This window comes from Chamaea fasciata, unplaced genomic scaffold, assembly GCF_029207755.1.
Source record: "Chamaea fasciata isolate MVZ Bird 193981 ecotype frontalis unplaced genomic scaffold, bChaFas1.0.hap1 SCAF_472, whole genome shotgun sequence".
In the NCBI taxonomy this organism is placed as follows: Eukaryota; Metazoa; Chordata; class Aves; order Passeriformes; family Sylviidae; genus Chamaea; species Chamaea fasciata.
The window spans coordinates 2,090-73,580 of NW_027094557.1; positions in this window are offsets into that span (position 1 = coordinate 2,090).

Below are 71,491 nucleotides of genomic sequence, written 5' to 3' on the forward strand. Positions count from 1 at the left end.
TTTCTAAGGGGTAAAGTTTTAATCTTTATTTAAATAATATGGGCATATTTTCTCTATCTGTATGGGGTTTTTTTGGTGGGTTGCGGGGGAGTTTATTTTGGGGGTTTTCTTTTTTTGTTCGCTTTGTTTTGGATTTCTTTGCTAATAAACAAGCAGGGTCGGAGAGTTCAAAATAAAACGTCTACTTTGTTTTTATTGCTCCCTCTGAAATACGCCTCGACAGCCTGGACAGCAGGCTGCTGCTGGTAACACTGTGCACGGGTAGGAGGAGACCTGGTCGGGGCTGGGAAGGAAAAAACGGCACCACGGTGGTCACAGCTTTCTCCCTTCAGGAGTTTTATGGAGCAGAAAATACAGAGCTTTTGCCAACTGCGCTCTCTATGACATCCGGACGTCCAGCGGGCACCGAGGTCATTTCTCATCTTTCTTGCCAACAGCCAAACCCCCAGGCGCCCGGGGGAAGAAAGAGTATGGGGAAAAAAAAAAAGGAACAAAGAAAACATGAAAAAATAAACCAAAACTATAGAAAATAATAAATAAAATTAAAATACCAAAAGAAAAAAATTTCAAAGTAACAAAAAAGTGGAAAAAAAATTTAAACAAAAAATTAAAATAAAAAACGAAAAGTAGTTTTAACAAGTAAATAAATAGCTAAAGAAAAAAAATAAAAATTAAAAAACTGAAGAAAAAGTCTTTGAAAAACCACAAAACGCAACATGAAAAACCACAACAAAAGAGCACAAAAATACAAAAATAACAAAAAATAAAAGACAAAATTAAATAAACGCAGCTCTCACCTCCTGCCACTGCCTAAAAAAGCGCCATGGCTTTCCTCAATTATGCAGCAATAAGGGAAACAAACCCAGTGCCCCCCAGAACAGAAGGTTTTCTAGACAATTCCCACTTCTGCTTGGAAACAAATTCTATTTTAGTGGGAAGCTCATTTTGGACAAACATCCAAATGTGCCAAGGTAGGAAAGAACCAGCCCCTTGTGTCCAAGGAACAGCAGCTAGGCCTGGATTCAGGTTTTAATGGCATTTATGTAATTAAAAATGCAGTAAATTGAACTTTACAAAGAGACGAATCGTGGCAAATAAATACTTCAAAGTTTTCTTGGGAAATCACAGAATTTTGTGGAGATGGTGCTGGACAATTGCTGATTTACCAACATTAATTGGGTAAATTTCCTTAGAAATGTGCTCTACAAGGTACAAAAATTCCAATTAGGATGGAAAATTGGAATAAATAAATATTCCCTTACTAAAATCAGAGAGAAAATCAGAGTTATTCCTTCAATTAAAAGGAAGGAATAACATCCAAATCCAAGCCTGCCTGGAAAACAAGCTCAGGAATTTCTAACATTGAAAACTTTTGCAAGAGTCATGAAGTTGGTGAAAGTTCATGGAATGATGGTTTAAAATCTGCTTCCTCTGCACTGATTTAAAGGGAAGTGGGAATTCAACAGGTCCAGTTACTCCCATCCAACCTTGGACTGGGATAAGGCCTTCCAGTGGCTTCACTTCCTACTGGCTCTCTCCTTTTCGCCAACTACCTGCAAGAGGAAAAGCAACAGGAATAAAGTCTCAAACAGGATGGCCTTGGTCCAGGCAGACTGAGGTGCAGCTCCCAGGGAGGGAGGCCAGGCTGTGCCTCGGGGAGCTCCGGGAATCTGGGATTGCCCGTGGGATTCAAGGGCTGGAAAAGCACACCCACCTGCCAGGTTCAGTGCTGGGACAGAGCAAGGCCGGGGCTCGGGGGCAGCAGTTAGAGCTGGGACTGCAGGAGAACACCCCAAACCCGGGTTAAACATCCGGCACGACACGCAGCACGCTCCGGGAGAAACTCGGGCGGGAGAAGCCCCGGGATGCTCCACGTTCCTTGCCCTTGGCAGCTGTGCCAGGGCCTCCCTCAGAATGCTGACCTCACCGTGCAGCTCCTACAAAACAGGAGAACTTATGGGAATCGCCCAGAATCCCTGGACTTCCAGTTATTAAGAACCACAGCTGCAGCGAAAGGTGTACAAACGCTACTGCAAACCAGCAGGGCTGAGGAGACGCAGGGATTTATTCCCGAGGGGACACAAGGATCCCTCAGCCAGCCAGGATTTCTCCCAGGCTCTTCCCACTGCTCTCTAAGGACACAAACAGCAGTTTTTCCCTCGAGTTCCCCTTTCCATCAATGCCAAGACTCGTGTTCTCCTCCAAGCCCAGGTTCAGGAAGGAAAGTAGGAATATTATCACTGCACAGACTGTCCAGGAGGGTGTGACTGAGGCAGCAGCACCAGCTCCCACTCCACTGCTGCTCTGGATTCCTGAGCAGCTCCTTTCCATCCTGCCCTTCCCAGCACCATTCCCTGGGTGCCATGTCCACAGACACCTTCTCCATGCAGCTTAAAACCCACAGACACCAACAGAAAGGAGATCAAAAATCAATTCACATGTTGCTAGTCAGAGAGAATGGGAGAGGCCTAAAAATCTGCATTTATTTTAGAACACTAGAGCAATTTCTTCATGACCCTGACTATCAGTGATGGGCAGATAAACACCTTCTTTAACTTACTACCTGCAAAAACATCAAGTTTCAAGTTTAGTAAAGATAAAATTTTGCTGCAAAAATAAAAGAGGTGGGATGTTGGTGTTAGTGCTTTAACCTTCGGACATTAGCGGCTATTTGTAAAACAAATTCATTATTGAAGCAGCTAACTTGAAAATAAGGGGTTTTTACAATAAAGTTGACCAAAAAAGAGTCTCAAAATTAAGATATAGGCTGCACAAATATTTAAGAAAAAAAAAGTTGTCTTTCGTGCGTATAACCTGCCAGCCTCTCATGTTTTCAGTCCTTACCATTTATTTTTACCAAGGTGATGATTAAAACCTTGTCAAAAGCTCAAAAAAAAAAATTCCAGGACAAGGCAGGTGTTTTCCCAAGCACCCTCAGTGTGGAGCTGTGTCAGCCACAAGTGTTTGCTCCCGCAGCCCAGCCCGGAGCAGGCTCCAGCTGCTGCCCAGGGGGGTTACCAAGGGACTCACCTGTTTGAAGCTGTAAACGCAGGTGGCCTGCACTGGAGTGCCAAAAAATGTGAAATGTGTGACTCTCACCTTGAATAGCGATCGATCTTCTCAGGGGAGCCCCTCACCCAGGATGGGGGGCTCTGCCACACATTTCATCTCTCCGCATCTGAAACAAAGTCAGGACAAAAGTCAGAGTGCTGCAGGATACCTTGACAGCTCCAGACATCTTGTGGCAATCTAGGAATACCCTCTACAGTCTAACCACACCCCACATCACAAATTTCAAGCCCCCAGGACTATTACCCTCGTACCCCTACACCCAGACTGAGCAGCAAGGCAGAGCAGCTCCCGGCCAAACACACACCAACACCCGTGACACAGCACAGGACAAACGAGGGGACGCAACAGGGACAGAAAACTCTGGGCAAGAAGAATGACCCTGAGGGTCCAGAGAACTCGGAATGAGATGACCGAGGTAAGATGGAAGGTGAGCTGGCCAGGCTCAGAGAACCCTGCAGGAACAAGATGCCATCGGGATGACTTATCCCAAGAGACGCAGAGATGGATGCCCGAGAATCCTACGGTCAGAATCCTCCACCTGTCTTTGCATTCTCACAAGACCTAACCCGCCGGAATGGATCAGGGCGGTGCACGGCTGTCAGTACAGCTCAGAACAAGACCTGAAAAGGCATCGGACTGGATGCTTGTGAAGAGAGATGGATTCTGATGAGTGTCCGAGCAGCTGAGACAAAGGCACCTGGCTGAGGAGCACAGAGATCAGAAATGCTAAGACTGATGCCAGGGGTTTTGACAGGCCCCTGAAAGGACTAAAGGAAAAGACAAGACACCAAACAGACAGAGTGCACAAGAGACAAGTGACACAACACACACCAGGACTGCTCTGCCCTGCACACCTCAGCACTGACATGAAAAATGAGACTTTCCCTTCACGTAGCCTAAGGGGTCACATCTTGGTGCCCCCAACTCCAAATCTGACTTAAAAAACCCCTCCCGGTGATCCCTGCCCTGGCATCCTGCTTTCATCCCCTCTGTGAGCCACAGCCCTCCACTTATCTCTCAGGCATCCAGGGAGGCAAATCCCTGCCAGGTCCAAAGAAGGCCGCCTCTGCCTCAGGAAAATTCCTGCTGTCGCCGGGCTGTCGTCTCTTAGTCAGCTACAACAAAAAAAACCAAACATGAATGCGTGATCTTAGCAGCCCATCACCCAAAACCCGACAATTCTGCTACTCACTGTCTCCTAAGCTTGCCTGTGTCCTCGGCCCCGCGCTTCAGCTGCGCTCAGAGGCCAACGCCGGCGTCGCAGGGTCTGCCTGGGTAAAGAGCAGACAAGGTGACGTGGCAGCGCTGGAACTTGAGGGGACCCTCCCTCCTTCTCCTCCCTGACTCACCTCAACTCCTCGGCCGTTATCCAAGCCTACCTGGATGGGGCCTTCACAAGGAGAAGATCAAGGCTCCATCACAGACTCCTGGAATGCTCCCGGAGGGCTCACGGGTGAGGTGACGCGGGTCTGTCGTCCCGTTGGTGAGAGGGGAGCTCGGCCTCCTGCGAGTGGACTCCCTAAAACGCACAATAACGGAGGCTTAGAGTTGCACCAGCGAGTGAGGCTTGAACAATAGCAACGGCTTCTGTCCACCCGTCACTGCTCACCTCGCCCACGTCAGCTTGACTGCTGAGATCCGGCTTCACCACCTAAAAATAAAGACAAAGAACAGAGCTGTAACACAGCCATCATTTACACCTCCCCTGCAAACAGAAACAGGGACTGACCTTCTCAGGGGAGCCCCTCACCCAGGATGGGGGGCTCTGCCACAGATTTCATCTCTCTGCATCTGAAACAGAGTCAGGACAAAAGTCAGAGTGCTGCAGGATACCTTGACAGCTCCACACATCTTGTGGCAATCTAGGAATACCCTCTACAGTCTAACCACACCCCACATCACAAATTTCAAGCCCCCAGGACTATTACCCTCGTACCCCTACACCCAGACTGAGCAGCAAGGCAGAGCAGCTCCGGGCCAAACACACACCAACACCCGTGACACAGCACAGGACAAACGAGGGGACGCAACAGGGACAGAAAACGCTGGGCAAGAAGAATGACCCTGAGGGTCCAGAGAACTCGGAATGAGATGACCGAGGTAAGATGGAAGGTGAGCTGGCCAGGCTCAGAGAACCCTGCAGGAACAAGATGCCATCGGGATGACTTATCCCAAGAGACGCAGAGATGGATGCCCGAGAATCCTACGGTCAGAATCCTCCACCTGTCTTTGCATTCTCACAAGACCTAACCCGCCGGAATGGATCAGGGCGGTGCACGGCTGTCAATACAGCTCAGAACAAGACCTGAAAAGGCATCGGACTGGATGCTTGTGAAGAGAGATGGATTCTGATGAGTGTCCGAGCAGCTGAGACAAAGGCACCTGGCTGAGGAGCACAGAGATCAGAAATGCTAAGACTGACGCCAGGGGTTTTGACAGGCCCCTGAAAGGACTAAAGGAAAAGACAAGACACCAAACAGACAGAGTGCACAAGAGACAAGTGACACAACACACACCAGGACTGCTCTGCCCTGCACACCTCAGCACTGACATGAAAAATGAGACTTTTCCTTCACGTAGCCTAAGGGGTCACATCTGGGACATCCCCAGCTCCAAACCCGACTCAAAAAAATCCCTCCCGCTGACCCCTGCCCTGGTACCCCGCTTTCATCCCCTCTGTGGCTCCAAGCCCTCCACTTATCTCTCAAATGTCTGGGGAGGTGAATCCACGCTGGGCCCCAAAGAAGGCCGCCTCTCCCTCAGAAAAATTCCTCCCGTCACTGGGCTGCTGTCTCCTAGTCAGCTACGATAAAGAAAACCAAATATCAAAGCATAATCTTAGCCGCACATCAGCCAAAACCCAGCAGCTCTGCTACTCACCGTCTCTTAAGCAGCACCGGGTCCTCGGGCCCCGTGCGTGCGTCAGCTGAGCTCGGAGGCCGACGCTCGCAGCGCCAAAGCCTTAGAGGCATTACTGGCACCGAGCCCACCCACCGTGGCCTCCATTAGGGCTGTGAGCATCCCCGGTTAGAGCAGGACAGGAACGCAGGGTGGACATCCCCGGTGAACCTCAACCCTGTGGACTCTGCCCCACCACTGTCACTTCCTGCCTGGCCCTAGCTTAGGGCTACTGCCTGCACCTCTCAGGACTTCTGGCCTTGTCTTGCGTTAGGATTGCTGCCGGCACCTGCTCTCAGGGAAACGGTGTTGGCAGCAGCGCTGTGAGGGCCGGGATGCCTGTACTCTGACTTGTATCCTAGGCTGTACCCCTGTTTTTCACTGTGTGTTCTCTAGTCCTTGAGTCCTTTACCTCAGCCTCTGTGTGTATCACTGTAACCTCCCCCCTTCTGAACCCTGCTTCTTCAGAGCCCTAGACCTTGCAGCCGGGGACGCTCTGCACCGTTAGGGTCCCAAGAGCTGTCCCGCACGCAGGACAGGTACATCCACAGTTGTTCCCTGCCTACCCTAAGAAACGTGGCCCTGAGACAGGGCAGAGGCTGACAGAGCCGAACTCTTTGCGGTGGCAAAAGGCACGAAGCCTTACCAACCGCCGCCTCGAGAGGGAATCAGGAGCACTTCCACCGGCTGCGGAGAGACAGGGAATCCCAGGGTGGGTGGGGCGGGAAACCCCCGTTATCCCCAGCCCTGTTGGATCCTGCTCCCCACTATCGCTTCCTGCCTGGCCCTAGCCTGACTGTGTCTGCACAGGTCAGAGCTTCTGGTGTGTTCCTGCACTAGGGCTGCTGCCTGCACCTGCTCTCAGGGGAAGTGTGCTGGTAGCAGTGCTGTGAGGGCCGCTACACCTGTACTCTGACTTGTATCCTAGCCTGCTCCCCTGAGTTTCACCGTGTGTCCTCTAGTCCTTGAGTCCTTTACCTCAGCCTCTGTGTGTGTGGCTACACCTCCCCCCTTCTAAACCCAACTTCTTTAGAGCCCTGCACCTCGCAGCCAGGCCTTCTGGCATTGTCCTGCATAAGGGCTCCTGCCTGTACCTGCACTCAGGGAAACGGGCATGTCTTTAGGGCTACTCCTTCGGGTCTGGGGTAGGGGTGGGGTCGGGCTGGTACACCTGTACTCTCAATTGGCACATCTTGGACATCCCTATCTCCACACCTGACTCAAAAACCCCTCCTGACAAGTCCTGACCCAGCACTCCACTTTCATCCCCTCTGTGGCTCTGAACCCTCCACTTATCTCTTGGACGTCTGGGGATGAGAATCCACGCCGGGTGCCAAAGAAGGCCGCCTCTCCCTCAGGGAAACTCCTGCTGTCGCCGGGCTGTTGTCTCTTAGTCAGCTACAACAAAGAAAACCAAACATGAATGCGTGATCTTAGCAGCCCATCACCCAAAACCCGACAATTCTGCTACTCACCGTCTCCTAAGCTTGCCTGTGTCCTCGGCCCCGCGCTTCAGCTGCGCTCAGAGGCCAACGCCGGCGTCGCAGGGTCTGCCTGGGTAAAGAGCAGACAAGGTGACGTGGCAGCGCTGGAACTTGAGGGGACCCTCCCTCCTCCTCCTTCTCCTCCCTGACTCACCTCAACTCCTCGGCCGTTATCCAAGCCTACCTGGATGGGGCCTTCACAAGGAGAAGATCAAGGCTCCATCACAGACTCCTGGAATGCTCCCGGAGGGCTCACGGGTGAGGTGACGCGGGTCTGTCGTCCCGTTGGTGAGAGGGGAGCTCGGCCTCCTGCGAGTGGACTCCCTAAAACGCACAAGAACGGAGGCTTAGAGTTGCACCAGCGAGTGAGGCTTGAACAATAGCAACGGCTTCTGTCCACCCGTCACTGCTCACCTCGCCCACGTCAGCTTGACTGCTGAGATCCGGCTTCACCACCTAAAAATAAAGACAAAGAACAGAGCTGTAACACAGCCATCATTGACACCTCCCCTGCAAACAGAAACAGGGACTGACCTTCTAAGGGGAGCCCCCTCACCCAGGATGGGGGGCTCTGCCACAGATTTCATCTCTCTGCATCTGAAACAGAGTCAGGACAAAAGTCAGAGTGCTGCAGGATACCTTGACAGCTCCACACATCTTGTGGCAATCTAGGAATACCCTCTACAGTCTAACCACACCCCACATCACAAATTTCAAGCCCCCGGCACTATTACCCTTGTACCCCTACACCCAGACTGAGCAGCAAGGCAGAGCAGCTCCGGGCCAAACACACACCAACACCCGTGACACAGCACAGGACAAACGAGGGGACGCAACAGGGACAGAAAACTCTGGGCAAGAAGAATGACCCTGAGGGTCCAGAGAACTCGGAATGAGATGACCGAGGTGAGACGGAAGGTGAGCTGGCCAGGCTCAGAGAACCCTGCAGGAACAAGATGCCATCGGGATGACTTATCCCAAGAGACGCAGAGATGGATGCCCGAGAATCCTACGGTCAGAATCCTCTACCTGTCTTTGCATTCTCACAAGACCTAACCCGCCGGAATGGATCAGGGCGGTGCACGGCTGTCAGTACAGCTCAGAACAAGACCTGAAAAGGCATCGGACTGGATGCTTGTGAAGAGAGATGGATTCTGATGAGTGTCCGAGCAGCTGAGACAAAGGCACCTGGCTGAGGAGCACAGAGATCAGAAATGCTAAGACTGATGCCAGGGGTTTTGACAGGCCCCTGAAAGGACTAAAGGAAAAGACAACACACCCAAAAGACACAGTGCACATCAGACAAGTGACACAACACACACCAGGACTGCTCTGCCCTGCACACCTCAGCACTGAGATGAAAAATGAGACTTTTCCTTCATGTAGCCTAAGGGGTCACATCTGGGACATCCCCATCTCCAAACCCGACTCAAAAAATCCCTCCCGCTGACCCCTGCCCTGGTACCCCGCTTTCATCCCCTCTGTGGCTCCAAGCCCTCCACTTATCTCTCAAATGTCTGGGGAGGCGAATCCACGCCGGGTGCCAAAGAAGGCTGCCTCTCCCTCAGAGAAATTCCTCCCGTCACTGGGCTGCTGTCTCCTAGTCAGCTACGATAAAGAAAATCAAATATCAAAGCATAATCTTAGCCGCACATCAGCCAAAACCCAGCAGCTCTGCTACTCACCGTCTCTTAAGCAGGACCGGGCCCTCGGGCCCCGTGCGTGCGTCAGCTGAGCTCGGAGGCCGACGCTCGCAGCGCCAAAGCCTTAGAGGCATTACTGGCACCGAGCCCACCCACCGTGGCCTCCATTAGGGCTGTGAGCATCCCCGGTTAGAGCAGGACAGGAACGCAGGGTGGACATCCCCGGTAAACCTCAACCCTGTGGACTCTGCCCCACCACTGTCACTTCCTGCCTGGCCCTAGGTTAGGGCTACTGCCTGCACCTCTCAGGACTTCTGGCCTTGTCTTGCGTTAGGATTGCTGCCGGCACCTGCTCTCAGGGAAACGGTGTTGGCAGCAGCGCTGTGAGGGCCGGGATGCCTGTACTCTGACTTGTATCCTAGGCTGTACCCCTGATTTTCACTGTGTGTTCTCTAGTCCTTGAGTCCTTTACCTCAGCCTCTGTGTGTATCACTGTAACCTCCCCCCTTCTGAACCCTGCTTCTTCAGAGCCCTAGACCTTGCAGCCGGGGACGCTCTGCACCGTTAGGGTCCCAAGAGCTGTCCCGCACGCAGGACAGGTACATCCACAGTTGTTCCCTGCCTACCCTAAGAAACGTGGCCCTGAGACAGGGCAGAGGCTGACAGAGCCGAACTCTTTGCGGTGGCAAAAGGCACGAAGCCTTACCAACCGCCGCCTCGAGAGGGAATCAGGAGCACTTCCACCGGCTGCGGAGAGACAGGGAATCCCAGGGTGGGTGGGGCGGGAAACCCCCGTTATCCCCAGCCCTGTTGGATCCTGCTCCCCACTATCGCTTCCTGCCTGGCCCTAGCCTGACTGTGTCTGCACAGGTCAGAGCTTCTGGTGTGTTCCTGCACTAGGGCTGCTGCCTGCACCTGCTCTCAGGGGAAGTGTGCTGGTAGCAGTGCTGTGAGGGCCGCTACACCTGTACTCTGACTTGTATCCTAGCCTGTTCCCCTGAGTTTCACCGTGTGTCCTCTAGTCCTTGAGTCCTTTACCTCAGCCTCTGTGTGTGTGGCTACACCTCCCCCCTTCTAAACCCAACTTCTTTAGAGCCCTGCACCTCGCAGCCAGGCCTTCTGGCATTGTCCTGCATAAGGGCTCCTGCCTGTACCTGCACTCAGGGAAACGGGCATGTCTTTAGGGCTACTCCTTCGGGTCTGGGGTAGGGGTGGGGTCGGGCTGGTACACCTGTACTCTCAATTGGCACATCTTGGACATCCCTATCTCCACACCTGACTCAAAAACCCCTCCTGACAAGTCCTGACCCAGCACTCCACTTTCATCCCCTCTGTGGCTCTGAACCCTCCACTTATCTCTTGGACGTCTGGGGATGAGAATCCACGCCGGGTGCCAAAGAAGGCCGCCTCTCCCTCAGGGAAACTCCTGCTGTCGCCGGGCTGCTGTCTCTTATTCAGCTACAAGAAATAAAACAAACATCGATGTATGATCTCAGCAGATCTGTTGGCCAATCGGTCAGGGTGTAAGACAAGTAGACCACCTAAAACACACAAACAATAACATATGCTGAAGAGTTACATCAGAAACACCAGCACACTTAACTGCATAAATATATAAATTTTCAAACAGACAACCCCAAAAAAATTCCAGCAAAAAAAGCCAACTCTTATCACCCCTAGTCAAACTACTGAATATAATAAAAACAACACCATGTCCAAACCCCTTAATAATACTCCAGAACATATACTCAGAGCCCCCCCAAAGTTAAAGACTTCCCCCTAGCCAAATAAAAAGGAAAAAGCCCATGTCTTGCGACCCATATTAATTCATTAACTTAAAACTTTAAAAATAAACGTTAAAGTTTAAACCTTTAGACAACACTAGCACACCATAGACGCCAATCCCATCACTACATGCCAAACCGAAACTTATTTCAACCTTTTGTGCTGCTGCTGCTGCTCGGCACAAAGGTTTGTCCCTCAGCACCTCCTGAAGTAATGTTCCACGCCCAAGGCCTCCCCCAGCCCCTGTGAGATGAACTCACCATCCTTCCATGAGCCTCACCTGGGAGCCCAGCATAAACCCCTCTCCTCCCGCAGCTCCGTGCCAAACTCAGCTCGGGCTCCCCTCTTAAAGCAGTGCTGGCAGGACCCGCCCCCTCGTTATCCTTTACAGCTTCCACCTGTCCCCTCATCAGTGTGACAGCTCTCACCTGGGGCTGCTCTGTCCCCTCAATCATCCTGTGACAGCTCTCACCTGCAGCTGCTGCCAGTCCCTGCTGCTCATTTCCTGGACATTGCACTGTGTGCACTGACACGCTGGGGCACCGGGCTTTCCTTGCTGTGAATAAGGATCCCTCTGCTCCTGCACGTGCCCAAGGCTGAAACTGGGATTCCACCTCCTAAATTCCGTTTGTGTGAGGTTCACAATTCCTAAGGAAATTTCCCAGCAATCGTTACCCTTCATTTACATTTTCTCCTTTGGAATCATCACTACCTTGTCTTTCTGTGCAAGGGTTCCAAACGTTCATTGGGAGTTCAGTAGCCGGGTTGGCTTGTTTATAACTTAGCTGACAATCCCAGGCTAAATCCAAACACCCAGAGATACAGGGAAATATGGAGACAGTTTATAAATACTGCCCACCTCTGACCCTGAATTCTTCATCGCACATCCTCGGAGCAGATTTACTCCATCCTTTCATCCCAGCAGCACCCCTCCAGCACAACTCTCACTTCTCACACATGTTTCTTCCCACAAACCAAACAGAAATCTACTACAGGGCGAGGCGGGGAGGGGCGAGGCCGGTCTCGGGGCAGAGCCCCCGGGCCCTCAGGGCGGGCCGGGGGGACCGGAGCAGAGCCCGGGCCGGGTTGGAGCCGGAGCCGGTCTGAGGGCGGAGGCCCCGGGCCCTCAGCGCGGGCCGGGGGGCGGGGGCGGTTCCCGGGGCCCGCTGTCCAATCAGCACTGCCGATGCCTCAGCGAGCCCGCCAATCGCGGGGATTCAAAAGGGTGGCGGAAGTAGCTGCTGCTCTATGGGCTCGGTGAGGAACGCCCCGGTGGGGTCCCGGCGCCGTGCACTTGGGACCCGCCCCGCGCCCCTGAAGCCGCGCCCCCGGTACTGCCCGGCCCCGGCTGCCTCCGGGCCCCGCCTCACAGAGCCCCGGCTCCGCCCCGAGCCCGCCCCGGCTCCGCCCCGAGCCCGCCCCGGCTCCGCCCCGAGCCCGCCCCGGCTCCGCCTCGGCTCCGCCCCGAGCCCGCCCCGGCTCCGCCCCGAGCCCGCCCCGGCTCCGCCCCGAGCCCGCCCCGGCGCCCCGCGCTGCCCGGGATGGGGGCGGGACCATCGCCCGCGGCCCCGCCCCGCCCCTCACAGCTGAGCCGAGCCGAGGTTGCTCGCGGCCCTGCGCGGAGCCAGGCGGGGCCGGAAATGGGACCGGCCGTTCTGGTTCGGGTCCTGTCAGTGTCGGCTGCGGCTCCCGAGCGGTGCGGCCTCCCCCGGCGGGCGGGCTATGGGTCTCGGGGCCGGAGGACCAGGGGGGCGTTGCGATCGGGATCGGGACCGGGATCGCTGCGGGCGGCAGGAGCCGCTCCTGCTCCGCCTGCAGCCGGAGCTGCGCTGGGGTCCTGGCGGGGCTCTGGGCACGGGAGGACGGCGGCGGCGATTTCCTCTGATAACCTCTGATATCGGCCCCCCCACAGCATCATTGATCCCCACCCGAGTGTCACTGACCCCCCCCAATGTCATTGATGCCCCCCCAATATTCCACTGATCTTCCCTCAGCGTCGCTGACCCCCCCAAAATTCCAGTGATCCCCCCCACTTGATCCCGCCCTTTTTCTCCCCTCACGTTTCCCGCCCTTTTTCTCCCCTCACGTTTCCCGCCCTTTTTCGTGGGGAACGATCCCTGAGGGGGCCTGTGGAGGGATTCTGGAGGTCCGAGGGGTGAATTTGGGGTTTGGAGGGAGGTTTTGGGGGGTCCCAGGGATGGATTTTGGGGTTTTTGGGGGTCCAAGGGATGGATTCGAGGGTCCCGGGGTAGATCTGGGGTCCTGGGGAGGTTTTGGGGGGTCCCAGGGGTGGATTTGGGGTTCATGGGTTTTATGGCGCCTCAGGGGTGAATTTGGGGTCCGGGAAGAGGTTTTGGGGGTTTTTCGGGGTCCCAGGGGTGAATCTGGGGTCCGGGGAGGGGTTTTTGGGGGTCCCTCACCTGCAGGGCGTCGCGGGGGTGGCAGGGGGAGGGGGCAGCGGGGGGGGCCCAGCGCCCACCCCCCCTTGGGCTTCAGGAGGGCGTCGATGAGACCGAAACAGCTCGGGGGGGGGGGGTCAAAAACGGGGGGGGTCACGGGCTGGAACCCCCCAGTGCCCCCCAAACCACCCCCAGGACCCCCCCGACCTCCAGGAGCCCCCAAAACCCTCCTCAGGTTCCTTTGATGCCTCAAATGGGCCGCCCAAACCTCCCGAAGATCCCCCAAAAACACCCAAAGCAGCCCCCAGGACTCCCCCCAGACCCCCCACAACCCCCCAAACCCCTCCAGGACAACTCGGGACCCCCAGGACCCCCCAAATCCGCTCCCCCGTCCCCCTGAGGCCTCGTTTGACCCGCTCCACGTTGCGGACAGGCACCAGCTGATCAAGCCACAAGCACCAACACCTGCGGGACTGGGATGGACTGGGAGCACTGGGAGGGTGATCAGAGAGAACTGGGATGGACGGGGAGTGGACTGGGATGAACTGGCAGGTGTGTGGGGGTCCGTGGTGGGCACACGGTGCCTAACTGGTCTATACTGGGATGGGTCTAATGGCCCCAGGGGAGGGAGTGTGGCCACACTGGTCCAGACTGGGAGGGGTGTCACCGTGGCGCCGGAGGCGGAGTCGAGGATTCGGGCGAGGCAGGGACACCTAGGGGACAGCCAGGGCACTCCCAGGGACACCTAGGGGACACCAGGGCACCCCTGGGTACACCTAGGGGACAGCGAGGGTACCCCTGGGTACACCTAGGGGACAGCGAGGGCACTTTTGGGGACAGCCAGGGCCCCCCCAGGGACAGCCAGGGCACCCCCAGGGACACCTAGGGGACAGCCAGGGCACCCCCAGGGACACCTAGGGGACAGCCAGGGAACCCCCAGGGACACCTAAGGGACAGCCAGGGCACCCCCAGGGACGCTTAGGGGACAGTCAGGGCACCCCAGGGACACCCAGGGCCCCCCAGGGACACCTAGGGGACAGCCAGGGAACCTCCAGGGACACCTAAGGGACAGCCAAGGCACTCCCAGGGACACGTAGGGGACAGCCAGGGCACCCCCAGGGACACCTAGGGGACAGCCAGGGTACCCCCAGGGACACCTAGGGGACAGCCAGGGAACCCCCAGGGACACCTAAGGGACAGCCAGGGCACCCCAGGGAGAGCCAGGGCCCCCACAGGGACACCTAGGGGACAGCCAGGGCATCCCCAGGGATAGCCAGGGCACTACCACGAACACCTAGGGGACAGCAAGGGCACCCCAGGGACAGCCACGGGACAGCCAGGGCGACCCCAGGGTCAGCCAGGGCCCCCCAGGGACACCTAGGGGACAGCCAGGGAACCTCCAGGGACACCTAAAGGACAGCCAAGGCACTCCCAGGGACACATAGGGGACAGCCAGGGCACCCCCAGGGACACCTAGGGGACAGCCCGGGGACCCCAAGGTGCACCTAGGGGACGGCAAGGGCACCCCAAGGGACAGCCGGGGCACCCCAAGGGACAGCTAGGGGACAGCCAGGGCACCCCAGGGACAGCCAGGGAACCCCCAGGGACACCTAGGGGACAGCCAGGGCACCCCTGGGGACACCTAGGGGACAGGGAGGGCACTTTCGGGGACAGCTGGGGCCCCCCCAGGGACACATACGGGACAGCCAGGGACCCCCAGGCACAGCCAGGGCACGCCCAGGGTCACCTAGGGGAGACCTAGGGCACCCCCAAGGACAGACAAGGCACCCCTAGGGACACCTAGAGGACAGCCAGGGCACCCCAGAAACAGCCAGGGGACCCCCAGGGACACTTAGGGGACAGCCAGGGCCCCCAAGGGACACCTAGGGGACAGCCAGGGCACCCCCAGGGGTTGAAGGGGCCCCCCCGCTCCAAACCCAGCACGGCCGCCTGCGTTGCGGCCCCCCAAAAACCCATGGCCGCCCCCCGAGCTGATATCGACCCCCCCACAGCATCATTGATCCCCACCCGAGTGTCACTGACCCCCCCCAATGTCATTGATGCCCCCCCAGTATTCCATTGATCTTCCCTCACTGTCGCTGACTCCCCCCAAAATTCCATTGATCCCCCCCACTTGATCCCGCCCTTTTTCTCCCCTCACGTTTCCCGCCCTTTTTCTCCCCTCACGTTTCCCGCCCTTTTTCGTGGGGAACGACCCCTGAGGGGTCCTGTGGAGGGATTCTGGAGGTCCGAGGGGTGAATTTGGGGTTTGGAGGGAGGTTTTGGGGGGTCCCAGGGATGGATTTTGGGGTTTTTGGGGGTCCAAGGGATGGATTCGAGGGTCCCGGGGTGGATCTGGGGTCCTGGGGAGGTTTTGGGGGGTCCCAGGGGTGGATTTGGGGTTCATGGGGAGGGGTTTAGGGGTTTTATGGCGCCTCAGGGGTGAATTTGGGGTCCGGGGAGAGGTTTGGGGGTTTTTTGGGGTCCCAGGGGTGAATCTAGGGTCTGGGGAGGGGTTTTTGGGGGTCCCTCACCTGCAGGGCGTCGCGGGGGTGGCAGGGGGAGGGGGCAGGCGGGGGGGGCCCAGCGCCCACCCCCCCTTGGGCTTCAGGAGGGCGTCGATGAGACCGAAACAGCTCGGGGGGGGGGGTCAAAAACGGGGGGGGGTCACGGGCTGGAACCCCCCAGTGCCCCCCAAACCACCCCCAGGGCCCCCCCGACCTCCAGGAGCCCCCAAAACCCTCCTCAGGTTCCTTTGATGCCTCAAATGGGCCGCCCAAACCTCCCGAAGATCCCCCAAAACCACCCAAAGCAGCCCCCAGGACTCCCCCCAGACCCCCCACAACCCCCCAAACCCCTCCAGGACAACTCGGGACCCCCAGGACCCCCCAAATCCGCTCCCCCGTCCCCCTGAGGCCTCGTTTGACCCGCTCCACGTTGCGGACAGGCACCAGCTGATCAAGCCACAAGCACCAACACCTGCGGGACTGGGATGGACTGGGAGCACTGGGAGGGTGATCAGAGAGAACTGGGATGGACGGGGAGTGGACTGGGACGAACTGGCAGGCGTGTGGGGGTCCGTGGTGGGCACACGGTGCCTAACTGGTCTATACTGGGATGGGTCTAATGGCCCCAGGGGAGGGGGTGTGGCCACACTGGTCCAGACTGGGAGGGGTGTCACCATGGCGCCGGAGGCGGAGTCGAGGATTCGGGCGAGGCAGGGACACCTAGGGGACAGCCAGGGCACTCCCAGGGACACCTAGGGGACACCAGGGCACCCCTGGGTACACCTAGGGGACAGCGAGGGTACCCCTGGGTACACCTAGGGGACAGTCAGGGCACCCCAGGGACAGCCAGGGCACTCCCAGGGACAGCCAGGGCACCCCCAGGGACAGCCACGGGACAGCCAGGGAACCCCCAGAAACACCTAGGGGACAGCCAGGGCATCCTCAGGGACACCTAAGGGAGAGCCAGTGCACCCCCAGGGACACCTAGGGGACACCAGGGCACCCCTGGGTACACCTAGGGGACAGCAAGGGTACCCCTGGGTACACCTAGGGGGACAGCGAGGGCACTTTTGGGGACAGCCAGGGCCACCCCAGGGACAGCCAGGGCACCCCCAGGGACACCTAGGGGACAGCCAGGGCACTCCCAGGGACACCTAGGGGACACCAGGGCACCCCTGGGTACACCTAGGGGACAGCGAGGGTACCCCTGGGTACACCTATGGGACAGCGAGGGCACTTTTGGGGACAGCCAGGGCCCCCCCAGGGACAGCCAGGGCACCCCCAGGGACACCTAGGGGACAGCCAGGGCACCCCCAGGGACACCTAGGGGACAGCCAGGGAACCCCCAGGGACACCTAAGGGACAGCCAGGGCACCCCCAGGGACGCTTAGGGGACAGTCAGGGCACCCCAAGGACAGCCAGGGAACCCCCAGGGACACCTAGGGGACAGCCAGGGCACCCCAGGGACACCCAGGGCCCCCCAGGGACACCTAGGGGACAGCCAGGGAACCTCCAGGGACACCTAAGGGACAGCCAGGGGACCCCAGGGAGAGCCAGGGCCCCCACAGGGACACCTAAGGGACAGCCAGGGCATCCTCAGGGACACCTAAGGGAGAGCCAGGGCACCCCAGGGACAGCCAGGGAACCCCAGGGACACCTAGGGGACAGCCAGGGCATCCTCAGGGACACCTAAGGGACAGCCAGGGCACCCCCAGGGACACCTAGGGGACAGCGAGGGTACCCCTGGGTACACCTAGGGGACAGCGAGGGCACTTTTGGGGACAGCCAGGGCCCCCCCAGGGACAGCCAGGGCACCCCCAGGGACACCTAGGGGACAGCCAGGGCACCCCCAGGGACAGCCAGGGAACCCCCAGGGACACCTAAGGGACAGCCAGGGCACCCCAGGGAGAGCCAGGGTCCCCACAGGGACACCTAGGGGACAGCCAGGGCATCCCAAGGGACAGCCAGGCCACTACCCCAAAGACCTAGGGGACAGCAAGGGCACCCCAGGGACACCTAGGGGACAGCCAGGGAACCTCCAGGGACACCTAAAGGACAGCCAAGGCACTCCCAGGGACACATAGGGGACAGCCAGGGCACCCCCAGGGACACCTAGGGGACAGCCCGGGGACCCCAAGGTGCACCTAGGGGACGGCAAGGGCACCCCAAGGGACAGCCGGGGCACCCCAAGGGACAGCTAGGGGACAGCCAGGGCACCCCAGGGACAGCCAGGGAACCCCCAGGGACACCTAGGGGACAGCCAGGGCACCCCTGGGGACACCTAGGGGACAGGGAGGGCACTTTCGGGGACAGCCAGGACACCCCCAGGGACAGCCAGGGGACAGCTGGGGCCCCCCCAGGGACACATACGGGACAGCCAGGGCCCCCCCAGGAACAGCCAGGGGACCCCCAGGGACACTTAGGGGACAGCCAGGGCCCCCAAGGGACACCTAGGGGACAGCCAGGGCACCCCCAGGGGTTGAAGGGGCCCCCCCGCTCCAAACCCAGCACGGCCGCCTGCGTTGCGGCCCCCCAAAAAACCCATGGCCGCCCCCCGAGCTGATATCGACCCCCCCACAGCATCATTGATCCCCACCCGAGTGTCACTGACCCCCCCCAATGTCATTGATGCCCCCCCAGTATTCCATTGATCTTCCCTCACCGTCGCTGACGCCCCCCCAAAATTCCATTGATCCCTCCCACTTGATCCCGCCCTTTTTCTCCCCTCACGTTTCCCGCCCTTTTTCTCCCCTCACGTTTCCCGCCCTTTTTCTCCCCTCACGTTTCCCGCCCTTTTTCGTGGGGAACGACCCGTGAGGGGGCCTGTGGAGGGATTCTGGAGGTCCGAGGGGTGAATTTGGGGTTTGGAGGGAGGTTTTTGGGGGGTCCCAGGGATGGATTTTGGGGTTTTTGGGGGTCCAAGGGATGGATTCGAGGGTCCCGGGGTGGATCTGGGGTCCTGGGGAGGTTTTGGGGGGTCCCAGGGGTGGATTTGGGGTTCATGGGGAGGGGTTTAGGGGTTTTATGGCGCCTCAGGGGTGAATTTGGGGTCCGGGGAGAGGTTTGGGGGGTTTTTTGGGGTCCCAGGGGTGAATCTAGGGTCTGGGGAGGGGTTTTTGGGGGTCCCTCACCTGCAGGGCGTCGCGGGGGTGGCAGGGGGAGGGGGCAGCGGGGGGGGCCCAGCGCCCACCCCCCCTTGGGCTTCAGGAGGGCGTCGATGAGACCGAAACAGCTCGGGGGGGGGGGGTCAAAAACGGGGGGGGTCACGGGCTGGAACCCCCCAGTGCCCCCCAAACCACCCCCAGAGCCCCCCCGACCTCCAGGAGCGCCCAAAACCCTCCTCAGGTTCCTTTGATGCCGCAAATGGGCCGCCCAAACCTCCCGAAGATCCCCCAAAACCACCCAAAGCAGCCCCCAGGACTCCCCCCAGACCCCCCACAACCCCCCAAACCCCTCCAGGACAACTCGGGACCCCCAGGACCCCCCAAATCCGCTCCCCCGTCCCCCTGAGGCCTCGTTTGACCCGCTCCACGTTGCGGACAGGCACCAGCTGATCAAGCCACAAGCACCAACACCTGCGGGACTGGGATGGACTGGGAGCACTGGGAGGGTGATCAGAGAGAACTGGGATGGACGGGGAGTGGACTGGGACGAACTGGCAGGCGTGTGGGGGTCCGTGGTGGGCACACGGTGCCTAACTGGTCTATACTGGGATGGGTCTAATGGCCCCAGGGGAGGGGGTGTGGCCACACTGGTCCAGACTGGGAGGGGTGTCACCATGGCGCCGGAGGCGGAGTCGAGGATTCGGGCGAGGCAGGGACACCTAGGGGACAGCCAGGGCACCCCCAGGGACACCTAGGGGACACCAGGGCACCCCTGGGTACACCTAGGGGACAGCGAGGGTACCCCTGGGTACACCTATGGGACAGCGAGGGCACTTTTGGGGACAGCCAGGGCCCCCCCAGGGACAGCCAGGGCACCCCCAGGGACACCTAGGGGACAGCCAGGGCACCCCCAGGGACACCTAGGGGACAGCCAGGGAACCCCCAGGGACACCTAAGGGACAGCCAGGGCACCCCCAGGGACGCTTAGGGGACAGTCAGGGCACCCCAAGGACAGCCAGGGAACCCCCAGGGACACCTAGGGGACAGCCAGGGCACCCCAGGGACACCCAGGGCCCCCCAGGGACACCTAGGGGACAGCCAGGGAACCTCCAGGGACACCTAAGGGACAGCCAGGGGACCCCAGGGAGAGCCAGGGCCCCCACAGGGACACCTAAGGGACAGCCAGGGCATCCTCAGGGACACCTAAGGGAGAGCCAGGGCACCCCCAGGGACACCTAGGGGACAGCGAGGGTACCCCTGGGTACACCTAGGGGACAGCGAGGGCACTTTTGGGGACAGCCAGGGCCCCCCCAGGGACAGCCAGGGCACCCCCAGGGACACCTAGGGGACAGCCAGGGCACCCCCAGGGACAGCCAGGGAACCCCCAGGGACACCTAAGGGACAGCCAGGGCACCCCAGGGAGAGCCAGGGCACTACCCCGAAGACCTAGGGGACAGCAAGGGCACCCCAGGGACACCTAGGGGACAGCCAGGGAACCTCCAGGGACACCTAAAGGACAGCCAAGGCACTCCCAGGGACACATAGGGGACAGCCCGGGGACCCCAAGGTGCACCTAGGGGACGGCAAGGGCACCCCAAGGGACAGCCGGGGCACCCCAAGGGACAGCTAGGGGACAGCCAGGGCACCCCAGGGACAGCCAGGGAACCCCCAGGGACACCTAGGGGACAGCCAGGGCACCCCTGGGGACACCTAGGGGACAGGGAGGGCACTTTCGGGGACAGCCAGGACACCCCCAGGGACAGCCAGGGGACAGCTGGGGCCCCCCCAGGAACAGCCAGGGGACCCCCAGGGACACTTAGGGGACAGCCAGGGCCCCCAAGGGACACCTAGGGGACAGCCAGGGCCCCCCCAGAGGTTGAAGGGGCCCCCCCGCTCCAAACCCAGCACGGCCGCCTGCGTTGCGGCCCCCCAAAAACCCATGGCCGCCCCCCGAGCTGATATCGACCCCCCCACAGCATCATTGATCCCCACCCGAGTGTCACTGACCCCCCCCAATGTCATTGATGCCCCCCCAGTATTCCATTGATCTTCCCTCACCGTCGCTGACGCCCCCCAAAATTCCAGTGATCCCCCCCACTTGATCCCGCCCTTTTTCTCCCCTCACGTTTCCCGCCCTTTTTCTCCCCTCACGTTTCCCGCCCTTTTTCTCCCCTCACGTTTCCCGCCCTTTTTCGTGGGGAACGATCCCTGAGGGGGCCTGTGGAGGGATTCTGGAGGTCCGAGGGGTGAATTTGGGGTTTGGAGGGAGGTTTTGGGGGGTCCCAGGGATGGATTTGGGGGTTTTTGGGGGTCCAAGGGATGGATTCGAGGGTCCCGGGGTGGATCTGGGGTCCTGGGGAGGTTTTGGGGGGTCCCAGGGGTGGATTTGGGGTTCATGGGGAGGGGTTTAGGGGTTTTATGGCGCCTCAGGGGTGAATTTGGGGTCCGGGGAGAGGTTTGCGGGGTTTTTTGGGGTCCCAGGGGTGAATTTGGGGTCTGGGGAGGGGTTTTTGGGGGTCCCTCACCTGCAGGGCGTCGCGGGGGTGGCAGGGGGAGGGGGCAGCGGGGGGGGGCCAGCGCCCACCCCCCCTTGGGCTTCAGGAGGGCGTCGATGAGACCGAAACAGCTCGGGCGGGGGGGTCAAAAACGGGGGGGGTCACGGGCTGGAACCCCCCAGTGCCCCCCAAACCACCCCCAGAGCCCCCCCGACCTGCAGGAGCGCCCAAAACCCTCCTCAGGTTCCTTTGATGCCTCAAATGGGCCGCCCAAACCTCCCGAAGATCCCCCAAAACCACCCAAAGCAGCCCCCAGGACTCCCCCCAGACCCCCCACAACCCCCCAAACCCCTCCAGGACAACTCGGGACCCCCAGGACCCCCCAAATCCGCTCCCCCGTCCCCCTGAGGCCTCGTTTGACCCGCTCCACGTTGCGGACAGGCACCAGCTGATCAAGCCACAAGCACCAACACCTGCGGGACTGGGATGGACTGGGAGCACTGGGAGGGTGATCAGAGAGAACTGGGATGGACGGGGAGTGGACTGGGACGAACTGGCAGGCGTGTGGGGGTCCGTGGTGGGCACACGGTGCCTAACTGGTCTATACTGGGATGGGTCTAATGGCCCCAGGGGAGGGGGTGTGGCCACACTGGTCCAGACTGGGAGGGGTGTCACCATGGCGCCGGAGGCGGAGTCGAGGATTCGGGCGAGGCAGGGACACCTAGGGGACAGCCAGGGCACTCCCAGGGACACCTAGGGGACACCAGGGCACCCCTGGGTACACCTAGGGGACAGCGAGGGTACCCCTGGGTACACCTAGGGGACAGCGAGGGCACTTTTGGGGACAGCCAGGGCCCCCCAGGGACAGCCAGGGCACCCCCAGGGACACCTAGGGGACAGCCAGGGCACTCCCAGGGACACCTAGGGGAGAGCCAGGGAACCCCCAGGGACACCTAAGGGACAGCCAGGGAACCCCCAGGGACACCTAGGGGACAGCCAGGGCACCCTAGGGACAGTCAGGGCACCCCAAGAGACACCCAGGGCACCCCAGGGACACCTAAGGGACAGCCAGGGCACCCCAGGGAGAGCCAGGGCACCCCCAGGGACGCCTAGGGGACAGTCAGGGCACCCCAGGGACAGCCAGGGAACCCCCAGGGACACCTAGGGGACAGACAGGGCACCCCAGGGACACCTAGGGGACAGCCAGGGAACCCCCAGGGACACCTAGGGGACAGCCAGGGCACCCCCAGGGACGCCTAGGGGACAGTCAGGGCACCCCCAGGGACAGCCAGAGCACCCCCAGGGACAGCCACGGGACAGCCAGGGAACCCCCAGAAACACCTAGGGGACAGCCAGGGCATCCTCAGGGACACCTAGGGGACAGCCAGGGCACCCCCAGGGACACCTAGGGGACAGCCAGGGAACCCCCAGGGACACCTAGGGGACAGCCAGGGCACCCCCAGGGACGCCTAGGGGACAGTCAGGGCACCCCAGGGACAGTCAGGGCACCCCCAGGGACACCTAGAGGACAGCCATGGAACTCCCAGGGACACCTAGGGGACAGCCAGGGAACCCCCAGGCACACCTAAGGGACAGCCAGGGCACCCCAGGGAGAGCCAGGGCACTCCCACGGACACCTAGGGGACAGCCAGGGCACCCCAGGGACACATAGGGGACAGCCAGGGCGACCCCAAAGTGCACCCAGGGGACGGCAAGGGCACCGCAGAGACAGCCAGGGCACCCAGAGCTCCAAGGGCTATCCAAGGGATGCTCAAAACCCTTACCAACGATTGGCTTTAATAAAGCAACTCACACGAAGTCACCAACATCACGCGGACACAGCACCATTCTTTTGTTGGTCTGTAACGGCTGCAACAAAATACGCCCTCCTGGAAGCAGTTCAGCACTTACTGATCACTTCTTTGTTTTGGCACTTCCCAGCCAGGGCCTGCGGGGCCTCCTGCAGATGCAGGTCTTCGCTGACAAGGCTCCACTTGTGCAGCAGCAGCAGCAGGAGCAGGAGCAGCAGCAGCAGCAGCTCCCTGAAATTTTAGAAAATATTAGAAAAATACAGGCAAAAATCTCACCTCTGTCCTCCCCTAAGAACATCCCCAGGACATCATCCCAGTTTTTCCCAGCTAGGAGCTGCAAGGAATTCAGGCAGGGGAAATGACATCAGGGAACAGCTTTGTAAAGTCAAAGGCAGAAAGAGAAGATCCACCAGCAAAGGGCAGGAAAGGGGAAAGGTTTCTGAAAACATTTCTGCAGTCTAATTAATAATTATTTCCGCTTCCCCAGCGAGAAGAACACAGACTCACAGCCATTCAGGCCTGACAGTCCCCTGCAGCCAGAGCTCAGCACACATCCACAGAAGCAAGTCCAGCATCTGAAAGAAAAAAAAAAAAAAAAACAAAAACCAAACACAACAATCAAACCAGTAGGAAAAGGTGATTTCTTTGGCTTCAAAGTTATTTCAAGTTCTTAAAGCCCAACACAGCTGCTAGGAGAAACAGAGTCAGGGCTCCTGGCAGACAGAGGGTGTTTTCCCCCCGAGGGGATTGCAGAGGAATTGTCTGGGACTTGGACTGTCCCTCGGGGTGACACCAGTTGCTGTGACTTCTATCATTCCATATGTTTGACTCCCAAAACTTCCCAGCCCAGGGGCTTGAGCTGACAGGGCAGCACAAAGATTGTTCTCTGTGTGGTGCCCAGATTTGGGGTTCACTGTCACCTTTGCTAGTTTAGATGAATTATACCCACGGCCCCGAATTCCCTGCTCAGTTCCCGCTGCAATAACCTCACAGTGCCTCACGGAGCACGGATATTCCCACGCAGAGCTGCTGCTTGAATGCCAGACGTGTCAGGAACCAGCAGAGCTTCCAAGGAAGCTCAGCAGGATGGGGACAGGATAGGTTTCTATTCCATAGATTTGGTTAATTATAACCCTCACCCCCTGGGGGTCACCTGTCAGATTTCCCTGGAATTCAGCCACCCCCTGAGCTCGGGCTCCAGGTGATGTTTCAGAGCAGGAGAAGGCACTGGCCGGCCTGTGCTGAGGCAGCCCCTGTGCCCTCGGGAGGACACAGCTCCCTGCAGGAGCTCAGCTCCTTTCCGAGCCCCAGCAGTGGCCTCTGCAAGTGCCTTTCCCTCAGGCAAGGGACGCCCATCCCTGCCTTCAGCACACCTCCAGTGGGACCCACCTGCAAAAGCTTTCCATCACTTCTGCACTCCGGCCGGCTCCCTGGAAAAGTCCAGACTTCATCCAAACGAAACTCCATCCCACTCAAACCTTTGATTTTGAGGCATCTCCGAGGGCCGTTGCTCTGGATTTAATTTCTGTGAGGGAGGAGCGCCTTGGCTTTAATGCTGCCGACGGGTGATGTCCTCAGGCTGAAAGGGAGGGGATTTGGGGTGGCCAGGACATCCCTGGCAACTGTGTGGGAGCTCCGGGAGGTGGGAATTGCTGTCTGAGCCCCTCTGCAGACAGCCCGAGCCGCCGTTCCCGGGCAATGCCAGCTGTTCCCCGGGGAGCTCTTGGGCTGTGGGTGCCTCTGTCCGGGCTGCAGCATCTCCCCGTGCCCGGCGGGAGCAGCCCCTGGCCGAGGAGCCGCGGCAGCCCCGGGGCCGTGTCCGTGCCAGCCCCGAGCCCGGCCCCGGGCCCTGCGTTTGGCCGCCGCTGCCACGGGCGGGGCCCCGCAGGCACAGCTCCTCCCTGCACATCATCCCAGGGCTGCTGGCCCCGCTGGGGCTGCCGGCCTCCTTCCTCCCTGCGCCTCCGGGCACCCGGGACACCTGCAGGAAACCCCGAGGGACACTGCAGGCGGCACGGGGGGGCACCGAGGCCTCCGGCCAGAAAAGCAGCCCCGGCCTCAGCAGCTGCCATCATTTTGGCCCGGCAACACTCACCTGCAGGAAACGCCCCTGTGCGGGTGGGACCGGCCCTGCCTCTCTGCAGAGCTTTGGCCGTGGAAGAAGGGAAGCCTCAGGACTTGTCCTGCTCCTTTCCGCCCGGAAAGAGACTTTGTGTGAGTACTTTTACGGCAGCTGCTGGGTAAATCCTGGAAAGGACAGGAAATCAGCGTCACTGGAAGAGCTTTGTGCTGTCGTGAGCTGCCAGCCACTTCTGCCCTCGAGCCATTCCAGGGGCTGGTGTGTGAAGCAGCTTTGGCAGAGAAGGCGGCACTGCACTTACCTTAGTGGGGCCAAGCGTTGCCATCCTATGGAGGTCCATCCCCATAATGCAGAGATTGGTTCAGCTGCTTGGAGCAGAGTCCGGGTAATGCCAAGGTGCTGAGTTCGATTCTCAAACGGTCCGTCCGCTTGAGAGTCAGATTTTAGGATCCCTCTCAGCCTCAGTATATCCTGTGACCTGGAAATAAGAGGAAAATTCTCGGCTGAGTTTTAATAAAACAGCTTTTGCCATTGCAGGGTGTGAGCTGCACTCGGCGATTTTCGGCCGCGACGAGCCCCACGAGCCTTCCGCCCTTCCTTGCCGCCATCATGGTTGCGTCTGAGGCCACTTCCGGTTCCGCCGGCATCTTTTTTGCGGCACCTCTAAGGCCCCCGGCAGGTGTTTACACAGACGCCTGAATAAATCCACGAATTTAAAAGCAAGCGCGGCGCGGCTGAGCACACGGCCCGTGTCCCCACACCTGGAGACGCCGCGGAAAATTGCGCCCCGGCGGCGCCGTTGTCGGGGTTTCGTGCAGGCGTCTGGCTAAACGCCTATAGGGTCCTTAATTTTTCGCGCCCTTTTGGCCGCCCTTTTTGGAAGGTCGGGCGCCTCGCGCCTGGGCGCCATTTTGTGAGGGTGGTCGCGTGACTTCCGCTTTTGCCTTCCGCCATCTTTGTTGCGGCTGAGGCCACTTCCGTCCCGGCCGCCATGTTCTTTGCGGCTCGAAATAGGCCCCAGGCAGGTGTTTACACAGACGCCTGACTAAATCCGCGAATTTGAACGCAAGCGCGGCGCGGCTGAGCACACGGCCGGTGTCCGCACACCTGGAGACGCCGCGGAAAATTGCGCCCCGGCGGCGCCGTTGTCGGGGTTTCGTGCAGGCATCTGGCTAAACGCCTATAGGGTCCTTATTTTTTCCCGCCTTTTTTGCCGCCTTATTTAGAAGGTCAGGCGCTTCGTGTCTCGCCGCCATCTTGATAGTGGAACCCACTAATATGCCCCCTCGGCTGCTCGGACAAGCGCCTGACTGAATGGACTGTCGCCCGCGGCGCCGCTGCGCCCCCATCCCGTGTCCGCACACCCGCAAACGCCGCGGAAAATCGCGCCCGGACGGCTCCGGGGTCCGGGTGGCGCGCGCAGGCAGCCGGCTGCCACGCGCCCGGGCTCCTTGCCTTTTTCCCTCCCTTTCGGCCCCGAGCTGCGGGCGGGCGGGCGGCAGCGCCGCCCCCGAGCTCACAGTGCGGGGCTGCCACGCGCGTCGGGGACGGGCACGGGGGACAGCTGCACTACCGCTCTTTGCCCACACGGTGGCAGCACTGCCACACAGATCAGGCGGGACGGGCGGGGGGGGGGCAGCTGCACTACCGCTCTCTGCCCACAGGGTGGCAGCATTGCCTCACAGATCAGGCGGGACGGGCGGGGGGGGGGGCAGCTGCACTACCGCTGTTTGCCCACAGGGTGGCAGCATTGCCGCACAGATCAGGCGGGACGGGCACGGGGGACAGCTGCACTACCGCTCTCTGCCCACAGGGTGGCAGCATTGCCGCGCGGCGGCGCGGAGCGGAGGCATAAACGAACGTGCCCAGGAATGCCCTGGCGAACAGCCTCCGGAATAAATGGCCCAAAAGACCCCCGAGCACACCTGCGAGAGCCCTGCCAGCAACCAGACCGAAACAAAACAGCCTTTCGTTCAGGCTCTATTTCAATATTTTTTATCTTTGTGATTCTGATATTTACATTAATCATTACGATTTATCTTCTATATTATGTACATTATACATCATGTATTATGTTTATTATACTATTATATTTATTATAGATATTAAATATAGAAAGTTACAGATAAAATAATTTATTCTTTATTATGTAATGTTATAAATAATAATACATTTCATTTAAATATGATTATGTACATTATAGATGTTTATATTATGTATATTAAATATATTTATAAAACGTGTAGTATGTAATAGTATATTGTGTATTTATTATTGATATTATTTTTCATATCCTATACTTTTTGTTATTTTTCTTTTTCATTATTTTTTAAATTCGTTTGTTTATATTTTAAACGATATTTTACACTAGATGAATTCATGAACCTAACACATCAGAAACACAATTAATTTGAATTAAATGAGCCTGGTTTTCTAAGGGGTAAAGTTTTAATCTTTATTTAGATAATATGGGCATATTTTCTCTATCTGTATGGGGTTTTTTTGGTGGGTTGCGGGGGAGTTTATTTTGGAGTTTTTTTTTTTTGTTCGCTTTGTTTTGGATTTCTTTGCTAATAAACAAGCAGGGTCGGAGAGTTCAAAATAAAACGTCTACTTTGTTTTTATTGCTCCCTCTGAAATGCGCCTCGACAGCCTGGACAGCAGGCTGCTGCTGGTAACACTGTGCACGGGTAGGAGGAGACCTGGTCGGGGCTGGGAAGGAAAAAACGGCACCACGGTGGTCACAGCTTTCTCCCTTCAGGAGTTTTATGGAGCAGAAAATACAGAGCTTTTGCCAACTGCGCTCTCTATGACATCCCGACGTCCAGCGGGCACCGAGGTCATTTCTCATCTTTCTTGCCAACAGCCAAACCCCCAGGCGCCCGGGGAAAGAAAGAGTATGGGGAAAAAAAAAAAGGAACAAAGAAAACATGAAAAAATAAACCAAAACTATAGAAAATAATAAATAAAATTAAAATACCAAAAGAAAAAAATTTCAAAGTAACAAAAAAGTGGAAAAAAAATTTAAACAAAAAATTAAAATAAAAAACGAAAAGTAGTTTTAACAAGTAAATAAATAGCTAAAGAAAAAAAATAAAAATTAAAAAACTGAAGAAAAAGTCTTTGAAAAACCACAAAACGCAACATGAAAAACCACAACAAAAGAGCACAAAAATACAAAAATAACAAAAAATAAAATACAAAATTAAATAAACGCAGCTCTCACCTCCTGCCACTGCCTAAAAAAGCGCCATGGCTTTCCTCAGTTATGCAGCAATAAGGGAAACAAACCCAGTGCCCCCCAGAACAGAAGGTTTTCTAGACAATTCCCACTTCTGCTTGGAAACAAATTCTATTGTAGTGGGAAGCTCATTTTGGACGAATATCCAAATGTGCCAAGGTAGGAAAGAACCAGCCCCTTGTGTCCAAGGAACAGCAGCTAGGCCTGGATTCAGGTTTTAATGGCATTTATGTAATTAAAAATGCAGTAAATTGAACTTTACAAAGAGACGAATCGTGGCAAATAAATACTTCAAAGTTTTCTTGGGAATTCACAGAATTTTGTGGAGATGGTGCTGGACAATTGCTGATTTACCAACAGTAATTGGGTAAATTTCCTTGGAAATGTGCTCTACAAGGTACAAAAATTCCAATTAGGATGGAAAATTGGAATAAATAAATATTCCCTTACTAAAATCAGAGAGAAAATCAGAGTTATTCCTTCAATTAAAAGGAAGGAATAACATCCAAATCCAAGCCTGCCTGGAAAACAAGCTCAGGAATTTCTAACATTGAAAACTTTTGCAAGAGTCATGAAGTTGGTGAAAGTTCATGGAATGATGGTTTAAAATCTGCTTCCTCTGCACTGATTTAAAGGGAAGTGGGAATTCAACAGGTCCAGTTACTCCCATCCAACCTTGGACTGGGATAAGGCCTTCCAGTGGCTTCACTTCCTACTGGCTCTCTCCTTTTCGCCAACTACCTGCAAGAGGAAAAGCAACAGGAATAAAGTCTCAAACAGGATGGCCTTGGTCCAGGCAGACTGAGGTGCAGCTCCCAGGGAGGGAGGCCAGGCTGTGCCTCGGGGAGCTCCGGGAATCTGGGATTGCCCGTGGGATTCAAGGGCTGGAAAAGCACACCCACCTGCCAGGTTCAGTGCTGGGACAGAGCAAGGCCAGGGCTCGGGGGCAGCAGTTAGAGCTGGGACTGCAGGAGAACACCCCAAACCCGGGTTAAACATCCGGCACGACACGCAGCACGCTCCGGGAGAAACTCGGGCGGGAGAAGCCCCGGGATGCTCCACGTTCCTTGCCCTTGGCAGCTGTGCCAGGGCCTCCCTCAGAATGCTGACCTCACCGTGCAGCTCCTACAAAACAGGAGAACTTATGGGAATCGCCCAGAATCCCTGGACTTCCAGTTATTAAGAACCACAGCTGCAGCGAAAGGTGTACAAACGCTACTGCAAACCAGCAGGGCTGAGGAGACGCAGGGATTTATTCCCGAGGGGACACAAGGATCCCTCAGCCAGCCAGGATTTCTCCCAGGCTCTTCCCACTGCTCTCTAAGGACACAAACAGCAGTTTTTCCCTCGAGTTCCCCTTTCCATCAATGCCAAGACTCGTGTTCTCCTCCAACCCCAGGTTCAGGAAGGAAAGTAGGAATATTATCACTGCACAGACTGTCCAGGAGGGTGTGACTGAGGCAGCAGCACCAGCTCCCACTCCACTGCTGCTCTGGATTCCTGAGCAGCTCCTTTCCATCCTGCCCTTCCCAGCACCATTCCCTGGGTGCCATGTCCACAGACACCTTCTCCATGCCGCTTAAAACCCACAGACACCAACAGAAAGGAGATCAAAAATCAATTCACATGTTGCTAGTCAGAGAGAATGGGAGAGGCCTAAAAATCTGCATTTATTTTAGAACACTAGAGCAATTTCTTCATGACCCTGAATATCAGTGATGGGCAGATAAACACCTTCTTTAACTTACTACCTGCAAAAACATCAAGTTTCAAGTTTAGTAAAGATAAAATTTTGCTGCAAAAATAAAAGAGGTGGGATGTTGGTGTTAGTGCTTTAACCTTCGGACATTAGCGGGTATTTGTAAAACAAATTCATTATTGAAGCAGCTAACTTGAAAATAAGGGGTTTTTACAATAAAGTTGACCAAAAAAGGAGTCTCAAAATTAAGATATAGGCTGCACAAATATTTAAGAAAAAAAAAGTTGTCTTTCGTGCGTATAACCTGCCAGCCTCTCATGTTTTCAGTCCTTACCATTTATTTTTACCAAGGTGATGATTAAAACCTTGTCAAAAGCTCAAAAAAAAAAATTCCAGGACAAGGCAGGTGTTTTCCCAAGTACCCTCAGTGTGGAGCTGTGTCAGCCACAAGTGTTTGCTCCCGCAGCCCAGCCCGGAGCAGGCTCCAGCTGCTGCCCAGGGGGGTTACCAAGGGACTCACCTGTTTGAAGCTGTAAACGCAGGTGGCCTGCACTGGAGTGCCAATAAATGTGAAATGTGTGACTCTCACCTTGAATAGCGATCGATCTTCTCAGGGGAGCCCCTCACCCAGGATGGGGGGCTCTGCCACGGATTTCATCTCTCCGCATCTGAAACAAAGTCAGGACAACAGTCAGAGTGCTGCAGGATACCTTGACAGCTCCACACATCTTGTGGCAATCTAGGAATACCCTCTACAGTCTAACCACACCCCACATCACAAATTTCAAGCCCCCAGGACTATTACCCTCGTACCCCTACACCCAGACTGAGCAGCAAGGCAGAGCAGCTCCAGGCCAAACACACACCAACACCCGTGACACAGCACAGGACAAACGAGGGGACGCAACAGGGACAGAAAACTCTGGCAAGAAGAATGACCCTGAGGGTCCAGAGAACTCGGAATGAGATGACCGAGGTGAGACGGAAGGTGAGCTGGCCAGGCTCAGAGAACCCTGCAGGAACAAGATGCCATCGGGATGACTTATCCCAAGAGACGCAGAGATGGATGCCCGAGAATCCTACGGTCAGAATCCTCCACCTGTCTTTGCATTCTCACAAGACCTAACCCGCCGGAATGGATCAGGGCGGTGCACGGCTGTCAATACAGCTCAGAACAAGACCTGAAAAGGCATCGGACTGGATGCTTGTGAAGAGAGATGGATTCTGATGAGTGTCCGAGCAGCTGAGACAAAGGCACCTGGCTGAGGAGCACAGAGATCAGAAATGCTAAGACTGATGCCAGGGGTTTGGACAGGCCCCTGAAAGGACTAAAGGAAAAGACAAGACACCAAACAGACAGAGTGCACAACAGACAAGTGACACAACACACACCAGGACTGCTCTGCCCTGCACACCTCAGCACTGACATGAAAAATGAGACTTTCCCTTCATGTAGCCTAAGGGGTCACATCTTGGTGCCCCCAACTCCAAATCTGACTTAAAAAACCCCTCCCGGTGATCCCTGCCCTGGCATCCTGCTTTCATCCCCTCTGTGAGCCACAGCCCTCCACTTATCTCTCAGGCATCCAGGGAGGCAAATCCCTGCCAGGTCCAAAGAAGGCCGCCTCTGCCTCAGGAAAATTCCTGCTGTCGCCGGGCTGTCGTCTCTTAGTCAGCTACAACAAAAAAACCCAAACATGAATGCGTGATCTTAGCAGCCCATCACCCAAAACCCGACAATTCTGCTACTCACTGTCTCCTAAGCTTGCCTGTGTCCTCGGCCCCGCGCTTCAGCTGCGCTCAGAGGCCAACGCCGGCGTCGCAGGGTCTGCCTGGGTAAAGAGCAGACAAGGTGACGTGGCAGCGCTGGAACTTGAGGGGACCCTCCCTCCTCCTCCTTCTCCTCCCTGACTCACCTCAACTCCTCGGCCGTTATCCAAGCCTACCTGGATGGGGCCTTCACAAGGAGAAGATCAAGGCTCCATCACAGACTCCTGGAATGCTCCCGGAGGGCTCACGGGTGAGGTGACGCGGGTCTGTCGTCCCGTTGGTGAGAGGGGAGCTCGGCCTCCTGCGAGTGGACTCCCTAAAACGCACAATAACGGAGGCTTAGAGTTGCACCAGCGAGTGAGGCTTGAACAATAGCAACGGCTTCTGTCCACGAGTCACTGCTCACCTCGCCCACGTCAGCTTGACTGCTGAGATCCGGCTTCACCACCTAAAAATAAAGACAAAGAACAGAGCTGTAACACAGCCATCATTTACACCTCCCCTGCAAACAGAAACAGGGACTGACCTTCTCAGGGGAGCCCCCTCACCCAGGATGGGGGGCTCTGCCAGAGATTTCATCTCTCTGCATCTGAAACAGAGTCAGGACAAAAGTCAGAGTGCTGCAGGATACCTTGACAGCTCCACACATCTTGTGGCAATCTAGGAATACCCTCTACAGTCTAACCACACCCCACATCACAAATTTCAAGCCCCCAGGACTATTACCCTCGTACCCCTACACCCAGACTGAGCAGCAAGGCAGAGCAGCTCCGGGCCAAACACACACCAACACCCGTGACACAGCACAGGACAAACGAGGGGACACAACAGGGACAGAAAACGCTGGGCAAGAAGAATGACCCTGAGGGTCCAGAGAACTCGGAATGAGATGACCGAGGTAAGATGGAAGGTGAGCTGGCCAGGCTCAGAGAACCCTGCAGGAACAAGATGCCATCGGGATGACTTATCCCAAGAGACGCAGAGATGGATGCCCGAGAATCCTACGGTCAGAATCCTCCACCTGTCTTTGCATTCTCACAAGACCTAACCCGCCGGAATGGATCAGGGCGGTGCACGGCTGTCAGTACAGCTCAGAACAAGACCTGAAAAGGCATCGGACTGGATGCTTGCGAAGAGAGATGGATTCTGATGAGTGTCCGAGCAGCTGAGACAAAGGCACCTGGCTGAGGAGCACAGAGATCAGAAATGCTAAGACTGATGCCAGGGGTTTGGACAGGCCCCTGAAAGGACTAAAGGAAAAGACAAGACACCAAACAGACAGAGTGCACAAGAGACAAGTGACACAACACACACCAGGACTGCTCTGCCCTGCACACCTCAGCACTGACATGAAAAATGAGACTTTTCCTTCACGTAGCCTAAGGGGTCACATCTGGGACATCCCCATCTCCAAACCCGACTCAAAAAATCCCTCCCGCTGACCCCTGCCCTGGTACCCCGCTTTCATCCCCTCTGTGGCTCCAAGCCCTCCACTTATCTCTCAAATGTCTGGGGAGGTGAATCCACGCCGGGTGCCAAAGAAGGCTGCCTCTCCCTCAGAGAAATTCCTCCTGTCACTGGGCTGCTGTCTCCCAGTCAGCTACAATAAAGAAAACCAAATATCAAAGCATAATCTTAGCTGCACATCAGCCAAAACCCAGCAGCTCTGCTACTCACCGTCTCTTAAGCAGGACCGGGTCCTCGGGCCCCGTGCGTGCTTCAGCTGAGCTCGGAGGCCGACGCTCGCAGCACCAAAGCCTTAGAGGCATTACTGGCACCGAGCCCACCCACCGTGGCCTCCATTAGGGCTGTGAGCATCCCCGGTTAGAGCAGGACAGGAACGCAGGGTGGACATCCCCGGTGAACCTCAACCCTGTGGACTCTGCCCCACCACTGTCACTTCCTGCCTGGCCCTAGCTTAGGGCTACTGCCTGCACCTCTCAGGACTTCTGGCCTTGTCTTGCGTTAGGATTGCTGCCGGCACCTGCTCTCAGGGAAACGGTGTTGGCAGCAGCGCTGTGAGGGCCGGGATGCCTGTACTCTGACTTGTATCCTAGGCTGTACCCCTGATTTTCACTGTGTGTTCTCTAGTCCTTGAGTCCTTTACCTCAGCCTCTGTGTGTATCACTGTAACCTCCCCCCTTCTGAACCCTGCTTCTTCAGAGCCCTAGACCTTGCAGCCGGGGACGCTCTGCACCGTTAGGGTCCCAAGAGCTGTCCCGCACGCAGGACAGGTACATCCACAGTTGTTCCCTGCCTACCCTAAGAAACGTGGCCCTGAGACAGGGCAGAGGCTGACAGAGCCGAACTCTTTGCGGTGGCAAAAGGCACGAAGCCTTACCAACCGCCGCCTCGAGAGGGAATCAGGAGCACTTCCACCGGCTGCGGAGAGACAGGGAATCCCAGGGTGGGTGGGGCGGGAAACCCCCGTTATCCCCAGCCCTGTTGGATCCTGCTCCCCACTATCGCTTCCTGCCTGGCCCTAGCCTGACAGTGTCTGCACAGGTCAGAGCTTCTGGTGTGTTCCTGCACTAGGGCTGCTGCCTGCACCTGCTCTCAGGGGAAGTGTGCTGGTAGCAGTGCTGTGAGGGCCGCTACACCTGTACTCTGACTTGTATCCTAGCCCGCTCCCCTGAGTTTCACCGTGTGTCCTCTAGTCCTTGAGTCCTTTACCTCAGCCTCTGTGTGTGTGGCTACACCTCCCCCCTTCTAAACCCAACTTCTTTAGAGCCCTGCACCTCGCAGCCAGGCCTTCTGGCATTGTCCTGCATAAGGGCTCCTGCCTGTACCTGCACTCAGGGAAACGGGCATGTCTTTAGGGCTACTCCTTCGGGTCTGGGGTAGGGGTGGGGTCGGGCTGGTACACCTGTACTCTCAATTGGCACATCTTGGACATCCCTATCTCCACACCTGACTCAAAAACCCCTCCTGGCAAGTCCTGACCCAGCACTCCACTTTCATCCCCTCTGTGGCTCTGAACCCTCCACTTATCTCTTGGACGTCTGGGGATGAGAATCCATGCCGGGTGCCAAAGAAGGCCGCCTCTCCCTCAGGGAAACTCCTGCTGTCGCCGGGCTGTTGTCTCTTAGTCAGCTACAATAAAGAAAACCAAACATGAATGCGTGATCGTAGCAGCCCATCACCCAAAACCCGACAATTCTGCTACTCACTGTCTCCTAAGCTTGCCTGTGTCCTCGGCCCCGCGCTTCAGCTGCGCTCAGAGGCCAACGCCGGCGTCGCAGGGTCTGCCTGGGTAAAGAGCAGACAAGGTGACGTGGCAGCGCTGGAACTTGAGGGGACCCTCCCTCCTTCTCCTCCCTGACTCACCTCAACTCCTCGGCCGTTATCCAAGCCTACCTGGATGGGGCCTTCACAAGGAGAAGATCAAGGCTCCATCACAGACTCCTGGAATGCTCCCGGAGGGCTCACGGGTGAGGTGACGCGGGTCTGTCGTCCCGTTGGTGAGAGGGGAGCTCGGCCTCCTACGAGTGGACTCCCTAAAACGCACAATAACGGAGGCTTAGAGTTGCACCAGCGAGTGAGGCTTGAACAATAGCAACGGCTTCTGTCCACCCGTCACTGCTCACCTCGCCCACGTCAGCTTGACTGCTGAGATCCGGCTTCACCACCTAAAAATAAAGACAAAGAACAGAGCTGTAACACAGCCATCATTTACACCTCCCCTGCAAACAGAAACAGGGACTGACCTTCTCAGGGGAGCCCCCTCACCCAGGATGGGGGGCTCTGCCAGAGATTTCATCTCTCTGCATCTGAAACAGAGTCAGGACAAAAGTCAGAGTGCTGCAGGATACCTTGACAGCTCCACACATCTTGTGGCAATCTAGGAATACCCTCTACAGTCTAACCACACCCCACATCACAAATTTCAAGCCCCCAGGACTATTACCCTCGTACCCCTACACCCAGACTGAGCAGCAAGGCAGAGCAGCTCCGGGCCAAACACACACCAACACCCGTGACACAGCACAGGACAAACGAGGGGACGCAACAGGGACAGAAAACTCTGGCAAGAAGAATGACCCTGAGGGTCCAGAGAACTCGGAATGAGATGACCGAGGTAAGACGGAAGGTGAGCTGGCCAGGCTCAGAGAACCCTGCAGGAACAAGATGCCATCGGGATGACTTATCCCAAGAGACGCAGAGATGGATGCCCGAGAATCCTACGGTCAGAATCCTCCACCTGTCTTTGCATTCTCACAAGACCTAACCCGCCGGAATGGATCAGGGCGGTGCACGGCTGTCAATACAGCTCAGAACAAGACCTGAAAAGGCATCGGACTGGATGCTTGTGAAGAGAGATGGATTCTGATGAGTGTCCGAGCAGCTGAGACAAAGGCACCTGGCTGAGGAGCACAGAGATCAGAAATGCTAAGACTGATGCCAGGGGTTTTGACAGGCCCCTGAAAGGACTAAAGGAAAAGACAAGACACCAAACAGACAGAGTGCACAACAGACAAGTGACACAACACACACCAGGACTGCTCTGCCCTGCACACCTCAGCACTGACATGAAAAATGAGACTTTTCCTTCATGTAGCCTAAGGGGTCACATCTTGGTGCCCCCAACTCCAAATCTGACTTAAAAAACCCCTCCCGGTGATCCCTGCCCTGGCATCCTGTTTTCATCCCCTCTGTGAGCCATAGCCCTCCACTTATCTCTCAGGCATCCAGGGAGGCAAATCCCTGCCAGGTCCAAAGAAGGCCGCCTCTGCCTCAGGAAAATTCCTGCTGTCGCCGGGCTGTTGTCTCTTAGTCAGCTACAACAAAGAAAACCAAACATGAATGCGTGATCTTAGCAGCCCATCACCCAAAACCCGACAATTCTGCTACTCACTGTCTCCTAAGCTTGCCTGTGTCCTCGGCCCCGCGCTTCAGCTGCGCTCAGAGGCCAACGCCGGCGTCGCAGGGTCTGCCTGGGTAAAGAGCAGACAAGGTGACGTGGCAGCGCTGGAACTTGAGGGGACCCTCCCTCCTCCTCCTTCTCCTCCCTGACTCACCTCAACTCCTCGGCCGTTATCCAAGCCTACCTGGATGGGGCCTTCACAAGGAGAAGATCAAGGCTCCATCACAGACTCCTGGAATGCTCCCGGAGGGCTCACGGGTGAGGTGACGCGGGTCTGTCGTCCCGTTGGTGAGAGGGGAGCTCGGCCTCCTGCGAGTGGACTCCCTAAAACGCACAATAACGGAGGCTTAGAGTTGCACCAGCGAGTGAGGCTTGAACAATAGCAACGGCTTCTGTCCACGAGTCACTGCTCACCTCGCCCACGTCAGCTTGACTGCTGAGATCCGGCTTTACCACCTAAAAATAAAGACAAAGAACAGAGCTGTAACACAGCCATCATTTACACCTCCCCTGCAAACAGAAACAGGGACTGACCTTCTCAGGGGAGCCCCCTCACCCAGGATGGGGGGCTCTGCCAGAGATTTCATCTCTCTGCATCTGAAACAGAGTCAGGACAAAAGTCAGAGTGCTGCAGGATACCTTGACAGCTCCACACATCTTGTGGCAATCTAGGAATACCCTCTACAGTCTAACCACACCCCACATCACAAATTTCAAGCCCCCAGGACTATTACCCTCGTACCCCTACACCCAGACTGAGCAGCAAGGCAGAGCAGCTCCGGGCCAAACACACACCAACACCCGTGACACAGCACAGGACAAACGAGGGGACACAACAGGGACAGAAAACGCTGGGCAAGAAGAATGACCCTGAGGGTCCAGAGAACTCGGAATGAGATGACCGAGGTAAGATGGAAGGTGAGCTGGCCAGGCTCAGAGAACCCTGCAGGAACAAGATGCCATCGGGATGACTTATCCCAAGAGACGCAGAGATGGATGCCCGAGAATCCTACGGTCAGAATCCTCCACCTGTCTTTGCATTCTCACAAGACCTAACCCGCCGGAATGGATCAGGGCGGTGCACGGCTGTCAATACAGCTCAGAACAAGACCTGAAAAGGCATCGGACTGGATGCTTGTGAAGAGAGATGGATTCTGATGAGTGTCCGAGCAGCTGAGACAAAGGCACCTGGCTGAGGAGCACAGAGATCAGAAATGCTAAGACTGATGCCAGGGGTTTGGACAGGCCCCTGAAAGGACTAAAGGAAAAGACAAGACACCAAACAGACAGAGTGCACAAGAGACAAGTGACACAACACACACCAGGACTGCTCTGCCCTGCACACCTCAGCACTGACATGAAAAATGAGACTTTTCCTTCACGTAGCCTAAGGGGTCACATCTGGGACATCCCCATCTCCAAACCCGACTCAAAAAATCCCTCCCGCTGACCCCTGCCCTGGTACCCCGCTTTCATCCCCTCTGTGGCTCCAAGCCCTCCACTTATCTCTCAAATGTCTGGGGAGGTGAATCCACGCCGGGTGCCAAAGAAGGCTGCCTCTCCCTCAGAGAAATTCCTCCTGTCACTGGGCTGCTGTCTCCCAGTCAGCTACAATAAAGAAAACCAAATATCAAAGCATAATCTTAGCTGCACATCAGCCAAAACCCAGCAGCTCTGCTACTCACCGTCTCTTAAGCAGGACCGGGTCCTCGGGCCCCGTGCGTGCTTCAGCTGAGCTCGGAGGCCGACGCTCGCAGCACCAAAGCCTTAGAGGCATTACTGGCACCGAGCCCACCCACCGTGGCCTCCATTAGGGCTGTGAGCATCCCCGGTTAGAGCAGGACAGGAACGCAGGGTGGACATCCCCGGTGAACCTCAACCCTGTGGACTCTGCCCCACCACGGTCACTTCCTGCCTGGCCCTAGCTTAGGGCTACTGCCTGCACCTCTCAGGACTTCTGGCCTTGTCTTGCGTTAGGATTGCTGCCGGCACCTGCTCTCAGGGAAACGGTGTTGGCAGCAGCGCTGTGAGGGCCGGGATGCCTGTACTCTGACTTGTATCCTAGGCTGTACCCCTGATTTTCACTGTGTGTTCTCTAGTCCTTGAGTCCTTTACCTCAGCCTCTGTGTGTATCACTGTAACCTCCCCCCTTCTGAACCCTGCTTCTTCAGAGCCCTAGACCTTGCAGCCGGGGACGCTCTGCACCGTTAGGGTCCCAAGAGCTGTCCCGCACGCAGGACAGGTACATCCACAGTTGTTCCCTGCCTACCCTAAGAAACGTGGCCCTGAGACAGGGCAGAGGCTGACAGAGCCGAACTCTTTGCGGTGGCAAAAGGCACGAAGCCTTACCAACCGCCGCCTCGAGAGGGAATCAGGAGCACTTCCACCGGCTGCGGAGAGACAGGGAATCCCAGGGTGGGTGGGGCGGGAAACCCCCGTTATCCCCAGCCCTGTTGGATCCTGCTCCCCACTATCGCTTCCTGCCTGGCCCTAGCCTGACAGTGTCTGCACAGGTCAGAGCTTCTGGTGTGTTCCTGCACTAGGGCTGCTGCCTGCACCTGCTCTCAGGGGAAGTGTGCTGGTAGCAGTGCTGTGAGGGCCGCTACACCTGTACTCTGACTTGTATCCTAGCCCGCTCCCCTGAGTTTCACCGTGTGTCCTCTAGTCCTCGAGTCCTTTACCTCAGCCTCTGTGTGTGTGGCTACACCTCCCCCCTTCTAAACCCAACTTCTTTAGAGCCCTGCACCTCGTAGCCAGGCCTTCTGGCATTGTCCTGCATAAGGGCTCCTGCCTGTACCTGCACTCAGGGAAACGGGCATGTCTTTAGGGCTACTCCTTCGGGTCTGGGGTAGGGGTGGGGTCGGGCTGGTACACCTGTACTCTCAATTGGCACATCTTGGACATCCCTATCTCCACACCTGACTCAAAAACCCCTCCTGACAAGTCCTGACCCAGCACTCCACTTTCATCCCCTCTGTGGCTCTGAACCCTCCACTTATCTCTTGGACGTCTGGGGATGAGAATCCACGCCGGGTGCCACAGAATGCCGCCTTGCCCTCTGGGAATTTCCTGCTGTCACCGGGCTGCTGTCTCTTATTCGGCTACAAGAAATAAAACAAACATCGATGTATGATCTCAGCAGATCTGTTGGCCAATCGGTCAGGGCATAAGACAAGTGGACCACCTAAAACACACAAACAATAACATATGCTGAAGAGTTACATCAGAAACACCACCACACTTAACTGCATAAACATATAAATTTTCAAACAGACAACTCCAAAAAAATTCCAGCAAAAAAAGCCAACTCTTATCACCCCTAGTCAAACTACTAAATATAATAAAAACAACACCATGTCCAAACCCCTTAATAATACTCCAGAACATATACTCAGAGCCCCCCCAAAGTTAAAGACCTCCCTCTAGCCAATTAAAAAGGAAAAAGCCCACGTCTTGCAACCTATATTAATTCATTAACTTAAAACTTTAAAAATAAACATTAAAGTTTAAACCTTTAGACAACACTAGCACACCATAGACGCCAATCCCATCACTACATGCCAAACCAAAACTTATTTCAACCTTTTGTGCTGCTGCTGCTGCTCGGCACAAAGGTTTGTCCCTCAGCACCTCCTGAAGTAATGTTCCACGTCCAAGGCCTCCCCCAGCCCCTGTGAGATGAACTCACCATCCTTCCATGAGCCTCACCTGGGAGCCCAGCATAAACCCCTCTCCTCCCGCAGCTCCGTGCCAAACTCAGCTCGGGCTCCCCTCTTAAAGCAGTGCTGGCAGGACCCGCCCCCTCGTTATCCTTTACAGCTTCCACCTGTCCCCTCATCAGTGTGACAGCTCTCACCTGGGGCTGCTCTGTCCCCTCAATCATCCTGTGACAGCTCTCACCTGCAGCTGCTGCCAGTCCCTGCTGCTCATTTCCTGGACATTGCACTGTGTGCACTGACACGCTGGGGCACCGGGCTTTCCTTGCTGTGAATAAGGACCCCTCTGCTCCTGCACGTGCCCAAGGCTGAAACTGGGATTCCACCTCCTAAATTCCGTTTGTGTGAGGTTCACAATTCCTAAGGAAATTTCCCAGCAATCGTTACCCTTCATTTACATTTTCTCCTTTGGAATCATCACTACCTTGTCTTTCTGTGCAAGTGTTCCAAACGTTCATTGGGAGTTCAGTAGCCGGGTTGGCTTGTTTATAACTTAGCTGACAATCCCAGGCTAAATCCAAACACCCAGAATTACAGGCAAATACAGAGACAGTTTATAAATACTGCCCTCCCCTAGTAGGTAGCTCTTCCTTGCACTTCCCTGGAGCAGATTTACTCCATCCTTTCTTCCCAAAAGCACCTCTCCAGCACAAATCCCACTTTTTGGACACAAACCAAACAGAAATCTACTACAGCGCGGCCTGGGGGGGGGCCGGGGTGGAGCCCAAGGCCACTGTCCAACCAGTGCTGCCTCTGGCTCCTCGTTATTTACACTGAGAGCATATTGTAGGACGCTCTGCAGCCTTTCTTTGCCATTCTGTATTGGAAAGAGGATGGATATTAATGACACACACGTCCACAAACAGTCTTTACGGTTCTTCAAAAAGTTAATAATGCCTGTAATAAAAATGGTAAGTAATATTGTGTCTCAGATTGTTTAAGAAAGTGGAAGTTCGAGCTTTAATGTCCTCCTGAGAGACGCTGAATAAAATCTGTCCCCTGAGTTTGCACACAGAAATAAAATACCGATTTTTTTGATCAAACAAGTTAGGTCTGTATGAAAACAGCTGAGGAGGCTTTCATGGCTCAGTGTGATAATTGCAGAGCACAGAACATTAAAGATGGAATGTTAGTTCCCTGAATTAATGCCCTGATGGAGATAAATTCTTTTGCAAAGAGACACAATAGTTTCCTCTCCTTGTTTCTGAGTTCCCGAGCGATCCTGTAATTCCTAACCTGCACGAGTGCAGACCCATCTGACACGGGTAAGTGACATATCCGGCTCCTGGGCTCCAAGCCACGTGTCCCCGATGTCAACGGAAGTCAGGAACACAAAAACAGCTGTGGAAGAAAGTTGAGAGAAAAATCAGAACATATATTCTTCCCTTTCCACACAGTAATACCAAGCCAAGCTGTTCACCTCCAGGATTATGTTTTTAAATGGCTCCCTAACTACTTTTCCTAGATGGAAAATCTGGAGTGGCTTTGCCCATGCAAAACTAATGATCCTACTCACAAGAAGGAACAAACCAGTCTCCTGTTAAACAAAACAGTTTGAAATCTGACCTGTCAGCTGCTATCATTGACCAGCAATAGCAGTCAGCATCCAGGCCTAAGTGGACATTTTTTTGCAGACTATCTCCCCTCTTGAAATCATTTTGGGTTTTTTTTTTTTACACCTTTTGTTTCATTTTAGTCCTTGTGTCCCAACACAAAATTTTGTGTCCTAACACGATCAACAACAAATACAGAATTAGCTCAATAAAACCGCACTTTTCTGATGGAAATGTCACCTCTAGAAACTGCAAGGTTTTTATAGGAATACTGTCTCAAGAATTCAGTAACTTCAGGTATTCCATACCACATGATCCTGAGATTGCTTGGGCATCCAGAGTTTATAGTATTGGCTGAACTGGTAGAGCTGAGGATACTTAACAACTTTCAGGGACTTGAGATCTTTATCATAGGGCTGGAACATCAAGCAGAGAGCAAGTGGTTCTCTCTGAGAGGGCAGGAGGTCAGTGAAAACAGCAACAAGGTACTCCACGATGCGTGCTCCTAGAAAAGTAAAAATAAATTAAACTATTAACATGAGCACAGACACTGGGGCAACCCTCATTCCTTTGGGCCTCGGCAGCAGCCCACAAAGCATCACTCAGAAAAGTATTGAATAAGATCAAGAAGTGTTTGTAGTGACCTAGACAAATGTTCCTGACCACTGAGATACCTGAAAAATCCTCCACACATCAGTACTTGCTGAAGTAAATAATCCACCCTCACTGTGTTGTGCTAAACATGCCTGTATTTCAACAGCAAAACACCCCTGCCAAGCCCCACCTCAGCGAAGAGCTGATTTGCACCGGGGGCACGCACCCCAGTGAACGTGTGCAAGTTAAATAGAATTTTCTTTCAGAATTGGGACTTCCAGTCCACCCCCGGTGCTACTCGATCGCCAAATACACCCAGAGAACGCAGTGAGGTGCTGTGGAGTTGGCAAGTCCTGCTCCAAGCCCACCTGATGCCCCTGGGACTCCAGCGCTTTCTTCAAGGAGGTGGCAGAACTTTGCCACCAGAGCTTCATTTCTGGAATAGTTTTCTTTGGAAAATGCATCCATTTCCTATTTAACAGCGCAGTCCTCTCTCCCTGATCTCGGAAGAGCTGCCTACAGCCATGGAAACCACTTTCCTCTCCTGGTCTCCACACTCTGTCCTTTAAAACACTGTGTTACTGAAGCCAACTACCTCCAGACCCAGACTGTCCATGCAGGGACAGTGTCTCTTCTCTTCAAGGTCAGGGAAAAGTGGCAGAGGCACCTACAGAGCTTCAATGCCTCTCTTGAGCAAGAAACACCATGGATTTGAATCTCCTTCTGCTTGCAGGGAAGATAATGTCATGTCTTAAGCTAAAAAACGATAAATGGTAAAAAAATTATTAAAAATGGGTAAAAATGATGCCACTTCTCACTCCACTGGTAGAAATGACACATTAAACCAAAAAATCTGTACCTGTTCCAGTTTCAGACTGAAGCAACAGCATATTCCTGGCTTCCAACGCAGCAGAAACAACAGCACTGAAGGGAAATGTTTGGACAATCACATCTTCATTTAAAGAGAGCCCAATTTCTTCATCTAAGCCATCACTGCCCTCGCTCAGGACATCCACCATATAATCAGGACATCTAATAAGTGAAGAAAAAAATCTAAGCAGAGGATCTAGACTAACTGGGAAAACAACAGAGGCAGAACGCAACACTCCAGGAATATAAGGCATTTTTTTTAAATTCAATCTCTCCAAAAAAAAAAAAAAAAAAAATCAAAGAAAGGATGAAAGCCCCATTTGTCACGCAATACATTGTTAAGTGCAACACAAAAATCACAGCTGAACTTCACTCTGCCTGTCAATGCTGCTGTCCAGCACAGGCTGCCCAGAGAAGCTGTCGCTGCCCCCGGATCCCCGGCAGTGCCCAAAGCCAGGCTGGATGGGGCTTGGAGCACCCTGGGCTACTGAAAGGTCTCCCTGTCCATAGCAGGGGGTGGAACTGACAAGCTTTAAGGGGCCTCCCCATCCAAACCATTCTGGGATTCCACAATTCTATGAACAGCCCCAGGCAGAAGGACTAAATTTCCATTTGAGTTCAAAAATGCTGCTGCAAGAGCATGAATAGAGACTTCAAATACTGTTAAAGTGGCACAACCACATCAGAAATTACTTTTGGGGGTTAAAGTGGTAACTGCAACTCCAACTTCTACTTCTGATACCAAGTTCACATGGAGGGCTGAGTCCTGGAGGTCCTTACTTAACAGGATTTCTATAGTTATCCATCCCCAGTTTGCTTACTGGGGATAGAAAATGTAGCCCCAAGTCGTGAAATTGTGTTTGAGGAGTCACCACATACCAGCAATGTGAGAGACGGGGATGCTGATGTTATCAGAGTCCTGTTTAATTAAACACGGTGACCTGGAGCATGCTGGCTTCCTGAACCAGGTCTGCTGCCTTGTCTGTGCAGGGGCAGGGCTCTGGCACCAGCTTCAGCAGGATCTGTCAGCAAAGGTGGAGAGGAAGGTAAGTGCGCTGGCTGTCAAGCGCAGGGGAAGCATATGCTGCTAAGAAAGACCGTGTGCAAAAAGGTGTTGGAAGATGGGCAGGTTTTAGAAGGACAACTTCCATATCACTTCTGCAGCCTTCTGTCTACGGTTCCTTCTCTGCATGGGAGTGGAAAAAAGAAAGGTCCACTGCAATTTGGCATCCAGATTGCTACCACAGACTGAGTCCCTGGGGAGACCGCACTGGAAATGAAGCACTGGGCATTCAACATCCTGAAGAGTAACAGCAAGTGTCAGCTTTCCTTGTAAAAGACCACAATTCACTGAGGTCTGATAATTTTGGCACCTAAAGAGGAGATAAAAGGTACCACACATACGGCTCTCTACACTTATACCAACAATGCTGTAATAAGAACTGATCCTTTTGGATTGCATTTTCCTGCAAATAATTTTCCTGTCCTCCCATTTGAGACAAGAATGATGCCACCTCTGTATAAAGAACCCCAAATAATGCTTTTCTGAGAATCCATTCACTGGTCTTTGACAGGTTTCTCAACAACAGAACAAGATCTCTAGTTCCCACCAACATTATTCTTTGCATTGTTCATCCAGCTAATTTGAACACTGTTACCCTTTCCAAAAACTGAATCACTGCTTCCTTCTGGTCTTCTTTTGCATTATCCAAATGTTCCAGCCAAACTGAAAGTTCCCTTCCATGTGTACTCAAACACGCCACTGTCACGTAAAACCTGTCCAGGAAACAAAGGGGGAGGTGTGTAAATAAACCTCAAAACACCTCAAATACAAAACTCCAAGAGATGCAGATCTTTTTGTACAGTAACTTCATGATCCCTTCTTTTGGGAAAGGAAAGAGGAAGCGCAGGTCGATGAAAAGAAGTACCTGCCACTCTCCTCACCCCCTCAACTCAAGAGGCCTTTTCTTTCCACTCACTAGTGGGACTTGTCAACTGCATAGTGGACAATAAAAACCTTACCTCTATAATTTCTGGAAAGCAGGTTATACTGCTTTCAGAGGGTTGTACATCTTCATGTCATCACAGGCAGAAAAAAAGTGCGCCTTACAAATAGCCTGTAGGACAGTTTAGAAAACTACTGATCTAACAAAGAAAATCATCGCTAAATTAAACCTGAATCCGGTGTCGACCACACAATCATGCAGTAAAGGTATCTGCTGCTTCAAGAACAAATTTTACCATCCTGGCATTTCAGACCTGTGGGATATAGTGAATATCCCGATATTTCAATTCAAATACGTACCCTGAAGATTAATTGTTTGCTGGAAGTTTTCAGATGAGAGTGGGTACTTGTAACAAACATTTTCATCAGTAAATAGAAGACTGATTTTTCACCAGATAGCTTCTCTGTTTCAGAGATGTCCTACAAGAAAAATGTATTAGAATTCCTCTGCTACAGCAACACTGTATAGGACTATGTTGCACTGACAATGATACGCAAGGTAAGCGTGTTACTTTATAGACCTGCCCAAAAGTCCCAAGGCCAGAAACCAGTGGGATCATTTACACTACTTTGCAGTCAATGAGCCAGCATCGTTGCATTCATTTGCAAAATGTTTGCCCGAAAAGCGGAAGAAGACCGTAGTAACAGAAACCCCCAACTATTGAAAGGGCCCGAGACAAAGCAACTTCCCTCATCAATCATATTTCATTCCCTAATCATTCCATGTCTATCCCTGCTACCTCCTCAAAGCCAGGTCCACTCTTTTCTCCTGACATGACAAGCCAAGTCTTGACAGAGTTCTTATTTGACAAGCCTGCAGTAAAATAGAGTTGGGGCCCTGATGGCTTCCACCAATTATGGAGAGCATTAAAAAATGTTGGAATCCTCCTTGGGAAGGGGTGGGACGGCTCCCATCAGTAGCTCATTTCCCTGGTCTGCAGCTCAGGCTTTCCAGACAAGTGGAATCCAGCACACTCTTTCTTGTGAGGGAACATCTCCAGAGACACAAAGAGCTACAGCAACATCCTCCTCCGTTCATCAGGGAGGCAAAAAATGTTTTCCCTGTAAAAAACCTTCCAGCTCAGAAGGGAGTTTTCACTACTGCTAAGACTGTAATTCCTGCTGCTTTACAAAAGGGTCACCCCTAAAATGTCTGGACTAATTTAAAACAAGGCGATGCCAGAGGAAAACATTTGAGGACAACAGAGCAAGCAAACATAACTTTGCACCAGCCTCTTACCTGTACTCTGAACCAGGCAAACTTGTTGGCAGGAAGTTCCAAAGCCACTTTCAGGATCTGGTGCTGCAGAAGAGGAGGGACCTCCTCCCGCAGGCCCTTTCCAGTGACGATACCTGAGGTGCGAACGCAAGAAACAAACTTCACTTCGGTCCATCTGCCTGAGACTTCAGAACATTCCTGTTTTAGGGTTTAGAACACAACTGTGAGACAAGCTGGCAATTCACAGATCTTCATGTCATGGGATCCCCAGACACACTGCAGCGAAGGCTGGCCAACCCAAGGCGGGAATCCAGCCCTCAGAGGGAGATTTCATCACCTAACCCCAGCACAAAGCACTGGTCGTGCATGGAAATATAAAATCTCTTCTATCAGTCTCAGCAACCTTGAAAAGCTGTGACCTACAGGCAGGACAAAGGACAAACTGGAGAGCAAAATACAGAATTTAACTCAACAAATGCTTATACCACGACAATACTTGCTCCAGACAATGGAACTTCACACTCATGTCTCTCCCTGCATCCCTGCTATCACCAGCTCATGAATAACCTCACTTATTCTTGTGACAGGTCAGGGAGCTCTCGCAGTGCAATCAGAACCTGAGCTGCCCCCATCTGACCTGACATCAGCAGCACAAAGCACTGGTGTCTGAGCCTCTCGGAGCCTGGGTAGGATCTTTGTGGCCCTCATCAGAGAAACAACAACACATTTTAAAAAGTCACCACCCAGGCAATCCAACAGTAAGACCAAACAACAAAAACTTAATAAATAATAAAAACAGAACAGAGAAACTAAAATGGGCTACTTTTAGAAAACAGTTCCTTTATCTCCACAGAAAAGCAAACCTTCCCTTCTGCTGTGGACTTTGTAAACAGCCAGAGAAAACACTGGAGGAAATACAAACCCCCATCACATACCTTTTAGCAGCTTGCTAAAATCAAAGTTGCTTTGTGCTACCAAGTGGGGCACAACCTTCTGATAAAGACATGACCTGAAGCAGTGCAGCTTTCAGAAGCAGCATCTCAGCATCATCTGAACCTAAACAAAATATTTCCACAATTGGCTTCTCCTTCCTTCACAGCAAGAGTGGAGTGTCGCACCTCCATTACCCAGCACAAGCATTAGCAACTTTATTTCCAGCACGCTTGCCTAGGAAATGACCTGCCGTCTTCCCAACAGGAATGAGAAAAACACCCACAGAATCCCCAGTTTCCTTCCCCACACCTTCCTGTATGAATACTTTCAAAACTAAATCCACTTATTCGGTGCTTAGATCGAGAGCTGCCGTTTCTAATTTGACTCACAAGTGCTCACACATATAAAGCACAACCTGAGCATCTGAATACTCCCTGTAAGAACCCCACCAGTCCCACTGCTGTTCAGTGCAGGGCTGAACAACAGGAAAAAGCGAAGGAAAGGATATGGTCGTGCTGCCGATTTCTGGGCGCGCTACTTTTAGCTAATGTCAGGTAGGTTTGGCTGGGGAAGTGCACGAGACAGTACACTACAGTTTGTGGCAAATTTATTATTTCACTTAAAAATTTCTCTCTTTCCCTTTCCCCTTTCAAAATAAGACTTGTGAGCGTAAGCTTTTGGCAAGAGGCAGACAACAAATACCTGTCTGAGAGAAACAGCAGTAGCACTTAATGCAACTGTTCACTTCCTAGGAAAAGCCATCTCAGGTTTCAGTTGTAACAGGAGGAGGCATAAAAGCTACTTGTTATCCAGCCATTAATGAAAGCAAGCAAAGCACATGGACCAAAACAATCAGCACCTAACTCTTCCCTGTTAACTTCATCTCCCTCAGGGAGCTAGAAAGAACTGGATGAATGCCACAAATAAACTTTGTTTGCCTGAGTCTCAGCTCCCATTAGAAAGGAATTCTCTAGAGGCCACAATGCAAATAAAGCTGTTAAAGGTGAACTGGGAGTAAGTGACAGCATGATGACCACAGAATGCTGAGGAACTACAGCTGCAGTCCTACAGAACCTAGCTGCCCCACTGGTTTCCAAGCCTTGGACTGTCAGTGCTGACATTTTGCTGCCCCATTAGTGCTCTCTACCTGGTTTGCATTTTAATTAGGTCATGTAAATGACCGTGCCTTAGAAAACAAAAACCCAAATGCAATTATGAAGTACCTTTTAATTCCAGCACCTGTGCCAAGACTGCATTGCCACCAGCAATGAGAAAGGAGAGAGCAAACTGAATACAGGCCATGCGGGCATCTGTTCTCCCCTGGAAACATAAAAATGTAAATATAAAATTAAAAAAAAAGCTGTCAGCACCCAGGCGGTACCCAACTGCAGAATCAATACTGCAACTGCTGATTACCTGTACCAGTGCCACAAATGGGTAAATGAAACAACTTCTGTAAACATGCTGCATGCAGCCACAGACCCACATTTACATGCAATACATCCACAGTGTATTCAGCTAAAACGCTTCTGGCATGAAGCAGATCACTTTTACCTAAAAAGGAAAATGTGCTAGTTCACGTGCTCTTCAATTCCAGAGATATGAGACCAGGCCACAGATCTAAAGAAAAAGGAAACATTAACAGCAGTTTCATGCCAAACCCTGCGTCACTGAACCTCCTCACTTGTGCCCTGCTTGGTCAGGTCACAAAAATGCCCATTAAAAGGGGCAAGTATAAAACTACCAACTCAGGCACAGTGGAAGCAGCGACACCCTGACCTGTAACAGCACCACAGGATATGAACAACGGATCACGGAATGGTTCGAGTTGGAAAGGATCCTAAGGATCACCTCATTCACCTCCTGCCATGGGCAGAGATGGCTTCCACTATCCCAGGGTGCTCCAAGCCCTGTCCAACCTGACCTTGGACACTTCCAGGGACAGGGCAGTGACAGCTTCTCTGGGCAACCTGTGCTGGACAGCGTCTCACCACCCTCATGGCCAAGAATCTCCCCCCAATATCCTATGTAAATACACCCTCTTTTAAAAAAAACCTCATCCCTCATCCTATCACTACACTCCCTGACAGAGTCCCCCCATGGTTTACAATTTTTTATAAACCTGCTGTGCAAAATAATCTGCATGTAAAGATGATTCTGTGTATGCAAAAGATAAGGCAGCAGGGACTCATGAAAAGGCTGAAAGAAGAAATATAGAAACAAACAAAATTTTGCTGGAAGCTTTGGGCCTGGTATTTTTGTGTTAAAAACTCACCTCTGATAACCAGCTGTGACACAATTTCATGGAAAGCTGTACAAGAGTAAGACCTTTTGGATGCTTGTTTCCTTGTACCTTACTGGAGCACTTGAGCAGCTTGTGGTCAAAAGACTACACCCAAGCACTCAAAATTAAGGGTGGAGGTACTCCTGCAGACAACTCCTGCAGTGAGGTCAAAACTCGAGGAATCTGACAGTTCCAGAACTATAAAAGGTGGTTCCAGGGAAAAAGGGATGTTTGGTTTTTTGCCTTCCATTTGACTGCTTAATAAAGAAAACGTCTGAATTTTCACCTCACATGGCACAAACCTAACACAAACTTACACATTCACTCTGCAAGTAATCTTTAAAATCTAGAAACAATATGTCAACATTGCAAACAATACTGGATTAATTTTATACTTGCATTTGGAATGACACTTAGATATTCTTGTTCTGGTTTGTGTCAATCCTGACTATTTTTAGCAAACAGGGAGGAAACAAGAGATAGTTTCTTCAGGAAAAAGAGGAGTGACTTCTTCCCCTCACTCACATATTCCTCTTAAGGATTTCCAGTTAGAGATAATTTGGATTATTCTGTTTATGCTTTCAAACACAATTACCCTGTATTAGTACTGAGCAATATCCCCTCTCCAACTTCCATTTATTTCAGTGGGACCAAACCACAAAATGACTGACTAGTTTCCAGGAGTGTACTATCGCTTTCACTCTGTTTTAGACACCAGAAGGACAGTTCACAGAAACTGTACATTTATGTTTCTCCACAGCTCGTTGGCAACACGTAAGGCATTTTCATGTGTCCAGTTAGGCACAGTCAAGGACTTCAGCCTGACACAGGACAGGAAGGGAGAGTTAAGCTCTTGCAGATGAAAATACAACAAACATTGGCAACAGTTTGTTCCCAACAGTTAGCTAAAAAAGCTGGTGGAGCCATGGCATAGCATTTCATTGCATGCAGGACCTTAATTTACCTTCTTGCATCTTCTTTCCAACAATCCAGGCAGGTATTTGTCATTGAAATCGAAATGACTATATAGATCCCTTGCTGAACCCGGGCCCTGAGCCACCATTGCTGACAGCAGTGTAAGGCACCCCTGGCTCATCCTAAAAAGACAAAGCAGAGGGAAAACCTGCAGGTTATTTCCAGGATCATGGTTATACTAATCACCAAACCAACAGATTAAAACTTCAAGAGAAAATAGAAGGGAAGTTAAATAATCAAAGCAATTATTTTAGGTAGTAATAACAGCAGCTGGGAAAGAGGGGTGAGGGAGGAAGGGAGAAGGAAATGCCTTTTCATATTCTTCCCCAAAATTAGGCCATAAGGTGAGGCTGGATGTTCCCTTTATCAAGTAGTTTAAAAGGGTGAAAGTGCCAAAACGAACAACTCTAAGATGACCTGTTCATGGCAGTGGGGCTGGACTACGCAAGCCTTAATTATGATTCTATGAACTCCTAAATTCATAGAGGTCTGCCATTTATTTCAACAGGAATACATAAGAGGACAGCAGACCTCCATCATCTGAACAGCCACTACCATGAACAGATTTGTAACTTGTCCATCGTGCATCTGTCATGGACAATCTGTAAAAAGCCGTGTGGTTCAAGCAGAGATCCCATCTAGACATGCAATAAAGAAAATCCCTCTGCACAGCAAAGAGGTTGCACAGAAAATGCAGAGCATCTCCCACCAGAAATCTGCAGCCCCCTCTGTGCAGGTTCTAGAAGGATTCCTCCAGAACCTGCAATCTTTAAACATTTCATCAGAAGTGCACATCGTGCACAGCCTCAAAATTTGTTTCCAGTTTACACATTTGAGATTCTTTGTCAGGTTAAAAAGCCTGCTGCAATAAGATCAACTGCACAGCTCAGGAAGCACAGCTGTGCCTATGAACTAGGCAAGCAGAGAAAAGGTTTTCCAGTTCTGCTCAAAGACTGAAAGATGAGTCATTTGCCTCGGCCAAGTCAATTTCAGTCTGATTTTTTCTCTGCTTCCCTCTTCCTCCCAGGTCTGTACTGAAATGTCTCTGGCATTTGCAACTTTTTTCCCCATCCACAGGAGCATGAGAAATTGTTTGGTCTGGACTAAATAACAACAGTTATTGAGCAACCTAAAATGACCTCAGTTTTAGGAGACTGAAAAAATTACAGAAAAAGCCAGTCTGAAAGAGAAAAATCTATTATAAACATGGCAACCTGACTCCAAAAAAAATACAGGAAAACAAAGAACTCAAGAGCAGCTCTTTTTGCTGTCACAGGAAGACTGCCCAGCCCTGTTCCACGCAGTACATTCCACCCCACAAATCAAGCAGCAATAAAGTAAGAGGACTCAAGGTACCACCAGTGTTAGCTCTCACCAGGGCAGGCCCAACCGATGAAAACTACACCTTCAGGAAATTATCCTACAGCACTGGATTGTATGATGCATCAGAGCTTTCACTTTGCAAAGACTTCCACAGGCAATTATTTTATGACAAGTGGAAAAGGATTATTAAATAAAGGTGGATTATTAGCAATAACTCAAGATGAATTTTGAAACGTCCCGTACAGTCCCTCCAGATCAACTGACAGAGATTCTCCAGCAGAGCACCAAGAAGACTTACTTGTGATTTTCAGAATACAAAGCAGCATAGACCAGTCTCATATAGGAATGAATCAACTTTCTGACGATGTTCATTCCCACAAATGTGAGCGGTCGCTGGCTGTCCTCAGTAAAATGGCTTCTAGGGCTTGAAAGACTAACAGCATCTGCCGGATAAAAAAGTATGTTAGCATCTGACAATATCAGGTAAGACTTGAAATTATTAGCTGAGCAAATAGTAATAACCACCATCGATAAAGGGTAACCCCACCCCAAGAGGAAAGCTTCCACACACGAAAGTGACATTAACTTTTAGATTCTCTCCCAAATTAACGCTTCCTCTCGGAAAAGATCACTTTGGAGAGCATGTAGTTTCAAGGAATCATTGCTTTAAGAGACGGCTGCTCCTAAGTGGACGACGAAAAACAAAATGTCCCCGAGAAAAACACTGGGGCTGTTCCGGTCTTGCAATTATTTCCCTGCAGAGGAATCCAGAAACCACACAGCACTGGGCTGCGCCCATTACAAACACCAGCCCCTGTGAGCAATGGGATATTGAGGGAAGGCTGTCACTGAACACGACACAGATAAAAATGATACTGGAAGACAAAGAATAGCAGGCGATGGTTAAAAAGCCACACAATACAGTACTATGTTGTAAGCAGTCAGCAATGCTGCACCAGCATTCAGAGTGAAAAATTATTGAACTCTTTGTTCATTCGTCATATTCTGATGAGGATAAATTGTGTCCAGCTAAAATAAGAAAAATGAGGTCAACTTTACCAGCAGCTTCCTAGAAATACTGATATATCAGGGAGATACCTAAGAACATTTACTTTCACCAGACTATTGTTTTGCTTACTTAACTGCTTTTATTGATCCCCTTATTTCCTAAAAGATCTTTTGATAACATTTAAAGAACCTTAACAGCTTGATTTGGACGGGACGATTGGCTGTGTGTGTCATTAAATCCAGGAACATCTATGAACTGAAAAGAGCATCTCCCACTCGGTAGGTGCTTCTGCCACTGCTACTTCCAGAAAAAAAAGAAAAAAACCAAACCAAAGCCATAATCAATTATCAGAGTTATCTACACCACAAAGCATTTATTCACAGAACCACAGAGTATCTTGAGCTGGACCCACAAGGATCATCCAGTCCAACTCCTGGTCCTGCACAGCCACCCCAACAGTCCCACGCCTGACAGCGCTGCCCAAACCTTCCTGGAGCTCTGGCAGCCTTGGCCACTGTGACCATTTTCTGGCAACCTTTTGTCGCTTCTTCTCCAGGGTGGGATTGTTGGGACTGCAGCCGCGAGTCCCTGAATTACAAGCCCCCTGTCCAACTTACTTCACTTTCGGGCTTCCTTTCTCCATCGAGAAGCTTGAATATCTCAGCACACTCCATGGAAATTTTCACGTATCCCTCCACGACATCGTACACTTGGGCCGATGGCAGCGTCCTGGCGACGGACACGAACGTCTCCAGCCCTGCAAAGGCGCAGCGTCAACCCGGGGCACCGGCGCCCCGTGCAGGGCCCGCTCCGGCCCGGCCGCGACCCTGAGGGGCCGAGCGGTGCCATGTGCGCCAGCCCCGCCAGCAGCAGCACCGGTGCCACCCACCCCCTGCGACGTGCCCCGGGACGGCCGCCTCCGCCCGGGACGGCGCGGCCGCCGCAGCCCGGGACGGCGCGGCCGCCTCTGCCCAGCGCAGCCGCCTCCGCCCGGGGCGGCGCGGCGCGGCCGCCTCCGCCCGGGACGGCGCGGCGCGGCCGCCTCTGCCCGGGACGGCGCGGCGCGGCCGCCTCTGCCCGGGACGGCGCGGCGCGGCCGCCCCTGCCCAGCGCAGCCGCCTCCGCCCGGGACGGCGCGGCGCGGCGCGGCCGCCTCCGCCCGGGACGGCGCGGCGCGGCGCGGCCGCATCCGCCCGGGACGGCGCGGCGCGGCGCGGCCGCCTCCCCCTGGGACGGCGCGGCCGCCTTTATCCAGCGCAGCCGCCTCAGCCCGGGACGGCGCGGCCGCCTCAGCCCGGGACGGCGCGGCCGCCTTTGTCCAGCGCGGCCCCCTCTGCCCGGGACGGCGCGGCGCGGCCGCCTCCGCCCGGGACGGCGCGGCGCGGCGCGGCCGCCTCCGCCCGGGACGGCGCGGCGCAGCGCGGCCGCCTCCGCCCGGGACGGCGCGGCCGCCTTTGTCCAGCGCAGCCGCCTCAGCCCGGGACGGCGCGGCCGCCTTTGTCCAGCGCGGCCCCCTCTGCCCGGGACGGCGCGGCGCGGCCGCCTCCGCCCGGGACGGCGCGGCGCGGCGCGGCCGCCTCCGCCCGGGACGGCGCGGCGCGGCGCGGCCGCCTCCGCCCGGGACGGCGCGGCGCGGCGCGGCCGCCTCCGCCCGGGACGGCGCGGCGCGGCGCGGCCGCCTCCGCCCGGGACGGCGCGGCGCGGCCGCCTCCGCCCGGGACGGCGCGGCGCGGCGCGGCCGCCTCCGCCCGGGACGGCGCGGCGCGGCGCGGCCGCCTCCCCCTGGGACGGCGCGGCCGCCTTTATCCAGCGCAGCCGCCTCAGCCCGGGACGGCGCGGCCGCCTCAGCCCGGGACGGCGCGGCCGCCTTTGTCCAGCGCGGCCCCCTCTGCCCGGGACGGCGCGGCGCGGCCGCCTCCGCCCGGGACGGCGCGGCGCGGCGCGGCCGCCTCCGCCCGGGACGGCGCGGCGCGGCCGCCTCTGCCCAGCGCAGCCGCCTCCGCCCGGGACGGCGCGGCCGCCTCCGCCCGGGACGGCGCGGCGCGGCCGCCTCCGCCTGGGACGGCGCGGCGCGGCGCGGCCGCCTCCGCCCGGGACGGCGCGGCGCGGCGCGGCCGCCTCCGCCCGGGACGGCGCGGCCGCCTTTGTCCAGCGCAGCCGCCTCAGCCCGGGACGGCGCGGCCGCCTCAGCCCGGGACGGCGCGGCCGCCTCTGCCCAGCGCAGCCGCCTCCGCCCGGGACGGCGCGGCGCGGCCGCCTCCGCCCGGGACGGCGCGGCGCGGCCGCCTCTGCCCAGCGCAGCCGCCTCCGCCCGGGACGGCGCGGCGCGGCCGCCTCAGCCCGGGACGGCGCGGCGCGGCCGCCTCTACCCGGGACGGCGCGGCGCGGCCGCCTCTGCCCGGGACGGCGCGGCGCGGCCGCCTCTGCCCAGCGCAGCCGCCTCCGCCCGGGACGGCGCGGCGCGGCGCGGCCGCCTCCGCCCGGGACGGCGCGGCCGCCTTTGTCCAGCGCAGCCGCCTCAGCCCGGGACGGCGCGGCCGCCTTTGTCCAGCGCGGCCCCCTCTGCCCGGGACGGCGCGGCGCGGCCGCCTCAGCCCGGGACGGCGCGGCGCGGCCGCCTCTACCCGGGACGGCGCGGCGCGGCCGCCTCTGCCCGGGACGGCGCGGCGCGGCCGCCTCTGCCCAGCGCAGCCGCCTCCGCCCGGGACGGCGCGGCGCGGCGCGGCCGCCTCCGCCCGGGACGGCGCGGCCGCCTTTGTCCAGCGCAGCCGCCTCAGCCCGGGACGGCGCGGCCGCCTTTGTCCAGCGCGGCCCCCTCTGCCCGGGACGGCGCGGCGCGGCCGCCTCCGCCCGGGACGGCGCGGCGCGGCGCGGCCGCCTCCGCCCGGGACGGCGCGGCGCGGCCGCCTCCGCCCGGGACGGCGCGGCGCGGCCGCCTCCGCCCGGGACGGCGCGGCGCGGCCGCCTCCGCCCGGGACGGCGCGGCGCGGCCGCCTCTGCCCGGGACGGCGCGGCGCGGCCGCCTCTGCCCAGCGCAGCCGCCTCCGCCCGGGACGGCGCGGCGCGGCGCGGCCGCCTCCGCCCGGGACGGCGCGGCGCAGCGCGGCCGCCTCCGCCCGGGACGGCGCGGCCGCCTTTGTCCAGCGCAGCCGCCTCAGCCCGGGACGGCGCGGCCGCCTTTGTCCAGCGCGGCCCCCTCTGCCCGGGACGGCGCGGCGCGGCCGCCTCCGCCCGGGACGGCGCGGCGCGGCGCGGCCGCCTCCGCCCGGGACGGCGCGGCGCGGCGCGGCCGCCTCCGCCCGGGACGGCGCGGCGCGGCGCGGCCGCCTCCGCCCGGGACGGCGCGGCGCGGCGCGGCCGCCTCCGCCCGGGACGGCGCGGCGCGGCGCGGCCGCCTCCGCCCGGGACGGCGCGGCGCGGCCGCCTCCGCCCGGGACGGCGCGGCGCGGCGCGGCCGCCTCCGCCCGGGACGGCGCGGCGCGGCGCGGCCGCCTCCCCCTGGGACGGCGCGGCCGCCTTTATCCAGCGCAGCCGCCTCAGCCCGGGACGGCGCGGCCGCCTCAGCCCGGGACGGCGCGGCCGCCTTTGTCCAGCGCGGCCCCCTCTGCCCGGGACGGCGCGGCGCGGCCGCCTCCGCCCGGGACGGCGCGGCGCGGCGCGGCCGCCTCCGCCCGGGACGGCGCGGCGCGGCCGCCTCTGCCCAGCGCAGCCGCCTCCGCCCGGGACGGCGCGGCGCGGCCGCCTCCGCCTGGGACGGCGCGGCGCGGCGCGGCCGCCTCCGCCCGGGACGGCGCGGCGCGGCGCGGCCGCCTCCGCCCGGGACGGCGCGGCCGCCTTTGTCCAGCGCAGCCGCCTCAGCCCGGGACGGCGCGGCCGCCTCTGCCCAGCGCAGCCGCCTCCGCCCGGGACGGCGCGGCGCGGCCGCCTCCGCCCGGGACGGCGCGGCGCGGCCGCCTCTGCCCAGCGCAGCCGCCTCCGCCCGGGACGGCGCGGCGCGGCCGCCTCAGCCCGGGACGGCGCGGCGCGGCCGCCTCTACCCGGGACGGCGCGGCGCGGCCGCCTCTGCCCGGGACGGCGCGGCGCGGCCGCCTCTGCCCAGCGCAGCCGCCTCCGCCCGGGACGGCGCGGCGCGGCGCGGCCGCCTCCGCCCGGGACGGCGCGGCCGCCTTTGTCCAGCGCAGCCGCCTCAGCCCGGGACGGCGCGGCCGCCTTTGTCCAGCGCGGCCCCCTCTGCCCGGGACGGCGCGGCGCGGCCGCCTCAGCCCGGGACGGCGCGGCGCGGCCGCCTCTACCCGGGACGGCGCGGCGCGGCCGCCTCTGCCCGGGACGGCGCGGCGCGGCCGCCTCTGCCCAGCGCAGCCGCCTCCGCCCGGGACGGCGCGGCGCGGCGCGGCCGCCTCCGCCCGGGACGGCGCGGCCGCCTTTGTCCAGCGCAGCCGCCTCAGCCCGGGACGGCGCGGCCGCCTTTGTCCAGCGCGGCCCCCTCTGCCCGGGACGGCGCGGCGCGGCCGCCTCCGCCCGGGACGGCGCGGCGCGGCGCGGCCGCCTCCGCCCGGGACGGCGCGGCGCGGCGCGGCCGCCTCCGCCCGGGACGGCGCGGCGCGGCGCGGCCGCCTCCGCCCGGGACGGCGCGGCGCGGCGCGGCCGCCTCCGCCCGGGACGGCGCGGCGCGGCGCGGCCGCCTCTGCCCGGGACGGCGCGGCGCGGCCGCCTCTGCCCAGCGCAGCCGCCGGCGCCCGGGACGGCGCGGCGCGGCGCGGCCGCCTCCGCCCGGGACGGCGCGGCGCGGCACGGCCGCCTCCGCCCGGGACGGCGCGGCGCGGCGCGGCCGCCTCCGCCCGGGACGGCGCGGCGCGGCGCGGCCGCCTCCGCCCGGGACGGCGCGGCCCCCGCAGCCCGGGACGGCGCGGCCGCCTCCGCCCGGGACGGCGCGGCCCCCGCAGCCCGGGACGGCGCGGCCGCCTTTGTCCAGCGCAGCCGCCTCAGCCCGGGACGGCGCGGCCGCCTCAGCCCCGGGACGGCGCGGCCGCCTTTGTCCAGCGCGGCCGCCTCAGGGCGCGCCTTTCCCGCCACGCAGAGCCCCTCACCTTTGGCGGCGGCCGCGGGGTTCCGCAGCAGCGCCGTGAGGCGGGCGCCATCGAACTCCTCGTCCCGCGGGCCGCAGGCGCCTTGCTCCGCTTCCCGGCCATGCCCGGTTCGGAGCCGGCACGGCGGCACCCCGGAATCGCCGCTGCTCCCGCAGGCAGGGGCGGGCGGAGCGGGAGCGGCAGCGGCCCGGAGATATCGCGGCCCGGGCAGGGTGGTGCTCCCGCGGTCCCGCCCCGGCCGAGTTGTCGGGCCTGCCCAGCGACCGGTGCTCAGGTGAGCAAAAAGAGTTAAAAATAGTTACCATGGAACGGCACAGAGTCCCCCTCCGGTTCACAAATTCAGAGTGTGCAGAGCCCGTTTTTATACAGTTTTTGGGCTTGGGCAACCGATTACGTCATGGGTTCTTTGTGTGTATGATTCTTGATTCATATTCATCTAGGGTCTTTTACGGTTGCAAGTCAGGTGAATAGTTTTTTCCGGGGAGACAGAAGCTTTTGTCCGGGTTTGCTGGAACCGGGTATTGAGATGTATGTCCTTGACGACAGTCGGGATGATGGCTGTGGGGCGCTGAGCACTCGGCTGACGGTGGCTGATGGCGGTGCTCAGCTCCATCAGCCAGGGGTCACACCCTCCTTTCTCTCCGCGATGGGTGATTATCGTCCCTCTCGGCAGAGGAATGTCTTCCAGGAACCCCGCATTCCTTTACGCTTAAGAAAGTGATGTTATCCAGTAAAACACAAACTAACTCTAAAATATCTACTACACAGGCTTATAAAGTATATTATTAAAAAACCCACGAATTAATCTCAAAACATTCACCTCAATCTCGTTCCACCATCCCTTCCCACCCCCTGCCGTGGGCAGGACACCCAGGCGGCTTTACCTCTAGTTCAGTCAGGCCACAGGGATCCGGGGCAGCCACAGCTTCTCTGGGCCCTGTGCCAGGGCCTCGGCACCCTCACAGACGAGAATTCCTTCCCAGTATCCCATCTGCAGCAGTCTCTCTCTTTTGTTTCAGCCTTACAGTTTTCTTGAAACTTAAATTTATGCAGGTATCCAAATACATTGGCAATTCCAGAAATCGGTAAGCACATAATATGGAAAGTAAATAACATTCTCAAGAGGGAGTTGCTCTGTTTTTGAGGGGGCGAAAAGAAAGGCTAGTGCTAGCAGAACTAGGGAAAAAAAAATTGATTTAACTCTGTTTTAAAAGGCTTAAAGTACCCATACTGAGATCTTCAAGGTAAAAGTCCTAGTTACCAGGCTTACAAGCCTGATAGTTATCATCACACCATATTTCACGGTTCTAGTATTTTAAAAGTACTGCAGAATGCTACTGAAAATTATTTTTATTTCAACTTGAAGTGAAATTATTCTCTCCCCTCACTGCCTGTGGAGCTGTTAGAGGCTTCCAGGAGGCTGGGGAAGCAGACTACGGGTTTCATTTCCAGCCAGGTCACTTCCATGTTCTGCTGGAGTGGACTTTGAAGCCTGTGTCCTTTTCTTTCTCTATTATATCTGACAACTTTCCTCCCCCGAGTCTGCTTTTTGGCAAGACGCATTTACGGAGGGTCAGTCGAAGACCTCAGGCTCAGAAAAAAATCATCTGTTCTGCTGTGCTTACGTGTGCAACAGATGGGAGCAGCAATGAGTCGAGTAGTAACTTCTGAGCTGCCCGGTTTTTCAGTAAATCAAAATATTCTGTGATTCTTGCCAGATGAACTTATCATCATATCCAAGTTACACACACCCCTCTGGCATTTTCAAGGCTAAAAAGCAATTCCTGGTCCCTTGCATGAACCTCAGCTCCCCCCCTTGTTCAAGGAACAGTTCTAGATACAAGACTAACTGAGCCAAGCGACCCTTTCCTGCCTCAGTTATGTCCTCTGAGGCCTTTACTGTCCTGAACAGAAGGTAAACAGCCGAGCCCCAGCCCCGCAGTCCTGCCCAACTTGCCTTTGCTCCCAAACCTGAACCTTTTTCTTTGCTGTGGGATTCCTTACTCGTGCAATCCTGAAGACAAATATCTGATTTGGCAGATGAGACCATTTCTAACACAAAATCTTCACCGAGGTTTCTCTTCTGATTTCAGCCTTAAGCACTCCTGTCCTTCTCAGGCAGCCCCTATCTCCAGCCGTTAGCCATGGATCCTTGCTGTTCTATAGCTGACATTGCCACCCCTCAAGTCTCTTGATACGCATTTACATCACTCCGTAACCGTGTCCTCCTGACCCTTCCCAAACTCAGCCTGATCTCCAGGCCTACAGCCTCTCCCTGCAGATGAGGGACTATGAGAAGGGCTGCAGACAGACCTTTGCATGACCCCAGCTATACAGCCCATGCTAATCCCAGCCCAAACCTGTCCTGCTGTTGGGATACCCCACTTACAGTTACAGTAACCCCTGTGGTGGTTTCACTTCACTTCATCTGTGAGTTGCAATCTCCCACCCTTCACTCCTTTGGTAAGAAACGCATTAGTGTCTTAAAATAAATGTTTCTTTTTATGTATAAATTAAGTATAGAAAGTATTCAGAGGGAATACATTTAATCCAAAATCGCACCTTAAAACTGTAGCTCTCAGTGTTCGCTCTCAGTTTACACAACTATTACACAGAAAAGTTTCCTTCAGTTTTTCCCCAAATTTCATGTGTGATATAGAGCTCTTTGTCAAATCTTCCTGCTTTCCAGCCTTTGGCACCCTGAGGCATGGGATGACAGAAGGAGAGAGGGTGACGCTGCCCAGGGATGGGCTGACAGGACCACCTCCTCGGCACAGCCTCCCAAGAAGGGAATGCTCCCAACACTATCTCTTCTTTGTCATCACATGTCCAAATGCCCTGTGCCCTGCACCTCCATGATCCTTGCTGGGATCAGCCCAGTGCTAGCTCACACACTTGGACACAGTCATTGCAGAGCTTGAATTCCAGGAGTTCGGCATCGAGGAGTCCAGGGTATGTGCAAGGTCCGTGTATGGACCCAGGAGACGAGTGGGCTGGCAAGGCTGAGGTAAAACCACAACTTTTTTTACTCTAGATGCTGTAAAACAAAATCATCTCTCCTCCTCTTCTTCCTCCTCCTCCAATCCCGTAGTTATTTCAGCTGGAGTGCAAGGAGTGCATTTTAAGCCTGACTAATGGCAATTTATCTTCCTCCCACGAGGAATATTAGAGCCTGTCGATATGGGAGGATCTGCCGACCAGGCATTATGAGCATCAGGGGTTTGAGTCAGAGCATGGGGAGACTCTGGAACTGGGCCGCATGCCCAGGTGCTGAAGATGGGTGGAAAGACCAGAAAAAGAGGGAAGAGGACAGAAAAGTGTCAATGAGCAGGCTGTGCATAGCCAGAGGAGGCATTTGCTGAGAGCACCTCTGAGTATCTACTGCGATTCTCGGGTATTTCTGTGTACTGAAATCCTTCCCACCTTATACACATGGAATAATCTTCAAGCATCATCCAGTCTGAGTTTGACAAAGTCACTGAGTCACAGAATTTACCAGGGAGCCCTTACAGTCTTGATGGGAAAAGCAGGCACTTATAAGCACTGCAATATCATTTTAAATTTTTGTTATATGCTTCTAATTTCACTGTGCTCAGGTCGAATTAGCCTGAGGTCTGGATCTCAAAACTATTAACTCTCACTGATTAGATATTGATACGGGCTATTCTTTTCTGAAACACCATCAGTTTTGCATGCCTTTGCATACCTAACTTGAGACATCTGGAAGCCCGATTTTTTCAAGGCTCTTGGAAAAGCCACAGTTTTTTCAGTGTTTTGACATTGATTCTGTGGCTTTGAAAAGCTTCTGTCTTGAATTTCAAGTACGTAGTCATTGGTCATTTTGGAAAATCTTGTCTTAAATACTTACGGAAGGGGAACAGTGTCATGATAACGACCCATCAGAGGCAGGCTCATAAAACCGTAGTAAAGCACTTTGACAAAGAGGGTGATTTCCCTGACCGTGCTCCACCCAGTAACTGTGGCCTAATGTCCTTCCTAACTGAGGGGCAGGACACACAGTCTTTCCCACTGTGTCTTTGAAACATCATGTCGGGAAGTGACCAGGGACATTCTCTTGTTTGCAGCAGTAAGCTCTCTGAGATGGGACATGCCTCTCACTTCATGTCTATACAAGTGCCAGGTGCACTGCTAGAAAAAACAATCTGCGTACAGGAGAAGTGCCAGCAAGACTGGCAGCATTCAGGGGGGTGGGGAGCGGGGACCTTCTGCTGCCTCTCCTGAGGAAACGGAGTGAGGTTTCATTCCAAATGAAACGTGAGGAGACTGGCTTTGCAAACTTCATGGGTCACATCTTCTGTCTCGTGAAGTGGTGGGGGTCTCTATGGTGTTTTGACTAGTTTGGCCAAGGAGCAGCTCATGATCACCAAACTCAGAACTTGCTTAGCTCAGCTCACTCTCTCTGAAGCAAGTCAAAAAATAGCAGAAAACAGCAAATCATTCCCCTCCTTCTAAACCTGCTGGGTGGAGTACTTCACTCAGTATTCATTCCAATTTCTATTTACACACACAAGAATGTTTCCTAACTCTGGCTCACAGAATTGGTCCTCTCCAGTTCAAATTACAGCACACTTGAAGCTCTTGTTAGATCGTATCATCCATAGCGCCTTGTGAGAACTTACAGCATCCAAAACAAATTCAGAATTGGAAAAAACTATGGAACAGGCTTCTCTACAACGATTTTCAGCTTGTATCCATAGAAATAGAGGTTGGATTGGGAAAACTGCGCTCTGTTATTTTAAATAATCAAAATGTAGTGATTACTGTAAGGTATGTGCTTTGTTTTAAGTGGTCTGACACTCATTTCCATAGAAACAGAGAGAGGATAACAGCCCACTTGTTTGAACTGTCCTGTGGATTCTGTCTGTGTCAGAATGCAGGAATATAAAGCTTTTAAAAATGTGGGAAAGGCCTGGGGTTTTGTTCTTAATTATGGGGGTGTTTTTTGGTTTTTTTTGTTTTTTTTTTTTTTTTTCTTTGTTTTAATTCTCAAAAGCCAAAAAGAACATTAGGGAACTTCTTGGAAATTTTATTCTGGGCGAATAGAATGAAAATGACAAATACCAGCTCTTAAAAAATTACAGGGGAGAAAGCAGGAAGAAAAAGCAGTAGGATGGGGAGAAGTGTACACACACACACAGAGGAATGTGTGTGTGTGTGTGTGTGTAAAAGTATTTCTGAGATATTTTTCTGACAACTCTTGTTATTCTACATTAGATCTAGTGATTTTTTTTCACTAATAGAAGATTTTAGACCATCTAACTGAACTATTTTATTTCAAATTACTATTTTCACATTCACTTTCTTTATTTCACATTGTTTTCTTCTTAACTGACACACTAATTTTATCGGAATTTCCATACACTAAGCAATGATATGAGTTTTGAATTGGCAGTTTGGCTGAAATTCAGGGGAAAATGAATATCAAGGAGAAAAAGAAGTGAAGTGCTCAAATTTTGTCTTTGCTTTTTTAAAGCTTCCATGTAACAACACAATTCCTGCATTTCTGGCACAGTAAAATCATTCCTCCCCAAGTTCAAAAGAGAGAAACTCACTGAAGCAGATGTGATATCTTTCTTGGATTCTAACTTCTAGACTTTCAAGTGATTTTTTTCTTTGGGGAAAAAATGAATCCAATTCCTGTTGCTCGTGAGGGAAGGACAAGGCTGAGATTCTGGAATTCTACATGCTGAACATGTCTGGATTAGTTATATTGTCTTCCAGCAACTGAATATTGCCAGCTTGTAGAAGCAGCTTTCAAGGCTGTAGCAGAGAGGTGCATTCTGCACATCGTGATAAACACTTGCTCCCTTCCTGCCTTTGTGTTTTATGCTACTGTCTCCAGGTTTTCTATTCACACACTACCCATCACGGGGGATAGCAGAGATTCGCAAAAATACTTTTTATATTTTAGGGTACTTGGTTTTTAGGTTAATGTTGAATAGCAAAGTAGCCCCCATTCAGCGGGAAAAGAAAAAGAAAGTGTATACATATATCTCAGTGCCATTCTACTGAAAGCATGTCTTCAGTTCCTGTCAGCCACAGTGTCCGTGAGTTTTCCTTCTCCACAGGAAGGCTTCCCTGGAAGATGTGTACAAGCCGGAGCACCCAGCTGCCTCTTGCGCTGTGCTGTCCTTCAGCCCTCCCCGCTTCACCTCCCTGGAGGTTACCTGCATTTCACACCTCTCCCAGTTCAGTCATTCCACTTGGAAACTGCCTTTGCCTTCGGGTTATACTTGCACACTGCCAAAAGAATGCCAGGCTCATTCCTGCGCTTTGGGATGGTCTTTTGCTTACAGCATCACCAGGCTAGAAAAAGTTACGTTATCTCACTGGGAAGATTCACAAATACTCATCAGGCAACAGCCCTGGCAGACCTTCTGATTCAAAGCCTTTCAAGCACAAGAATGGGATACTTCCCAGTGATTTTGGATGCTGTCTATATTCTTCTGCATTGATTGCGCTTCAATGACCCCCCACAAAATTTGTTTGAATTTTAAAACCCCGCTGTGTTAAGAGAATCTTCCCCCACAAAACCGGGGGACAGACAGTAGAAAAGGTTTGACTGCAGCAATTTGCATTAAGTGTCCTTTGCAGGCTTTGACTATTTCCACCCACCCCTGAAAGAGCCTGGGAGACGGGCATTAACGGCCAATCATTAGGCAATGGCTTTTTGAGATAACAATCAGGCTTGCCTAGTATCAATGAGACCTGTTAAAATTAAGTCTTTGCCTTGCAGAGTCACTTTGTGTTGTCATGTGGGATGCTGAGATGTGACACAGCACGTCCTCTTCCCCTAAACAGGTTTAATCCCATCTTCTCATAATCTCAAAATTCTGTTTGTCCCTGCCATGGCATCCTGGTTATCAAACCAGCTGCCCAAGACTACGGAGGCATAGTCTGATATATGTGATACCCCGTTGTTTTTCTGGGTGTTAAAAGGGACAAGGTGAGGAATAAAAGTGGATTCAGATTCAAACACGAAGACCAAGTTGGTCAAAGTTCAGTGTAACCTCTGAAAAGAGGGGCCAGACTTTGGAAATTCAAATCTGGATGCATTCCAACTTCAGTTGGAACAGGAGGAGAGGAATAGTTTTAACACAATTAGTTTGGTCCTGTTAGAAATCTATATTATAGGGTTGGCTTTCCGCAAAATGTATGTTATATAAGTAATAATGTTGTAGTAAAAATATAAGTTTTTCTTTTATTTCTTCTATTAGTAAAGAAAACTAAGCATATTAATATTCGCTAATATAGTATGCTTAAACTGTCTATTTAGCCAAAATAACATCCAATAAACATATAAAAAAGACTCTGCTATTTGCTTAAACTGTCTGTTTGGTCAAAACAACATCCAGTAAACATACAAAAAAACCCCTCTACTATTAATATACCAACTATCAAACATCTACCATCTAAAAAAAGCACAAACCAAAGCCCAAATTAAAAGTAATAACAAAAACACAAACAAAAACCACATACTCTAAAAAAGCAACCCCCCAAAAAAGCCATACAAAACAATTCCTAAAATATAAAAACTAATTTATAAAAAAATGAATATTCAACAAACTAATGCAATAAAAAAGTATCTAAAGTATAACTTTAATATAGCAAAGTGTAGACTTAGCTGAGTGCCAAGTCACCCAACCAACCCTATTTTGCTTTTTTAATCTCCCTTATAACTTTATTAAATTTATTTTTAAATTTTACATTTTAAAAAAATCTCGTTTTTCACAGTTCCATCATCTTTCACCTACTCACTCATGGGGTTTTGTTGATTTTTTTTTTTTCAGGAGAAAGATCAGTGTGAACATGCATAGCAGGATGTAAACATTTGGATATTCATGTTTACCCACTTTACACCCCAGCACAGCCCCAGGAAGAAAAGATGCTTTCATTCCCCATTTCCAGAGTTGGTTCTAAGCTCTCTTTCCTGAGGACAGCTCTTACAGGAACTGGGAAATGAGTGTCCTGATTTATCCCCTTGAGTCCCTCATACCTTAAAAGAAGCACCAAATGACATTTGAAGGTAGTTTAGCAGGTAGTAATGACAATTTGTTGGAACTTCTCACCGGTTCACTTTTCTGTATCACAAAAGATTACAGGGAACAACTTGAACTCTCTCAAAGTAACTTCAAGATGTTTCCCCACTTTGCAGTGAAGGTTTTAAGCCAAGCCTACACACTTCAAACTCAAGACCCGCTGGAGTCGGAACGCTGCGGGGATGAGGCAAGGAGGTGCCACCGGTGTGAGGAAAGAGAGAAGGTCCTTTTGCAGCCTGGAAGAGTCAGTGCTGTTTGCCCACTGAAATCCCTCACCCAGAGATCCTGCCAGGCGTAGGTCCCAGCTGGGTCCCCTCAGAGACCCGTGAGCCGAGGTGTAAGGGCTGCAGCGGCAGACTTGGCAGGGTCGGGCACGAGGGCCGAGGGCGCCTGGAGCAGGCAAGGCAGGGAAGTTGGGCTGCGGGGGACGGGGAGTGATGGGGAGCACCTGGCACCTGCCTCGGGAAAAACACAAGCGGGGAAACGCGGTCACGAGTCGCGGTGTGCGCAAGTCCGTGACAGTCCTCCAACCATTGCCAGGCGAGAACGATGGGGGGAGACGGTGAGATGGAGCCTCTAGAGCAGAGGGAGGCGCGAACTGCTCGGAGAGGGGTGGGGAGAGCCGGGGAGGGCGGGCGAGGTGCAGCCGGCTCTGAGTCAGCCCGGCCGCGCGATGTGCGCGGAGAGCAGCGCCCGGCACGGCGCCGCCGGGAGCCCGCGTCCCTTCCCGTCCCCTCCCCGCCGCCCCCGCGTCCCGAGCGCCCGCGCCCGCCGGACCCGCTCCCGCCGCGGCCGCTGGCAGGGCTGCTCCGCCCTCGCCCTCCCTCTGCCCCTTCTCCTCCTCCGCCCGCGGGGCAAGGGCAGCCCCGAGCGCGCCAGCCGGGACCGGCCGCACCATGTGAGGCGGCGGGGCTGCCGCCCGCCCCGAGCCGCCCTCTCCCGCACCATGAGGGACGGGGATGCGGGGCAGCGCCCACGCCGCGCACAGGCAGAGCCCGGGCCGGTGCCGATGCTGGGGAACTAGGGCAGAGCCCGGGCCAGGGGAGTGGGGCCGGGCTGAATCCTACAGACCATACGTCAGCCCTAGAATTTCTCTGTCACGCTAAAAGTGATTTGAGCTCGAGCCCTGGAGCATCCCCTTCCCAGGCCCAGTGATTTCAGCTCTTGACCCACAAGCTTTATTTCACGGCCAGCTCGCTTCTTCCAGCTCCACGTGCGCATTCCTCCGACTCTGGCAGCTGAAAATTCTCCACCGTCCACGGGGCAGGGTCTTCATCTTGGCCCCAGCTGAGCAGCCATTGAGCCCTGACCCCACCGTGTCTATGCCCACCCCGCAGTCAACATCCCAGCCCCAGCCCTACAGTGGGTATCCCTGACACGGGCAATATCCCAGCAGCACCAGCATTTCAGGAGCAATCTTACAGCAATCCCTTTTCAGCTCTCCACCCTCTCTCCCATTTCTGGGCTCAGTACCCAGCTACAACATCAGTATCACAGGCCTACAGTCATTTCAGCGCACCAATCTCACAGTCAGTTCGTCAGCCCTAAAGTTCCTATGTTACTCTAAAAGTGATTTGAGCTCGAGCCCTGGAGAGTCCCCTTCCCTGCCCCAGTGATTTCAGCTCTTGACCCACAGGCTTTATTTCACTGCCAGCTCTTGTTTCACTTTTGTCTCCACGTCTTCCCAGCACTGGCACATAATAACGTTGCTTTTGGTTCTCAGAGTATGGTTGTTGTTTTAGGTCTAACTCTGTGTTGTTTCAGCACAGCTCTTGTACCCACATTCCAGCCCCAACCTACTAATCCTTACTGCAGCAACAGCTCTACCATCCCTATCCCCCCCCTTACAGTGATTTCAGCTCCAGTCACGCAGTTCCCGTCCCGGCTCCATACTCCCTAGACCAGCCCCACAGGGGTTTCACCCCAAACCCTACCATCTTTGTGTCTCCTCCAGCTCTGCTGTCTCAGCTCCAGCTCCTCAGCGTTCCGCTGCTTGCCGCTAAAAGCCGCTACTGCTTCTCCCTGCAGCCCAGGACTGTTGATAAGGCCACAAGTCAGTTATTATCATCGCTTCAATGTCCTTAGGAGCTCTACCACCCATCCTCCTGGGTTCCCAGCCCTGGGAACACTTGGCACCTGAAGCCCAACATCTGTCTTCCCCCTCTCGCTGGGTCTCAGCCCAGCACTTGCCCCAAGGCCCCCCTCACCTCCCCCAGGCAGCACCGGGGGCTGGGAAGAGCCACTGGGCCCCTGCTCCCCCATCCCAAAAAGTGCCCTTGTGTTGGTTCTCGGGCCCTGGTGCCCTCCGAACCCCCACACCCTCAGCCTCTGCTTGGTACCACAGGGCAAGGGCTGGCAACCCCCCAGGCATCTCCTGCAGGCCCTGAGCTGCAGCTCCATCCCCTTCTCCCGTGGCATTTATCCACTCCAGCCCCAGCATTCCCATTGCTCCTCATTGTTTTGGGCCGGCCTCTAGTGCCAAGATCCTTATTCCACACCCTGGGGCTTTATGCCTCCACTGGCCTCGCAACCGGTCTTTCAGCCCTAGCCCTACAACCTTTACTGAAGTAACAACAACTATCTAGCAAAAGAAAACAAAAATAAACCAAAATAATGTAATAAAGCGACGAAATTAATGAAACGGAGTAATAAAGAAAAAAATCATAATTATTTCGAATAAAACAAAATAAAACATTAAAACTGAAAAAAATGCAGCTTTATTTTTGATATCTTAAGCGTTACTTTGTATCCAGAAACCACGGAAGCACTTCTCCCCTGGTAGCCCCAGCCGGTCTCCCCGCGCCGCACCAAGCCCCGCACCAGCCTCCGGCCGTCCGAGTCACGCAGGGCGCGGCGGAAAGAACCGGGCACGGCCGGCAGCGCTGCCCCAGGACACCGCCAGTCCCCACACGCTAGCACAGACAGACGCGGGAGTCGCGTGCGGGCTCACCGGCGCTCCCCTGACCGGAAGCCGCAAAGATCCCGTCCCGGCGCAGCCGCGCTCCTCCGGCGGCGCTCCTCCGACCGCCCAGTCCCACCCGTCGCTCTCCGCGCCGCCGCCGAACTAGCGCCGAGACCCCTCAGGGCACGCTATTTATCCCCCAGGGCCGGGCCACCCCAGCCAATCACAACCTGAGGCAGCGGCGGCCGGGCCAGCCCAACCTATCACAGCGCAGTGTCGGCCCGCCAATCCCGGCCCGCCCGTTCCCGCCCCCCTCGGCTCCGCGACCCCCCGCTGTACCCTCACGCCCCGCTCCCGCCATTCCGCCCGCTCCCCGCCGTCTCCCCGTTTCCCTGGGAGAACTCCCGGCCGGGACCTCAACGGGGAGCTCCCGCCGCCCTTCCCGGGTCCCGGCAGCACCTGCCGAGGCTGCGGCAGCGGAGGCACGGCTCCGCTCGTTCCCAAAGCCGGGGCGGCGGGAGGGACGCCTCAGGCGAACGGGGGACCGGGACCGGGCTGAGGGGCCGGGCCGCGACTGAGCGGGCTGATCTGGGCGGGACCGCGCCCGGATTGAAAGGGCGGCTGTGATTGGACGGGGCGGAGAAAGGCGGGCCGGGATTGGCGGGGCTTGGCAGCTGAGGCTGCAGCCAATGGGAGCGCGAGCGCTCAGGCGGGCGGAGCCAGGGGCGCTCGGGGGTCCGCGGTCGCCCGGGGTCCCGCTCCCGAGACCCCCGTCCCCTTCTCCCACCCTCCCTGTGCCCCGGTCCCGGCTGAAAGGCCCCTGCAGAGCCCCCACCGGAGCGCCCGTCGGCACTCGGGGCAGGGAGGGGCGTAGCCGGCAGCCCGGCCGGGAGCGGTTCCGAGTCGCCAAGGCGGACTCTGCGGTAGCAGCGCGGGCCAGGGAGCGGCGGCGACGTGGGGGGCAGGGGGGTCGGCGGCGGGGAGCGGGGGGGGCGTGCAGAGCCCGCTGCCGGCTGTGGGCGCCTCTTTCCCCGCAGCGGTTCCGCTTCTGCGGGGACTTGGGCCGCCCCGACTGGGTGCTGGCCGAGATCAGCGCTGGGAGGATCAGCACCCTGGCCAAGATACTCAAGTGCCCGCCCCCCGCCTGCTGCGGGCCCGCTGCTCACCGCGGGGGGGGTCAAGCGCTTCAACACTACAATGGCATAATCAGCAACATTATTTAATCTCGTGTTCTTCATGCAAGCCTCAGCGTTAAGAACACTACCGGCCTCTTCTAGTAGTAATAATATGCGTATATTATGCATATGTTATTAGTATTAATATTTAGGTAAGAATTGTTAGTGTTAACACTGATAGTGAGTGTGTTAGCTGGTGTTTACCGTGGTGCTCTGCTCTCCCACAGTATGACAAGATCCCGAATCTGCCCTTAGATGCAAAGTTAGGTGAGCACTGCTGTCCTTACCACGATCCCCTGATGGAGCCATGCTCCAGGCATGGGCAGCAGTGTGTCTGGGGATGCCTTTCCAAGGTGACAGAGCTCACCCCCCCTCCCGTCTGCAGAGTCGGGGGATTTGAAGGCGACCATTGCTGTCCTCGGCTTCATCCTCTCCAGCGCGGCCAAGCACTGGGTAGATGGTGAGTCTCTGTCAGGTGACCTGCAGCAGCTGGGGCTGCCCAAAGGTTCCTCAGGCGTGCTGGGATGTTGCTGACAGTTCCCAGCCTTGCCTTCACATCCAGATGGAGGGCAGGCTGGCTGCTGTGCTGTCCTCTGTCACCTCCCTTCTGTCCATCAGTCCCTGGGGCCTCCCCAGGTGCTTTGGTGGAGTTTGGCAGCTTCAGGCCTGGTGTGAGCAGAGGGGTTCTTCTCTTGTCTCCCCTCAAGAGCAGAGCATGCCAGCGCCTTGTGCCATTCCTTTGAGGAGAAGCAGAGCCCCTTCCAGGACTGGCTCAGTGCCTGCAGCCTGAGGTGTGAGCGGGGTGTTGGGTCTTAACAGGAGTGTGGGGGTCAGTGTAAATCACCATGCTGGAGTGAACCGGGGTGCTGACACCATCCCACTCCCCACCGTACTGACCCAGCTGGGCTCAGTGTGCTGGCACGTGGATTACACC